Source organism: Rhododendron vialii, chromosome 2a, assembly GCF_030253575.1.
Source record: "Rhododendron vialii isolate Sample 1 chromosome 2a, ASM3025357v1".
Taxonomy (NCBI): domain Eukaryota; kingdom Viridiplantae; phylum Streptophyta; class Magnoliopsida; order Ericales; family Ericaceae; genus Rhododendron; species Rhododendron vialii.
In genome coordinates, this window is record NC_080558.1 from 23,985,269 (window position 1) to 24,054,482 (window position 69,214).

The 69,214-nt window shown below is 37.2% G+C and overlaps 6 protein-coding genes, 8 long non-coding RNA genes and 1 pseudogene across 21 annotated transcripts in view; 13 read left to right on the plus strand and 2 right to left on the minus strand.

The window, feature by feature from the left end:
* The window catches only part of LOC131315810 (uncharacterized), a 3,693-nt gene extending 2,833 nt beyond the window's left edge, over positions 1-860 (plus strand). The window contains exon 4 of the mRNA XM_058345011.1: positions 1-860. This exon is cut by the window's left edge and continues 203 nt beyond it. Within this exon, the coding sequence (XP_058200994.1) occupies positions 1-76 (76 nt within the window). The 3' untranslated portion in view covers positions 77-860.
* A 1,732-nt stretch (positions 861-2,592) lies between these two features.
* Positions 2,593-4,163, plus strand: LOC131315815 (uncharacterized). The gene is made up of 3 exons (XR_009196908.1): positions 2,593-2,723; positions 2,808-2,860; positions 3,744-4,163. It is a non-coding gene; the product is annotated as an uncharacterized LOC131315815 (long non-coding RNA).
* Positions 4,164-4,250: 87 nt separating this feature from the next.
* Positions 4,251-4,956, plus strand: LOC131315814 (uncharacterized). Its single transcript, XR_009196907.1, has 2 exons — positions 4,251-4,380; positions 4,466-4,956. It is a non-coding gene; the product is annotated as an uncharacterized LOC131315814 (long non-coding RNA).
* Positions 4,957-8,134: 3,178 nt separating this feature from the next.
* Positions 8,135-10,794, plus strand: LOC131315811 (endoplasmin homolog). 2 transcript variants are annotated; one of them, XR_009196902.1, is made up of 4 exons: positions 8,135-8,474; positions 8,558-8,635; positions 9,221-9,301; positions 9,513-10,794. XR_009196902.1 is itself a non-coding variant. In XM_058345012.1 (3 exons), exons 1-3 carry the CDS (start codon positions 8,472-8,474, stop codon positions 9,699-9,701), a joined length of 273 nt encoding a protein of 90 aa, XP_058200995.1. In that variant the 5' UTR covers positions 8,138-8,471; the 3' UTR covers positions 9,702-10,794. The 2 variants fall into 2 exon arrangements, 1 of the variants encoding a protein (XP_058200995.1); XM_058345012.1 differs by lacking the exon at positions 8,558-8,635 and having other exon boundaries at positions 8,138-8,474.
* Positions 10,795-10,817: 23 nt separating this feature from the next.
* Positions 10,818-14,504, minus strand: LOC131315813 (uncharacterized). Its single transcript, XR_009196906.1, has 2 exons — positions 14,370-14,504; positions 10,818-11,563 (listed from the first exon to the last, which is right to left on the minus strand). It is a non-coding gene; the product is annotated as an uncharacterized LOC131315813 (long non-coding RNA).
* LOC131315812 (uncharacterized) lies at positions 14,407-18,241 on the plus strand. 3 transcript variants are annotated; one of them, XR_009196905.1, is made up of 6 exons: positions 14,407-14,701; positions 14,846-15,134; positions 15,474-15,616; positions 16,137-16,181; positions 16,860-17,003; positions 17,967-18,241. It is a non-coding gene; the product is annotated as an uncharacterized LOC131315812 (long non-coding RNA). The 3 variants fall into 3 exon arrangements; XR_009196903.1 differs by lacking the exon at positions 14,407-14,701 and having other exon boundaries at positions 14,734-15,134; XR_009196904.1 differs by lacking the exons at positions 14,407-14,701; positions 16,137-16,181 and having other exon boundaries at positions 14,735-15,134.
* Positions 18,242-18,470: 229 nt separating this feature from the next.
* Positions 18,471-21,126, plus strand: LOC131315816 (mitochondrial import receptor subunit TOM20-like). The gene is made up of 5 exons (XM_058345013.1): positions 18,471-18,571; positions 18,916-19,085; positions 19,795-19,842; positions 19,991-20,080; positions 20,580-21,126. Exons 2-5 carry the CDS (start codon positions 19,002-19,004, stop codon positions 20,700-20,702), a joined length of 345 nt encoding a protein of 114 aa, XP_058200996.1. The 5' UTR covers positions 18,471-18,571; positions 18,916-19,001; the 3' UTR covers positions 20,703-21,126.
* Positions 21,127-22,910: 1,784 nt separating this feature from the next.
* Positions 22,911-25,119, plus strand: LOC131315817 (uncharacterized). Of its 2 annotated transcripts, XR_009196910.1 has the most exons (5): positions 22,911-23,067; positions 23,186-23,322; positions 23,485-23,659; positions 23,753-23,985; positions 24,098-25,119. It is a non-coding gene; the product is annotated as an uncharacterized LOC131315817 (long non-coding RNA). The 2 variants fall into 2 exon arrangements; XR_009196909.1 differs by having other exon boundaries at positions 23,753-25,118.
* LOC131317331 (uncharacterized protein At2g39795, mitochondrial-like) lies at positions 25,117-26,216 on the plus strand (annotated as a pseudogene).
* A 1,748-nt stretch (positions 26,217-27,964) lies between these two features.
* On the plus strand, positions 27,965-43,960 carry LOC131315818 (DNA glycosylase/AP lyase ROS1-like). Of its 3 annotated transcripts, XM_058345014.1 has the most exons (20): positions 27,965-28,340; positions 29,975-30,055; positions 31,105-31,533; positions 31,773-32,075; positions 34,146-34,236; positions 34,355-34,589; positions 34,714-34,793; positions 34,894-34,978; positions 35,063-35,154; positions 35,233-35,301; positions 35,416-35,452; positions 35,575-35,642; positions 39,991-40,194; positions 40,724-40,760; positions 40,838-40,895; positions 41,205-41,290; positions 41,454-41,519; positions 41,605-41,719; positions 41,818-41,856; positions 43,249-43,958. In XM_058345014.1, exons 1-20 carry the CDS (start codon positions 28,193-28,195, stop codon positions 43,419-43,421), a joined length of 2,496 nt encoding a protein of 831 aa, XP_058200997.1. In that variant the 5' UTR covers positions 27,965-28,192; the 3' UTR covers positions 43,422-43,958. The 3 variants fall into 3 exon arrangements, with proteins under 3 accessions (XP_058200997.1, XP_058200998.1, XP_058200999.1); XM_058345015.1 differs by lacking the exon at positions 35,233-35,301 and having other exon boundaries at positions 43,249-43,960; XM_058345016.1 differs by lacking the exon at positions 29,975-30,055.
* A 263-nt stretch (positions 43,961-44,223) lies between these two features.
* On the plus strand, positions 44,224-47,878 carry LOC131315819 (uncharacterized). Its single transcript, XR_009196911.1, has 2 exons — positions 44,224-47,438; positions 47,537-47,878. It is a non-coding gene; the product is annotated as an uncharacterized LOC131315819 (long non-coding RNA).
* A 3,249-nt stretch (positions 47,879-51,127) lies between these two features.
* On the plus strand, positions 51,128-52,482 carry LOC131315821 (uncharacterized). Of its 2 annotated transcripts, XR_009196913.1 has the most exons (5): positions 51,128-51,690; positions 51,787-51,906; positions 52,014-52,047; positions 52,149-52,236; positions 52,346-52,482. It is a non-coding gene; the product is annotated as an uncharacterized LOC131315821 (long non-coding RNA). The 2 variants fall into 2 exon arrangements; XR_009196914.1 differs by having other exon boundaries at positions 52,014-52,236.
* A 2,111-nt stretch (positions 52,483-54,593) lies between these two features.
* On the plus strand, positions 54,594-56,823 carry LOC131315820 (uncharacterized). The gene is made up of 3 exons (XR_009196912.1): positions 54,594-55,617; positions 55,739-55,836; positions 56,542-56,823. It is a non-coding gene; the product is annotated as an uncharacterized LOC131315820 (long non-coding RNA).
* Positions 56,824-66,187: 9,364 nt separating this feature from the next.
* LOC131317332 (uncharacterized) lies at positions 66,188-67,335 on the plus strand. The gene is made up of 2 exons (XM_058346890.1): positions 66,188-66,511; positions 66,682-67,335. Exons 1-2 carry the CDS (start codon positions 66,188-66,190, stop codon positions 67,333-67,335), a joined length of 978 nt encoding a protein of 325 aa, XP_058202873.1.
* Positions 67,336-68,593: 1,258 nt separating this feature from the next.
* Positions 68,594-69,214, minus strand: part of LOC131315822 (uncharacterized) — a 678-nt gene continuing 57 nt past the window's right edge. Inside the window, exons 1-2 of the mRNA XM_058345017.1 lie at positions 69,093-69,214; positions 68,594-68,995 (exon numbers count right to left, since the gene is read on the minus strand). The exon at positions 69,093-69,214 is cut by the window's right edge and continues 57 nt beyond it. Of these exons, the coding sequence (XP_058201000.1) occupies positions 68,786-68,995; positions 69,093-69,197 (315 nt within the window). The 5' untranslated portion in view covers positions 69,198-69,214 and the 3' untranslated portion in view covers positions 68,594-68,785. The remainder of the gene's footprint in view (positions 68,996-69,092) is intronic.

Here is a 69,214-nt window from a genome sequence, read left to right on the forward strand (position 1 = left end):
ATGTTCCATCAAGGCTGATGCTGCTGAGGTTGTGAGGCAAGTGATTTCCACCTTCTTTTGCAAGCTGAATGGGTAAATGATCCCTAACTTGTGCTTTATTGACTTTTTGTCTTCTAAGATCGTACCTGATCTTTCCTCCAATAAATTTTCTTTTTTGCAGTTATTCTCAGAGATGATGGATTAATGTATTGGCTGGACTTCACGTCCTAGGACATGCTCAATCCTGGTAGTTTGATTGATACTATTCTCATTATTTATTCGACGTATTTTCACTCTGCTATTAAAGGAAACATATGTCCAAGATGGACGTAAACCTATATTAAACTTTTGATGTTGATGGCACGATGGCATCACTTTTACAAAGAGATTACCTTCCAAATCTTTCTTTATCTTCTGTTTCTTTACTTTCGGTTTGTTATTTGTCTGTTTTCAATTTTTTTTGTTAGTACCTTTTTCTTTTCCTTTTTTTTTCCTTTCTTTTTCCACTGGCCTTCACTAACGTGAACTACTGGTACTCACCTTCGCCGAAAAATGAGACTTCAACTCCTTTTGTCGACGCTAGCTATATGCTTAACACATGCAAGTCGAACCTTGTTTTCGGGAAGTCATCTTTGTCTGATGGAGCAACCGATCTTTGCTTTTGCGCAAACTCTTCTTGCTTGTATGAAGTATCTTTAAAGTAGCGAATGACCAAGAAAACTAACTTCCATTTTCTCAGACCTATTTGCATGCTGTGTACTTTATACGAAATTGATGTTTTGGGCTATTATTGTTTTCGTTTGCACTCTTATACGTTAAAACCAATGGGACGCTAATAAAAAAAATTGATAAGCTTCTTAAGAAGCTTTCTATGTGATATATTGAAGTTTTTTAAAACATCGTCAAAGAGGGAAAAAATCTATACTTTTTGACATGCATATTGCACATTATCCTTGCTTAGTTATTGTATTTACGTGGCTTCTCAAAGGTATTTTCATGTGCTAAGCAGCTTGGAAAGAATCTCAGATATGTTGCTACGAAGATATGTTCTGTTTTACTATTGTTTCCCAAAAAATCTTTCAAAAAGTTAATTTTCTTGTCTGATGATAACAAATCTTTTTTCTGGTCTAATGGATAAGCTTAGAAAATGGTTTACGTACTCTTGGAAAAGGTTTGTTACCCTAAGTTTATGTGATGAAATTCATTGGACCATGAAAACTGATTACATATGTCTATCATGTCAAAAAATTTGTGTAAATGGTAGACCATAATAAGGATTGTAAAATTTTTGGCCTTGTGGTTGCTATGAATTACGAGATTTTTCAAGTTCGCTAGGTAGTTTTTTGTGATATTTGTTTGTTTTAGTTTTATCAGTGATATGTAAGTGGTAGACCATAATAAGGATTGTAAATTTTTTTGCCTTGTGATATTTGATAGTCTTGCAGGGATTGTTTTAGTGATTCCTGATTCTTTTCCTGATTCTTATTTCGTTCTTGTAGGACTGTTGAGTCGTGTTTGCTTGTTGGAGCTCCAACAATAGGTAAGGAAATGCTTCTCACAGTTACAGAGTTCATCACTTTTTCTGTTTTGTGTTTTGAAAGTTTTGGAGCTTTTAGGTGTTCTAAACTCCTTAAAAACATGGAAAAGCTATGCCTGCTAGAATCAACAGGGCTACATGCACAAAATGGATGACAGATTTGAAGACCTATGGATATAAGTTTTTATTAGGATATCAACACAAGGATTTAGGAATGTCATGTTTCACTTTTGTTGGCTACGATTTTGAATTTGTATTTTCTAGCACGTCTACAAATTCGGCAAAGTGTAGAAAGTAAATTGTGAACTCAGAGTTGGAATTGCTTTGTTAGCAAAGCAGAATCCTCCTATGTGATCTTCATGTGAAGAGAAAGGAGCCCGCCACGGTCTCATTTTCACGATAGCTATTCTGATTTTATGTCTTGATTTGTAAATTATTCCGGCATAAAATCAGGTTAATTGAATGTGGTTAACCATCCCATCAAATTGTGTTTGTTTGATGATATTATTCCAGCATGACAATATTGTCAAATTCACTCTTCTCAAATTCAAAACCTAGATATTCCTTCAAATGCTTATCCAATTTTAGCCTTAAGAGCATACTATAGTCTACTGTGCATTTGTAGCTATTACCAACTACTTCTTACAGTTCCAGCGATGCAGCTAAAACCCCCAAAAAAATTACTACCCTCAAACATAACTTCTTCCCTTCAACAGGCATGGCATTCGTGCCTTGCACGAACAGAGAACCTACTTAATATAAAAAGGAGTGCTTCGGTTGCCAATTTTGGTCCCAATTTTTCAATTGGGTCCCTCGCAACCTCACTCCTGCGTGGTTTCATCATTCCGCTCCGCCTTTGCCTGTGTAGTACACCTTTTCACGTGGCGCGATCTCCAACGCTTTCTCCCACCTACCGCTTTCTCCTTTTCCTTTACGTTTTATAGAAAACGGCTTTTTTTAGAGAGAGAGAGTGAGGACGATGCCAGTAAAAAAAAAAGAGAGTGAGGAAGATGAAGGCGGCCACGACGGCGATGATAACGATGACGATAATGATAATGACGACAAAGAGGAAGAAAAGGACGGCAGTCAAAAAAACCCAACCGGCGCTGCTGTTTAGGGTTCTTCTTCATGTCTCCGGTACTGTGCGCTGCTATTTAGGGTTCTGCATGCCCTCCAAGGGTTGTTCTGGTTTCTGTTGCGATTAAGGGTAATTACTATTCCTCATCTAGAGATAAATTGGGGGTTGTTCATCTTGCTTCTTCTTGATCAGGTACTGTGCGTTGCTGTTTAGGATTTCGTGTCGCCTCTAATGGTTGATCCAGATGCTGCTGCGATTCAGAGCAAGTACTATTTTTGGTGCAATTATTGCTATATATTATGCTTCCTTGCATGTCGATTGAGGCTACTACAGACTACAGTTGTCCGATGAGTGCTATTTTGGGTAAAAAAAAATTGATTCTGAGAATTTCTTTGAATGTTTAAATTAGGTTGGATGCTTTGGTGTACAGCGTCTTCTGTTTGCATCTTCAGTGGAGTCTTTTTATGCTTGGGTTCAATTAATGTTGCTTTTGTGTGATTTCTGAGTGTGAATGGTTTGGACATTTGTTGATTTAGTTTTTTTTGAAGACGGGTGTTTCTGCGCAGAACATTTCTGCGCATCTGGATTTTTTCTCTTTATTTGCTTCTGTTTACTGGATGCTTTAATTTTGCATTTATATAGCTATGGATTGCTTGAGATATTGAAATCTATTGTTTTCTTAAAAAAAATTCTATATCTATATTATACTCGATCGAGTAGAAATTTATAGTATGCATCTAAGAAATCCCAATAACTGAGCTTTGTTTTACTGGTTGTTTACACTTGGATTGAAGCTCCGATAGAGGGTTTGTCTTTTTGGTTTCAGATCATTTAAGTAGTTTGTAATAACTCTTGCTGTGACTCACGCTTAGTGTATTTTGTTCATTTATACAATATACACATAATTTATAGTTTTTATGGGTTTTAATGATAAAGCTTGTTTGGTAGCGTTTGTATTCTGCTTTATAGGTTTACGTTTGTTCTGTGCATTATTAACTCTAGGCCTCAGTATTTTACTGATTTCCTCAGTTTTTGTTTGACAAAAACTTGCTCTTTTGTGTATATTGGTGAACAAATTGTACTCAATTCATTCGTAATGTATATGCTGTATTTTGTAGTCTTATGCTGTTATGTTTTGTATTGATTTAGATTATTAATTCAAGTCTTTCTCTGCACCACTATGGCGATTGAATCTCCATTTATTCAATGGACTATTGAAAAGCATCCAACATATGAACATGGTGTTTCCAAGTTTTATTACCTTCTTGCTCTTTTGGGAGCAAATTCCTGATACCATTATTCAGCAAGTAGTGTCTAATATGGCTGAATTGGAAGCAACCCTCAGTGACTTCTGACATGGAATCAAGAAATATAGTTTTTGAGCCTATTTCTAGAGGGAGGGGGTCTTCAAATTTGATTGTACTTCGGACTATAGGAATGCGGCATTACTGAATGTCTCTTTTATTAATTCCAAAGATCGGGATACATTGTATCCAATGATGGGTAGTCAACAAGTTCCTTCTTATACCCCTACTTTTGAATGTATTCATGGACAACAAATTGTTCAATTGAAAGTCAGTTATATATCATTTTTTTCATCTTTTCCCGCCTTCCAATGATTATTTTGTACTTTAATACATACAACAATATGTCGATGTTCATTTTGTGAATTTGTTGTTCATTTCCCTTATGGAATTGGATTTTTGGTTCGATTTAACTTCCAATCGGTATCTCATTCTATGGAACTGGAGAAGTTAGTGTACAACTTGAACGGACAGGGACGAGAGTAAGTTATTTTGGCTTGTGATCATTTTTGAAATTTTTGTTCATTATTCTGTATCTTGTGTACTAATTAGTTATGAAATAAGCAGGTTTTTACGTGGAATACGGATGCATGGGGTTATGGCCCTGGGATCACATCCTTGTACCAATCTCATCCTTGAGTACTAGCTGTTCTTCCAAGCGGTGAGGCACTAGGAGTTCTTGGCGATACTACGAGACGATGTGAGCTACATGTGAACTTTGGATTCCTGATTTGTGTCTTTTTCATGTATATGACTGTCAAATGTTTAGTGATTCTAAGTCAATTGGTTTTGGTTAGGTAGATTGATTTGCAGAAAGAATTAACTATAAAGTTCATCTCTCCATCACCGTTTCCTGTCATTACATTTGCTCCATATGCTTCACCAACCAGTGTTTTGATATCTTATCTCATGCAGTTGGTAATCTCGTCGAGCGCTTGATAGTTGTTCCATTACATGTTCAATATGAACTTTTTGAATGCATTCTTTGGCACAGATGCAGATAGAGTGCCTGCATATTAATATACGTCGTTGATTCTATTCTCGCTATTTCTCAGATGCATTCTACGTTTATTTTTCATTGGTGACAATTCTCTTAGCATAACATCTCTACAATTTCAATTTTTCTATTTAGTTTGGAAGCATTGAAAATTCTTGGACTTAAGCATTCTACAATAAATTATAGCAGTCATGCTAATAACTTTGGCTGCTTAAAAGAAAGGAAAAAATAAGAAAATATAGTGCAAAAAAAAAAACATTATATATCCTCAATCCATCTTCATATAAATGTTGATATTTGATAGTAAAATAGAGCACACCTCTCCCTTTAGACCAATGCATGGACCAATGGTCTGATTCTTGAAGTGTGCATGTTTTTTGATGAGGTATAATAGTTGCCTAGAGTGATAGATAGATAACACGTTTTCTTACCATCACAGTTGTGGTTACAAACTTGCACATGGTTTGGGCAATCATGTTTCTAAACCAAATTTGGTGCATCCATTTAACCAATTTTGAAGCTGATACGTAAAGAGGAAAAAAAGAGACTTAGTCTTTGCCTGCATCTTTGTGTCACACGTGGGAAAATCTTTCTAGCAATATAGCTCTTTAATAGAGATTTGGTGCAATGTGAGTTGGCATGTATTGGAAGCGTGTAAGGAAATCTCAAAATGACACACAGAAGCGTAATGAAAAGTTTTACTATCATGCTTTAGTTTCATATTGGCTATTGGACAGTTACAACTGTCAAGTGGTTGAACATAGGAGGGAGCTCATTGGAAATCCCCATTTCTGATTATGTTCCATGTTCCATGAACTGCAAAAGGAGACTTAAACCTATAGCTACATGTTATGGTGCAAAGCCATTTATGCACTTCTCCCCTTATGTTTCTAAATTTTTTCTAAGTTTCAGCATGGTGAAGGAAGAAAGAAAGTGTAATATCTTTATATTAAGAATATTGATTCTTGCATGTAAGCTTTAGGAGGCATATAAGTGAGGGTGTGTGCACGTGGGAAGCAGGTAAGCTTGAAACATGACAAAAAATAATAGATAGGCTCATACCATATGATAGCACACAAAGGAATAGCAGACAAAGTTAAAAATAAGACAAACAAATATACTAGACTATCAAATGGAGTGGATATATTTGCAAGTGAGAGCAATAAAGAAAGGGCCACGTGTGATGTGGTGGTGTCATAGTTTGAATGACGAGGATTACAAGGACAGAGGATTTTACCATTACAAAGGGAGGAGAAAGGAGGAGGAGGGAAGACCCTTTTCAGTTTTCACTTCCATTCTCGGTGGGGGAATGGTTTAGATAAGAGCCAAGCTAGACGTGAGACAAGAAGAGGAGTATGAGGTGTGAGTTTTTGTAAAAATTATGCAAGTATTAGGAAAGCGGGTGATGGCATTCGTTAGTTGTTGTTTATTGAGTTGGTAGTGTAGAACAATCAATTTTGTTAATAAGTATGGAGACAAACTACCAGTTGGCGATCTACTGAAATGGAAAACAAGGACAGGAAAACAAGGACAGACTTGGACATTTGGATGAACCAACAAATATACTTCTCGCATCACATTGAATAAAGTAAGTTTAAATATTCACCATAGCTATAAGCGTATTTTAATTTGCATATAAATATATATGGTTTAAATTGCAGCTTAGTTGTAATTATAGCTCACACAAAAATATGCTATTCCTTCTTGTTGTTGTAGATAACCACATCAACTGGTTTACTATGCTCTTTAACAACGAAAGTGCCATTGGTCACCCGTTTAGTTTAATCTCAAATGCTCTAACTGCTATTACCTTTACATATTCTTTTAATAATGCTTGTCAAAGCTTTAATTATTAAACTGTCCTTGAATACCATCCTTATATGGGGTTTCCAATAACATAGTTATTTCCAACTGGTCACACGGTCACTGCTCAGATGGAGGCCTCAAGCATTTGGGTTTTATTCAAAGTTGGATACCAACTTCATCCAATACATGTTGTCAATAACAAGCTGAGCTTTGGGTGGCTCCATTCTGGGTCAAGCATAAATTGGAATCAGGATTTAGGTTGTTGATTGGGGCCGAACAAAAATGGGTATTTTAATGTCATTGTTCTAGATGAAGGGTTGAATTATGTTAATTACTACTGGGATACGGGAAATAACAAACTCAATATTCCACATCCAATGCCTGGTCAATCTTAACAACACTACCTTTGAAATTATAATTTCAATACATGATTACCTCTGTATAGTGTAATTTCATTTGGTACAGTTTCAGCAACAACTATATCACCTTTTGTTTTACTAGAGCAACACTTCTGTTTGTAGTTTGGTCATCTCTATACCAGCTTTGAATCTTTCAACCAACTATGTCATCACATCGTTAAATTCTATACTTGTCACACCATCTCTAAATTATATTTGATAAGACTCATCATTATAGAAATTTATATTGGGCTTCCATTGTTTCTTGGAAAACATCCACCTACAAACTATCTGCTTTCGAATAGGCAGCAAACAATGGATTTTACCAATCTATAATCAACACTTCCAGCCGCACAGCCTTCTCCTGCTGCAGCGGCATTTGGGTTTACAACAACAGGACTTCATCTACATTGCAGCTCTCAACCCTAAAGAAATCTGGGTATTAGTTTTCAATGCAGATGGAACTGAGCATCTTTATGCTTAATATGTCTGGTTATTCCTTAGCTGTAATCTATAACTTACATTTCAGCTTTAACTTTCTGCACTTAGTGTCAACTGTTGAAACTACTGCATTATGGCTTGTATAGATTCTTAGCATGTATATGGCTACTATATTTGGTCCAGTAACAACTTATGTATCTCTGTAATATATATCTAGGCTTGAGGATCGCTATGTTTTGTTTTAATTCCACTTAATATGTGTGAAGCAATTTGTATTCTGACTAATCATTTCTTGAATTCTCATTCATTCACATGCATTTCAGCTTCCAAAGAAACAAATCCCCGCTATCAACCCTCATACATTTTAAACTCCCATTGAGCTTCACATGAACAAAAGCTTCCCTAGATAACCAATAACAAAAAAAAAACACCCATCTCAGCCCTAAAACATAACCAAAAACAAAAAATCTTATGCAACGGGCAATGGGCATGGTTCTTGTGCCTTGCACGAGGCAGAACCTAGTGTGTGTGTGTGTGTGTGTGTGTATATATATATATATATATATATATATATCCAACCGTTATCTAAAAAGAGGCAGATTTTCGGATGTCCAATTTTCAATTTCGGACACATTTGCCCCTTAATTGCAAATAGTGCAAACCTTACCAGCGGGGCAATTTGGTCTTTTCGGCGTAGACAGAATGGGTGAACGTTATTAGGCCACATTGACCCCACTCCCTCTTCCTTTCCTTCGTCTACTTCAGATGCAAACAGATATATATATATATATATATATAGAGAGAGAGAGAGAGAGAGAGAGAGAGAGGATTTGAGATTCCGCTTGCCGTTAGGTAACCATCGCGACTGAGAATCTCACTGGCACAGCTCACCAATGCCGTCTTCAGAAAACTGAGAGCCAAGTCCGAGAACATGGTGCGTATAGTTCAGATCTGTTACAATTTTTTTGGGTAGATCACTCGATTCTGATTTCCTTCGGGGCGGTTTTCTTCTTCCAGATCTGGTTGTGCGGCTTGCGTGGATTTTGCTTCGTGTTTGTGGCTTTGGCATAAATTTTGGTTGGGATTGTTTTGACTGTAACTCTCTCTCTCTCTCTCTCTCCGTATTTTTACTGTATTCTAACTGTTTATATGTCGTAATTTTGAATTTTTGGACTGTGTTCGGATTTTTGCTCACAAGCTTTGATTTCCGAATTCAGGGTTTTTGGGTGGTCTGATCACAGACTTTGATTTTTAGTTAGGATTTTGATTTTGGGTTTGAATTTTTGGTTAGGATTATTACTGTATATATGGAGTAACTCTTTGTGAATCAAATTTTGGGGTTACGGTTTTGTCGCTAGAGAGAGACATGGGCTGATTTGAAAAATTGATAGAAAGTTGGGGGTTATTAGATGTGAATGTTCTCCTCATCAAGTGCATTCTTTGTGATAGAAAAAATGTTCATTTCAATAATAATTTGATTAGCCTTTGGTTCGGCAGCACAATCTTAGATTTCCTTTCTTGACTTGGCTTTCGCTTTCTCCGCTCTGGCATATTATTGTATTTTACTTACAGGCCTCTCTTTGGTCTGGGCTGTCCTCTGTATGAAATGGTGATGTAAATCAATTACATATAGCGTCCCCTTTCCATACTAATTATAGAAGTTATTTTGTTCACTTTCAGGCGCTGGATAAGATTAGGTTCCTGTCACTCACAGAGAAGGATTTTTTGGGTGAAGGTGATGATGCTAAGCTTGAAATTCAGGTCAGTTACTTATGGTTTCACTATCTTATAATGGTCTCAATCAGTGATAGGTGTAGAACTTTTGTTGTCATTGAAATGTAATAGTATGTTGAAATTGGATTCATATGTAAATATGATTTGTTCCCACCACTAATCAATGAACTGAAAGTCAAATACAAATTGGATTCCTTGACTTCCTTCCGAAGCTTATAATATGAAAAAAAATATGCAGATTGAATTAGACAAAGCAAATAAGATTCTATCCATTTGTGATAGAGGTATAGGTAAGACAAAGGAGGATTTGATCAAGAACTTGGGTACCATAGCTAAGTCTGGAACTTCAAGTATCATTTTTCTTGTTAATGCTACATTATTAGATGACCTAGGTAATTTAGTTGGTCAATTTGGGTTCAGAGATTAGGTGAAGGTTTCTTAAACTTCAATTTCATGGGGCACCCATTGCTTCGCCTGTAAGTACGTGATTGGAATTACTTACCACAGAAAAAAGTATGAAGGGATTAGAGTAGTGATTTGGTGAGAAATGTAGGAAAATGATTTTCGTTGATTCAGTCCTGCCCTTCCTCTACATGTCTCACTAGATATGTACATAATTACAACTTATAATACTTCTTTTCCATAAAAGTTGTGATATAGTATTGAACTGGAGATGGGTGCTGATGAAAAAGGGGCATATTAATGCAAGAAGTATTCTTTTTCCATTTTCAGTAGTGAGTAAAATGCACATATCTGATTTTTTTTCCTTTGTCAAGAATTTAATTTTGCCTTCTATTTTGGTTTTTTCGACTAAAGGAGAGAGAGAGCATGAGGTGTTCGTGCTCGGCGGGTTGTCTCGATTTGGTTATGGTTTGTGAGGAATTTGTGGAGAACATGGATAGATTTTTTGGTATGATGGACGGGGTGTCGAATGGGGTTTTTTGAGGGAGGAGAAGTGGGTTGGGGCAGGAATGGATCGAATTGGACTGGTTGAAGGAGAAAGGGTACTATGGGATTGAAGAGTTCGTGGCGAACTGGTTGGAGGTGGTGTTGAGTTTATCATGGTTGAATTGTTGTAGTAATGGCAAGAAGAAGGGTGTGAGATTGAAAGAAAAGGCAAGCGCTGCAGGTGTGGCGGCGAATGCGTATTGGAGGAAGAAGGGATGCGTGGACTGGTGGGAGAAGTTGGATGCTTCAGCTAGGAAGAACGTCTTTCGGGTCATCTTGGGAAAATCAGCTAATCTCTGGACTTTTTTGGGTACTTTCTTTTTTTGCTTGCTTTTGTTCGACGCATTGAATCTTACTGATTCTCACATCCTAGGACTGCTGCGTTAACCAAAGTTTTTGAATGAGAACACTAGAGTAGTGGGTTATGCTAGCAAAGATTGTAGAAAGGAAATAGTTTCCAAATTCCAAGTAACAGATATCTATCAAAATAAAAATGTTTTAGAAGTTGTAATTCACCATGAAGAAGATCCTTAAGGTCCTGTGTATATGAATTTATGGATTGATTGGTGGCGTTTGTCTGGTAAAAAAAAAAAAATTCTTCTTGTAGGGGCTATTACTTCTATCTGCGGAGCACCTTGGAGAAAGCATCTAGAAGTAATCAAAAAAGTTAAGAATAAGCATCTTTTAGAATCAAGGCCTAATGTGCCCAAAACTGGCACTGCGGAAAGGAGAGAAGTGCGTCGGATATGGGTATTGGGAAGGCCTTCTTTGGCAAAAAGTCCCAGTATTGTATGAAGCTCATACGGGTTCATGTCCGTCATATAATTTTTGTGATGCATGAAGTCTTGATATGATGACATAACGTAGATGTATTATGGTTTGTTTGTCTCACGTTCCTGATATTGATTTCTGTCAAAAAGTATCAGTGGCTGGAGAGAACAACCGCTCAAATTTACTTGCAACATTCTCACAGGGCTGTCAGGTTGTTCCTTGGATGTAATCTCTAACTTTGATTTCAACTTAATCTTTCTACAATTCATATGAACTCTGGGAACTACTATGTTATGACTAATATGAACTCTTTGCATGTATATGGCTAATATGTTAAGTTGTCTTCCAAAGGAACAAATCCTTTATCTACTCCCTGTAACAATGCAGTATATAATGGGGGTTGCTTTTAATATATATTTAACATCTACTTTTTTCAGAGTATCTACTTCTAAAAATTTGTCATGTATTCTCTAACTCATTTTTAAAGAGTTAGACTATTTTCTACATGCACTCCTAATATTTTGTATTTATTTCAATGATTGTTTACCCACTCCAAGGTCATGGTTCTCACTGTAACAACTCCGATTTTTCGTTCAATAAAAATCTCGTTGTTATTTGAAATTTCTTAATTTCTCTTAATTGCTCGTTGATTTTCTTAATTGATTCCTTGTGGTTGTATTTAAGCAATCGAACGCCTTATTATCGTAATCCTCGTCTAGTAACCCTAATTACACTTTAGCCCTCAAGGATCGTTTCTTGACTTATAAGCCCTACTTAGCAAGCCTAGTTAGCTTCTAACCGACTTGTTGGCAAACCAAACTAGGAAGTCACCTAGTTACTTTTCCCTAACCGTAGTTGCCCATCTTGAACCTTTTGAACCTTTGAACCCTAGACTAGAAATGGTTTAATTGTTTTCTTTTATTATTTTAACTTTATTCTTTATCCTTTGGACGATAAATGTTAGGGAAACTATTATCCATTGGATAATAGAAACCCAATTCTTTATATTAAAAAGATTTTTGAAAGATTTAAACAAAGTACTATGATAATTACTTTAAAAGTACTTTTCGATTATTTTACTAATAAAAGTACCCTTGTAGCTATGGACCATTGGGCAATAACCATTAGGGTAATCTTTACCCATTGGACAAAAGCCTTTTCTTTATTTCATTTGGTAAGTACATATATATATAAACACATGTGTAATGACAAAAAGGACATGTAGTCTTTTTCAAAACTTAGTTTAGTATTTAAAATACTCGTACCTTATTATCCTTTGGTTAATAACCGTTAGGGGTTTTAGTATCCATTGGGTAATGGGTTCATCTTCCAACTAAGTACTTAACCCATTAAAATAATATTTTGTTAAGATTCCCGGGAGTACAAAAGTACATTATTATATTAATTAAAGTACTCGTACTTTTATTTTAGTTTAAAGAGTGAATCTTGACCTTAAGTCATTTTAGATTTTAAAGTACCAAAGTACCCTTTTATTTATTTGTGTTCTTACATATTAGTACATACATATATATATGTATATAGCTAGTACATGAGAGAGAGAGAGAGAGAGAGAGAGAGAGGAGAGAGGCCGAGAGAGAGAAAGAGGGGGAGGGAGAGAGAGAGAAGGAAAGAGGAGGGAAGAAGAAGAAATATTTGATGTGTACCTTGACATTAGTCTTCCAAAGTACTTCAAATCTTTGGTGATTTCTTTTCCTAGCCAAATCTTAACTCCATTGTCTTCCATTGTACAACTTTCAATTGTTTAACCAAGAATCTTGTACCAATGTCTCCTCCTTTCCAAAAAATCTTCCAAAGATCAAATCCAAGGACTAACCTAGCCATGCAAGCCTACCAAATTAGCTTCCAACCTTTCAATCAAACCCTGACATGTGAAAGAAAGGTGAGGGAGAAAGAGAGAAAGAGGGATTCGGCTAGAGAGAGAGAGAGGGAAGCCTTTGCCTATAAATAGAAGCTCATTCCAAGCTTAAACTCACACCTTCAAACCATTGCTCCAACTTCTCTCTAGAAATTCCAAAAGTTCTTGCTTTCAAAGTTCTAGTTTTCTTATGTTCTTGAGTATTCTTGAGAGAAACCACCAAACCACCTCCCAAAACCACTGTTAGATCTTTTAAAGTAGCTTAGTTAAGTTAGAAAATTGTTTCTAGGAAAAGAAAGTACAACTCTTTTCCCTTCGAAGCAAACCGACGCCGTTACGCCGCCGAAATCCAAAACCGACGACCGAATTTTCATAACCGACTACTACCCCCAAGAAGCACGGTAGGAATTCCTTATCCCTATTCCTAAGTATAATGTAGGATATCCTTATCTTCTATCCCAAGTAGTTATCCTTACCTATTTTCCCAAATATAGTCTTGTACCTAATTATAAGTTCGTTAGGAAGAAACTTTAATCATGTCATTTAAAGTAGATAATGTTATCTTTCGTTGAAAGTATATGAAATGCATGATGTTCGTTATTAAGTGATTCAAGCATGTCAAGTAGTTTTAAATGGATGATCTTGTTACATTGAATATTACAATGAATGATATCGTATGTGAAAAGTCCCACCGCGAAGTCTATGCATGAGAAACGAGACACGTAAATCAAAAAAATAGAAACATGACATCTAGGATGTGGTTTATGAAAAGGCGTGTTTTGAAAAGTGTGAAATGTTTTGGAAACCGCAATGTGGCCGGACGTTGTAGCCCATTGTGTGGTGTGTGTTTTGTGTGCCAATGGGAGACCAGGACGGCGGAACCATTGTGAGGATACTCGGGAGTCCGGAACGGCGGAACCGAGGTTGGTTGTGTGCTTGGTTATCCACGTTACGGAGCCAATGCAATGTGTGCCAATGGGAACCCGGGACGGCAGAACCATTATGAGGATACTCGGGAGTCTAGAACGGCGGAACCGAGGTTGGGTGTGTTAAAATCGAGTTTTTGAAAAGGTGAAACGTTTATGAAATATGGAAAATGATGACACGATCTACGAGGAGTCACATAGGAAAAACTCACAAATCTTGGACACCAACGTTGATGGTTTATCGTATGCGAATGTGTTGTTGGTTTATTCTATTGAGCGTTTAAGCTCACGGTGTTGCCTTTTTGGTGACCCTGACTTATTATATTGGTGGCGACGCCGGTATAATATGTCAGACCTCATAGATGAACAGGGTGAACTTTACACCTTGGAGGCATTTGAAGCCGAAGAGCTAGCCCGGATGGAAGAACAAGCGGAGCAGTAGTTAGGAACCTTAGTTTCCTTCCGTTTGTAATAAAAATACTTCTTTTAAGTTTTGTAATAAAGAGCCAGACTCAGTTTATTTTCAATAAAATGTTTTCTTTAACGTACCCAAAATTCGGGGCGTTACACTCACTACACCTTTTTGTGAGAATTGTTAGGCGTGGAAAATATTCTCGATTCCAACAACCAACATGTTCTGTCATTTATCTATTCTACGTTTGTTACTCACTGTATCCCCAATTTGTACATATTTCCTCTGCAAGCATGCTTCATTCGTCATCTTTAAAAGCCTATGTTACTATCTGTTCTCATCCATTTTGCGCTTCCAATGAACTTCAGACAAACAATGCAAAGTACAAAGTGATTGCCAACAAAAGCTTTTCTAGATGACCACCAACAAAACCATCCATTTCAACCCCAAAACACAACAAAAAAATCCTCGCCGCTGCCAATCGCCATCGATAGGTTACTGTTCTGATTGTTGTTTTCCTTATGCTCTATTCTTAGGCCTTGTTTCGGTGTTTTCCTCTACGATTTGTCCAGCGCTTGTAGTTTGTTGCGATCGTTGTTGTTTTCACTTTCGAATTTGCTTGTGCCTTTATTGTTCAGCCGTTCGGCGTTGTGTTTTCCCAGTACGGGTCATAGAGAAAAAACAAGGGCAATAGATTTGAGGGAATGGAGGTTGATCTGAAGACCAAATTTTGCACCACCTGGTCCCGCAACTTCCTCAACTAGAAGGTATGGAACCCTCTCCCCTGTATTCCAACCAGCACCGCAAGTGGATCACCGAGCAAACCCACGCCCAACACCGGCACCGCGCCGAAGTGTTCCTTGAAGCTTAAAAATCCAAGGGCATAACAGAAGACAGAAAAGTCTCTGTTAAACAACAAACAGGCAAGTGCACAATGAAAATTATAGACTATAATATTATTTGTGTAAATTAAAGACTATAATTATGTAAATTAAACCTTCCAATTGATTTGTGGGCCATCCCAATGTAACTCAGGTTTCTTTCTATTGATTGTTGATAAGAATAGACAGGTTGTTTATGTGCCGAAGAGTTCTTTAGTTTAAAAATCCGATTGATGACAGAAAAGTCTATGAATATACCCTTCACCATCCATGGGGACTTACCACAACTCTTAAATATTATTTCTGTTTTTCATGCCATTGATTTGTGTGAAATTTCAGGAGGAAACTATTTTCTGTTTCTTTCTTTTCTTTTCTTTTCAGAAAGATATTGTATCAAACGTCGATGAGGTTGACGGGGAGGAGTCATCGAGGCTGAAGTTCATGTTCCCGTTTTGTGCAGAGGATTACGATGTCGTTGGAATCTGTTGTCATATCGATGAGGAGCATGCGGTGGAAGTGAAAAATGGGGTGAGATGGTTTTCTATTGCTTGTTTTTTTGTCTAATTTTTGCTTTTACTTCTTTTTCTTTTGGGGGCAATCTGGCTTTAAAACTTGTGATGAGTTTGCTTTTCGTTAACATGAACAAAAAGTTTCACTTTAGTATCCCCACACGATCCTGTTTTCCTTGTGAGCCTTTGAATGCATATTTGTCCTGGTTTGGAAAATTAAGTTTCTTTTGTCAGCTTCTAGAATTGGTTGGAGCAAACAAAATCTAAATGAACAAAAGTGATAGTGGATGAACAAGAATGACTGCTATTGGTTGAGAATCTTCGCTAGATTTCTTTAATTGAAGATTCTCTTGTTTGGAATAGTTCTCAATTCATGCAAGATTAAGGGTTGAATGTTATAGCAAAGGGATTGGATACACTGGAAAACATGGCTAATGACTTAAATAAGGTTTGCTTTGTTGGTTCAATTGATGCAAGTATTCTTGTGCATATCTTGCTGCCTCTAATTTTTTTCTTTTCTTTTTTGGCACTTGTGACAGGAATTAGGTAGGCAAGTGCCACTGATGGATAAAACAGATGACAAGGTCAGTCCTGTATTTTAACCAGCTTATCCTCTTTACACCTACAGGAGATATGGCATTAGTTGAGGGGAAAATGGCCTCAATACCCTTCCAGACCAACAGTTGTATTTGATTTTACGAAGTACCAACTATATGCAATTTTTCCCTTACTTTTGAAATATTTTGAAAACTGACCATACCAATGCAAAATAGTTTTCTTTTCCAATTTCCATGACATAACAAACTAAGCTCTTCCTTGGCAAGTGAAAACTCTACATGCTAAAAAAAAAGCTCATGTGGAGTGAGACACTATGTACTACCTGTTTTCTCTTGCTCTTTCTCCTTCTCCTTCTTGCCACTAAAAACTATATTTTCAGGACTTCCCAACTTGTTTAGCATTACCAGGCTACACTGCTATTCTGACAATGTTACTCACAGTCAAACACTGCTATTTTGATCTTGGCCTTTTTGATTGCTTTATACTGTTTCACTTTTGAGTATGTCTTTAACAAATTTGTTGATATATTTATGAGGTTTGTTGACTTTGCATTTTTATTGCAAAGTCATACGTACAACTTGCAATTTGATTGATGTGCATGCACGTGAAGTAATGTATTCGGAAAAACTTATCAATCAGCCATTCTTTTGTAATTAAACCACGGTAAGCATAATTGTAACTTGATTTTAGTTTTGTTTTAGCAGGAAGAAACTCTTTTCTCAATGACATGCGGTCTGTCTTTCAAAGGGGATATAGATGGAAAATACTACAGAAAATTGAGGCAACAATTTCTCACCAATTACGAGTGTGTGAAGCCCCTCATTCATTGAAAGAGGGAGTAGTGTAAGGTAATCATTATCCGCAGTAGTTAACTCATTTTCTGATTAGTGAAGCTAAAAATATTTGTTATCTGAACACTTTAGTTGGCTCATTGTGCAAGAGTAACAATATTTGCGAATTTGGAAAATGGAATTACTTTTGCTTGTGCGAATGAGATATATAGTGAAGGAGTACTATTTGCAATGGATATGAGACACTAGAGGAAGCCATAAAATGGAATTGTCGAATTTTGACGTGTTAATACCTTGAAGTTTAACTTTTAGATGTGAAATCTTAACATACTAGACATCGTAGGAAATCTTTTCATGTGCATGATTTGCAACCATGTTTATTATTCTAACTTCACTACCTTCCAGCTCTAAAGGAAAATCTTTTGGTTTGGATGATTTGCTTATCAACTCTTGCACTCTCTTTTATGTAATTAACTTAACTATGACTTTAAGTAGATGTAAATATATGCAAACTACTTGCAGAACATATTCTACTATAAACTACCACAATTTAATACCAATACTCCAAACAAAACAATACCAGGCATACAACTTGGTTTAAAATTAAGAATGTTGAAGCCAATTGGACCGCTTGCTAATTTTTCCAATTACGCCCCTTAATTGGAGAGGCTTCCTCTTGGACACAAGGGGTAATTTGGTCTATAACATCCACAATTTGCATATCGATCACAGTACGTCCACGTATACACAAATTTCCTCCACATATCCTTCTCTCCACAAATTCCCCCCCTCTCCAGATCCTTCTCTCCTCTGTCCTCTCTCTCTCTCTCTCCCTCTCCAGATCCTTCTCTCCTTTGTCCTTCTCTCTTCTGTTCTCATCGTTTTGTTGATTGTTTAATTTTTGATTGTGCACCTTTTGAGTTTTTCTGTCATTCTTTTGCTGACCCACTGTTGAAAATTCATACGAGTATGGCACAACTCCGAAGAAGAGATCAAAAGAAAATTGCTTTGTTTTTGCAGGTTTCTTCCTTTAACAAATCTTATTGTTGAAAGCCTTTCACCGCCGCCGCTAACCGCCGCCAACAACCATCAGCTAATGCCACCTCCGGCGCCAACAGCCAACGTCGCCTTCACCAACCACCAGGTACCACCACTGTTTAGAATTTGAGTTTGGGTTTGAATCAACATCAAATTTTGATTATTTTATGTCACATTTGAGTAGAACTCAAATTTGAGTTGAGTTTGAGTAAACGTGGGAAGAACTGAAACAAAAACATGTAGACAACAATTGGAACCATCTGAGACCAGATTGTCTCTCCTCTGCTCTCTCTCTCTCTCTCTCTCTCTCTCTCTCTCTCTCTCTCTCTCTCTCTCTCTCTCTCTCTCCTTAGATCTCTAGAAGCTGTAAGTAAGAAGCCCTAATTTCGACCCAAACCCTTGTTTCTGGTTACGTACTGAGTTAATTCATATAAAGATCTAATTATTATTTTTGAATTTTTTTATTTGGTGTATATGGATTGTTATCTCGAAGTTGCGAAGGAGATGAAGATCGATCTTTGAGCCTCTGCTTGTAGCAATAGATTTCATCTGTTTCTAGGTCTTTCTCAGAATCACTGATTGTGCAAGTAAGAAGCCCTAATTTTGACCCAAACCCTTGATTCTGGTTACGTACTGAGTTAATTCATGCTTGTTGTCTTTTTAGGATAGTAGAATTTGTAACTTTAAGCAGCTTATGGTGGAATATGGTTTGAAAGCTGTATGCATATATTTCCATACACTTATAAGTCATTGTTGAGTTAGTTACATAAGGGTAGGAATTCCAAAGCAAATCATGCTAACCAAAAGATTTGCTTTAATATTTAAAAGAGCTTGAAGTGAGAACAATAGACATTGTTGCAAATCATGCACACCAAAAGATTTTGTTACGAAAAATTTGTATTTTGGTGGTTTTGATGACTTGGTTGTGAAGATGTAATTTCAAAGCTGGAGGAAGCTTCGGAAGTTGATCCAAAGCTGCTCTACACTCTCTGGTGCTTGGGAAATACTCATACTAAAATGGCATTTACGACTCCTGATCGAGATGAGGCTATGATTTACTTTGACAAGGCGTCCCGGTACTTTCACCGAGCTCTTGATGAGGTAAATTTTAGCAACTTATTGCAAACTTTCATGTTGGGGTTACATGAGTTTAAATAAGAAAATTTTAATGCTTCATTTCAAACGAAATGTATGGAGAAACACTTATACCTATACACATAAACAGTCGCCCCGATTCTTACTTCTCTCTAGCTACCTTCTACACTCCACTGCCTTTCCACCACCGCCATGGCCCAAACCACCTTATCACAACTGCTGCCACATCCTCCACTGAAACCCTTTCGCTACCACCTCGCTCTTTCAAGCCGTCACGACCGCCCAATCCGAGACCTGCTCTGTGGCCCCTTTATCCCCAGAATTCACAAGCATCCCCTAATTTCTCTCTCCCAGCCTTTTCATCTCCAAGACTGATTGCACTCCAATGCCAGACTAAAATGGGAAAATATTGGAAACCAAGCAAGATTATTTTGGTCAGCCGATGAATAATTTCGGCCAAGGCCAATCATACTACGGATGGATATGTGTAGATGGAGAGAAAAGTGAGAGAGGAAATAAGAGACATCGACGTTAGTGTCTGGCTTTAAAGGGGGCAATTCTGTTATTGAGGTGTAAGTTGAGTTGTTCCATACTTTATATTTTGTGGCACTAGGGCCAGCCGTTAAAATATCTATCTGTTTCGAGCATTCGCGTCGCAACCTATGTTGTAAATAATTATTAGCTGCTTATGATTCTTATCTGGTTGTCATTGTAGGATCCACTGAATGATCTTTATGTCAAATCCATAGTTGTCTCTCACAAGGTACAATCTTCCTATCATTGACCCAGGTGCTTCTTGAAAATGAGTTCGGCCTTGTTTTGTTTGAGTTAACTGTGAATCAAAACATCTTTTCTCAAGTTTTTACTATTTTCGAAATTTATTGATGAGGTTATATCTTTTGGTTTCCTAGGCACTTGGCTTGCACATGGAGTTTCATAAGCAAGGTGTGGCTCCGCTGGCTATGGGAATTGTTGGTCCTTGGTCTTCCTACTCTGCAAAGGTGATTATTGTTAGCCTTGTCCTGCTTTTTGTGATTCTACCGTCTGAGTGACCATAATTCCACTTCCCACAGTAGAAAAATCGATTTCAATAGGAATTCGTACAGCATCCCAAGAACAAACTCTATCTTCCCCACGGCTTCCCCTCAGCTTCAGGGGTTTTAGACACATTCTTACAATAGATTCCACAATGGTGAATAAATGGGCAATTTGCATGGATTTGGTGCAGTTGGCCTTATCTTTCTATTCTATTTCCGCAATGTGCGCTACCTATGGTATTAACGACGCAGCTAATAACAAAGGAATCTAGCTTCAACGTTATGCAATCTTGTTTGACTTTTCCAAATCAAAATTATGATGCATCCTCATTTGTGTTTCAAAATTGGCAAGGTAGTTGTGTGGATGTATTTGTTTTCACTTTTTCAGTTATTTTCCATGGATCACATCTGATATTGTGCTTTTAGTGTTGAACAACTATTTCATTTCTCCTTTTCTTTTCAGACTGCAAAGAAAAAGAACACTGATCTTAAGTTGGACGTATTTGGATGGATGATCATCGCAGGCTGCATTGTTGCATTGCTGGGGTTAGCAAAATCTCATGTTCCCCCGTCACCTTCTGGATGAGTCGAGCCTTTATCTCATTTATGAACTACTATGTGTTTTGGAATTACATTCATCACTGCTGTTTTTTCTGGTTTGTTGAACATGTCTGTGCCCTTAGGGAGTTAAACTTTTGGACGAAGTCATGTTTTCGCCATATGAAGACTGTTTTAAGTAGATGGTATGTTTAAGATATGATGATATTTAAATTTCCTCAAGTTGAGAAGCTGTTACCTAGATATAATTCCTTGTTATTTTTTTGTGTTTCTTTGTCCATTCCCAAGCCTCGGTTCTAATTTCGTATGTCTGTAGCTGCAAAATATTTTCAGCTAGACTTTTCGTTGCCTTAAGCAATGTAATATACATTCATAACTCTTCTACTATCATCCCTGCATTTCCACCTTGGCCATCAAAAACAACATTAATCTTTGCCCTCAAACAGAATAGTATATCCTCTTCAACGGGCACATAATATTCATGCTTTGTACGTGGCCGCACCTAATATATATATATATATATATATATATATATATATATATATATATATATATATATATATATATATATATATAAAGCCGGTGCTTGGCTTACCAATTTTTCCAATTTCAGATGAATTTGCCCCTCAATTTCTGGCCTTGTGTATTGCTGCTGTTGGTTAGAACTGTAATTTTGCACTTGCCCTACGTGGCAGGATCTTGACGCTTGGGTTTTAACAAGCTGTGCCTTCTCGAAACTCCACGCTTCCAGATCTTCCTCACGAGTCACGTCGTCTTCACTCTCTCTCTCTCTCTCTCTCTCTCTCTCTCCCAAACATGAGGGCTGCTTTCTGCCCCCCCCCCCCCAGACACCCCACACCCCATTTCCCATATTACCCCCTCCCCTCCCCCCGTTCTATTTCTCCTGCTCCTCCCTCCTCCCATTTACTTTTTTTTCCCTCCCTTCTTCTCCTGCTTCCCCCCTCCGCCCATTTACTTTTCTTTTCTTTTTCTTTTTCTTTTTCCCTCTTTATTTTCTTTTTGTTTCTTTTCGGCTGGATTTTTTTTTTTCGTTTTTTTTTTCTCTTTATTTCCTTTTATTTCCTTCCACTTTGAATCTTTTTTTTTTATTTTTCAATTATTTTCTTTATTTGTTTCTTTTCCCATTTACCTCCCTTCTTATTTTTTTTTTTGGTTAACTCAAATTCTATTTTCAATTAAGATTACAATTAGTGTTCGGGAACTAATTACGAAATGTATTTTGCAAACGACATACTAATCCAAAATACAAATGTTATATTTAGGATTACTTTTTTTTAACTATAGTATAATTTAATAAATTTGTTAACTATTATTTAGCATAAATCCTCTTAACTGATTCAGTAGTATGTTGCTTCAAATCACGTCTCTACTCCATAGGATTGCAAATGGCTGGTTTCTATTTTTTTTATAACTAAAATGGAAACGTTTTAAGGGCTTCGTAGGGGCTACTGTGCCAATGAGGGCAGTTGAGCCCCCGGGTCCCCCTACTTTTTAATTTATTTTTTTATTTAATTACTTATACCTTATTTATTTAATTTCTATAAATACACCATTTGCATATTTAAAAATATAATTCAAGAATTAAGTGCTTTAATTTTCAATTCAGTTAAATCAGAGCAAAGATCGTTTTTATTTTTATTTTATTTTAAATGGTCATAATGAATTTTTTGGTTTAAGGCCTTTCAACAAATACCCTAAGACTCATTATTTAGTTTCAAAACTCTCTTAGGGTGTCCATTGAAAGGCCTTGGAGCCAAAAATTTATTAGGACCATTTAGGATGAAATGATCAGAAAAATAACTTTGCACCGGTTCAAACGGATTAAAAATTGAAACACTTATTTTAGTAACTATATTTTTTAATCTATAAATGACAAAAAAATAAAAATAAAACAGTCGGATAAACATGATCAATTGAAATACTTTTTTTTTCTCTCAATTACTTTACAAAGCCTAGAATTAGATTTGAACCTATTATTAAAGAGAAAAAAAATTCAAACTGGAAAGAAAGAAAAGGAAATAAAATGAAAAAAAAAACGAAACTGAAAAAAAAAAAGAAAAAGAAAAACAAAACTGAAACTGAAATTGAAAAGAAAAGTAAAAAGAAGAAGAAGAACCAAACGGTAAAGAAAGAAAGGGAGGGGGGGGGGGGGGGGGAAGGGAGGGAGGGGCGGGGGATGGGAAAAGGGAGGTAGGGCCGGTGTGTGTGTGTGCGCGTCCCGGGGGGGATTAGCAATTTACCCCAAACATAGACCTATGATATACCCAAAAATCAGAGGAAGAGGGATGGAACTCGAGCAGCTGTAGTAGGAGACCCAGATTGATTCATCGCCATGGTCTCTCTCTCTCTCTCTGATGACTGCATCCAAATAGGTATAAACCTATGTATTGTATCTACTCTGGCCATTTGAGACTGGTTTTTTTGGTGGGGTAGCATTTAGGTTCCTTCTTTCCTGTGATACAAAATTGGGTGTTTTCTTCTACCTTTCAGCGAAGAGATCAAATCCTTACAACTCGATGTTGGAAGAATTCGATTTGTACTCGACAAATGAGGACGACGAAGGCAGCCACGATGGCAATGATGACGATATCGACGACGAAGAAGACGGCAATGAAGGCAAAGGACAGGTGATTTTGTTTAACTATACTAAGTTTCCGCAAGTTTCGACCAATTAGTTCAATTTGCACAGATTTGTTCTTTCCGGTTTGTATTCTCTTTGTTTTCTCTTCGCTTAGATTTTTTTCGGTTGAGAAATCCTGCTGATTTTGTTTTTGTTTTCTGAAAAATAGATTAAGTTTGAATAGTCTTAAGATGCTCCTTTTCGCCCATGGAGTTTAAGAGATGAGCTCGGGTTTCTCGTTAAATGTGGAAGGGAAAAGTTGATTATAATTGCTACAAAATTCTTGAAAATACGTCTACGAGTTCCGACATGTGGCAACTGGTCTTTGTGGACTCTGATTTCAGGTACAACCCAACAATTTTCCATCTTTAAATACTTGAAATTTGTCGCCTTTGATTTCGTCTCTGTATTTATTTTCTTTTGGCTTATTATTGTAGATGTTCTCTCCCACCTTAAATCTGAGTTTTCCTCTCCTACCCTAGCACACATGGACAAAATCACTCTTAAGAAAAATCAAATGGGGACAAAACGGTAATTGTATAAAGCATCCGGCATGGCTGATTGTGAAACACTATGCTTCCGCTGGAAGAAACATGGTCAAAAAATATAATGTGTGGTAGAACGCAGCGGATGCAAGCAATTGGGACTATATCTTTTGTTGCAAGGGCTGGTATAAACTTATTTAAGCTATCCATTTTACTTGCACTCTCCCTAAAAAGGTTGTATGGTGATACTTGCGCTTTGCTTCTTGGTTATACCTAATCTTGGTTCAATTGAAGCAGTGGTCTTAATTTCCTGAAGTTGTAGCAGAATTCTATGGCATTACAGCATTGGAAATAACACCAAATATGGCTAGTGTAAGCACATCATCTCTCATTTACGCAAGTCAAACTCATACATGTTACATTTTTAAAAAAACTTAGTGCATAGTCAATGCAGGAGCAACTTCCACTTGGCCAAGAATAGTTTTTATGGCATCTGGTTTACTGAACATATTAACTATTGTTTTGCATCTGTATTATTCACTTAGGTTTTACAAGCATCTAAAATAGATTACACCGAATGGGACCTAATGTAAAAGTCTAAGGGTGATTTCTGTTTTGACATTTAACAAGGTCTTGCGCACTGATAGTTTCGTATTTCTACTAATGATATATTGAAATGCATTGGGTAGTTTGCTTAACCTTGGTTGTATATTGGCAGCATTTAATGTTTGGTTGTTTGGATGTTTAGCTCTCCCTCCAAATACCCCAAACAAAAAAAGCAAAAAGGGAAGCTACAAACCAGAACCATCATCTTCACACCCAGCATTACACAGTCCAGGCAACACTGCAACTGGATAGCAAATCTTTTAGTGTGTTGAATTTGACTTCCAAATACTTTCGCTCTGTCTAACTTGCATAAACTTTACTATGATAGCAGGTCTTTTGCAGTTGTACATATAAACCTATAATCTGCACTTTGCATATATGGGACATCTAATTCTTTTCTCTATTACTATGTGACCAAGTAGCTTAGGAAATGTCTCCTAAAACCCAGAATATAGTGAACTTTTAGTCACGATAGTTGCATTGCGTCCAAAATAAGTTAAGCGTTAAAGAACAGAGCACAAGCTGCGCAGTTGTTGCTCTACTACAGTTAGTCTATTTTGATTGTTAGAATCACTTTCGAAGACATGGTATAGTTTCTTATTCAGAGTTCTTAATCATGACATTCTAGATGTGGAAATTCTTTATTCTCTGAGAGTAATAATGTTTCTTTACGACAAATTTATGTTTATTTCACTTAATTGAACATGAACATGTGGAAGTGTTTTAAGATGCATGTTATTTATTATATTCTTATTTTGCAGCCTGTTCCCGAGTTCAATTCATTTTAAGTTGATGAAAGACCGGGAGAGCAGTGGATAAGGTTGAATAAGAATTTTGGGGAGAATGAGAAGATTAAAGTGGAAGTTACAATGTTTGATGGCTCTGTCCCTGTTAAAAAAAACTGGTGACGTAACCATGGAAGAAGATGAGATGCTTCACATTACACTGATTGTTGACATCTTTAAGAGGGAAGGGAGTAAGGTATTGGAGTTTGTATGCTCAGCATTGCCAGATAGCATAGAGATTCAGAAAGTTTTCATGCGTGGTCGCTGGCAGGTCTGCTTTATATGGGTCCTGGATTCAAGTAAGCATAATTAGTTGATGTTCTGTTTTGTTTCTGTGGCTTTGAGCACCAAATAGTTCATCAAAACAGTTTGTCTTGCAAAATTACTAATTTACTACAAAAATGACTCTTGCAATCAAAGTCAGATGCTGTTATTTTGTAAAAACTATTGGTTATGCGATAGGAATGAGTTGCATAATTCATGTGCAGTCTTTTTGCTCCAAACAGAAGACCCGCCCAATCTAAATGCAACCCAAATTTGATTAGTATGACCTATTTAATCTATTCCTTCCCTTGGATTCCTAAATAACAGGAAGATTTCCTCAACATACCCTTTTTTTTGGCTCCAGGGAACTGGATGATGAGCTGCAAAATTCGCTCTATGAGTTTTTGGAAGCAAGAGGTGTAAATGATGCCCTTGCTGTTTTCTTGCATGGATTTATGAAGAACAAAGATAAAACAGAGTTTGTTCAGTGGATGGGTACCGTGAAGTCTTTCATAGAAAAGAATTAGAGGGTTAGGTTCTGCTTTGTGGTGACTTAATTTTTTTTTCTCAGTAATTAATTGTGAATGAAGGGACTTTTCAGCTTTCTAGCTTCAGAGAGAAATACAAGTTTAAGTCAATGAGAGTGAAACTGGGATGATTTTGGCCTTGTTCGCTTCCAAATTTTACTTTGTCTAGTAAAGCTGTTGAAATTGAATCAAAATTTCTTGTTTTTCAATACTAAAGGTGGAATGGTGGTTATATTTCCTTTGTACATCTGAACGAATCGCATGCAATGTATGTCTATGTGATACGTGAATCAAACTAAGTTTTGTCTTTCTCTAACAAAAATGCTTTGTGATGGATGGAAATATCGAATTTCATCATGAAAAGATATGATTTCATTGAGTAACTGGCCCTGCAGAGATCGTTGCTTGGTTATATATTCCAGTTTTGTCCAAAACAATGTTAACCAAAATTATTCTCTTCAAATTACGTACAATTCAACGGGCATGATATATGTGCTGTACACGTAGCCATTCACCTAGTTCCAGAGCAAATCAGAAAAGTCTGGTTCTCTGCCATCTTCAATTATTTTATTTTTTTGTCTATTTAGGATTAGGAAATCATTTATTGTATAAAACTTGTCTAAAAACACTATCCTTGCCCGAAATTTAGTTTGACCGGATTTCATTTGCCATATGAAAGAATCACGTTTGTACGAGAAAGACAAAAGAGAGCCAAATATGGTTTGAAATTTTCATAGTCTATTTTAATACGTGCATACGCAATTCGTTCATAGAGCAAATGAAGTCCGATTGAATTGATGTTCAGCATGGATTTATGTCTCCACAAGTTCTATAACATGAACAATTCCGATCATATTTCTAAGTCTGAAACAGAACAAAACAAAAACCCAATCTCCTGGACAGGATCCCAATCCCTTTGAACAGGATCCCAATCCCTTTGAACATTGGAGCATCATCAAAGACTAATTGGAAAATTTTAAAATCAGCCCAATAGGCTGACAATAATAAGTGTGTGAATGTGTATTAAAGGGTGCAAAAAGTGTGTGAATATGTATTAAAGGGTGTAAAAAGTACACAGAATTACGTGTTTTTTTGTTTTATAGTATACTTATTGTCAGCCTAGTGAACTGATAATAGCAAGATCGAAAACAAAAGGGTAGGATTTAGATTTGCTTGGAGTACTGCCAAAGGAGAGGAGTTGTGATAGGAAACAAATTCTCCTTTCCATGGAGGATTCGGTGCATATATATACAAGCAATATACCACGGCTTGGATCATCACTTTGACCATGAAACAGAGCACCACGCACCGAAGCACATCACGCAGCAGCAGAGTCACAACATTAGACTTTGAACTCTTCGACTTTAGTCTATAAATATAATCCTGTAGATATTTAGAGATACACAGATATTTAGATCATCTCTCATTCTTCTCTAGAAAATATATTCTCCATAAATATAATCCTGTAGATATTTGGAGATACTGATATTTAGACCATCTCTCATTCTTCTCTAGAAAATATATTCTCCGGTCAAATAGCTTTTCTCTCTAACAGATTCTAGTAGTCTTCTCTTCCTGCGTGAAGAGAAGATGGTGTTTGTGTACATAGTCAGTGCTTATAGAGCGGATCTCAGTTCGTCGTTCGTGAAAAGTTATGTAACTTACGTGCTTTCGATCCTATAATGTTAAAACGGAGATCTAGATCTAGGGAGAGGTTAATAAATAGGAGTAAGGAGAAAATCCAAAAGGAGAAAATCTTCTTTCCGGACGATCCGGATTAAAAATTAATTATAACCAATAATAGTTGATCTCCAAAAGGAGAAAATTTTCTTTCCGGACGATCCGGATTAAAAATTAATTATAACGAATAATAGTTGATTATGATTAACTTTTCTAAAAAAAAGGTTTTATTAAAATCTGAACCGTCCAAAATCGAAATGAACAGAGTTCTTTCTTTCCTGTTCACGGAGGCTCCTCGAAAAGAACTGAACAAGTTATCTTTCGTGTTTTTCATGAATTGCCCCAAGCCTTTTTCTTCTCTCTCTACCATGCAAACTTCCCTTGCCAGCTACTAATAGTAGTGTTGATGTTCCTGATCTTACTGCTCTTGTGTTGCATGGCAGTTGTTTTGAGGCGATCTCAACACTTTTTCTTGGTGGTTCGTTCTTGATTAGACTGTACGTTGAACTTAAGAGCTAGCAGTGGATGCAATGGCCGGAAAAGACGAAGGTGACTGTTGGATAGCAAAGACACCTCCTCCTACGGCTACTAGGGCTGAGACAAATCGAACAAGGGCGAGGAGGAGGAGGCCAAATCCACTTTCCGAATCCGCCAGCAATTTGCGAGAAGACGACTACTGTACGGCTTTCTATTCTCATCTTAAGTGTCCTATCCTTAAATATATAAATCAGCTGTCTTGGACCTTGGTCACCGTCATGCGGTGCCCAAATAGGCCTGCAAGCGAACCGAGTCCCTTGTGAGGGGTCTCGGACCACTATACAACCACACATTCCTGAGGTCTACTAAGTGTATGACTCTACAGGAATATATGGTTGTACAGTGGTTCGGACGTGGCGGTACTCCCGGACTATTGAATAGTTACTCCTCCTCATTAAGGCTTGGCTTGGCTCGTTTTGTAACCGAACCGAGAGTTATAGGCCCGTGAAGTGAACGAGCCAAGCAACACTTTAAGCTCGGCTCCAAAAAACTCGGCTCTTTTGTATGGGCTCGGCTCGTTAAGGGCTCAATTGATTTACGAACAAGCCAAGGTCAAGCTCGAGTTTTAGGCTTGTCTAGCAAACAAGCCGAGCTCAAACACTACATAAACTCGGCTCATTTGCGACTCTATATACATGGGGCACACATCATGTGAGATGGCGTTATAAATAACTGTTGCATTGAAGATTTTTCTCTCAATACATTTATGTGAAGTCCATACACTTAATACTATATTCCACAAGAATGTAGGGTGGATAGGGTGTTGGCCATTGCGTGGTGGTGCCCAAGGCCACCCAATAATTTTCCTGAAGTAATGGGTCTGTTGTGTACTCGAGGATGGAATTTAAATTCAGAAAAAAATAAATTACATACTTTTACCCCAACCCATTTTTTTTAATGAAGGAGAACATATTGCTGAAACCGAAAAGAAAAATATTTGCTTATTTTCAATGGAGTTTTTCATTCTCCGCACATCTTTAGATGCTTGAGATTATAATACATCATTGGAAGTTGAAGATATTTGCAAGGCTGTTGAATCAAATATTAACTTTCTGACTAGCAAGAATAACTACATTTGCAATATCAGCTGTGTAACTATAAGGTCATTCCTCAAGTATCCTGAGTTTTAAATTTTGACTACCATTTTAGAGTTACGTCAAGTTTTGAACAAAAAAAGAAAGTCAACAACTTATCTTTTTTAATCGCGCAATAGGATTGGATGATTATTGATAAGTTTTCTGATCACATGAAATTGAGCAGACATTACTAAAGTTTTTGACGTTGATTCTATCGTTTTCAATCATGCCAATGAGTAATTTACTCGTCTAGTTTCCCAGAATGCTCTAGGTTATGCTCAGGAGTTTTTTTGGGGTCTGATAGAAGATGTTGTGCAGAAGATGGTGGAGGAATTATGAAATGCTTTTTGTTAGAACACTTTTAGAAAGACCAGATGGAAAAAATGAAATGATGGATTGGCCAGAGAGGCATATTTTCCATTTTTAAAGGTGATAAAACTGCCCAAAACTATCAAAAATAGTGTTCCTAATGTGCCGCATCTTTCATTTATTCAAAATTTTACGTGTCAAGTGTATTTGGCACGTTGTCCATGATATGTCCCGTGCCCGTGTGTTACATGGTATATATATGGCCTCTGCATATGATAACGCTGTCAGAGGACTTGGGTGAAAACCCATATTACTCCCTTTTTCCAAATTCTCAAACTGCAAGTAGCTTGATTGATCACTCAAAGATGCTTTTACTTTGTAAATATGCAGACCATGATTGCTACTGGCTTCGCTCAACTCCAGGGAGAATAATCCAGGGCTTGGAAACAAGGAAAGCTCATCCTAATGACAGTATGCAGTTAATTTTGACCATGTCTTCAGTTAGATCTATTGTGTTTCCTATTTATATGTACCTTTTGGAGTGTCTACCCTGTCCGGAGGACCAAATTGTGTACTTCTACAAATATAAAGGAAGGCTCTGTTTGATTTAATACAAAAATGCGAAGTACAGTGATTTGTATTATGTAATAGAGCATACAACCAATTATATTGATTGTGGAAAATAGAGTTCTTGAAGGTATCAACATCCACATGAGGGTCACATGAAATATCAGTTATCAGACTTGTGTGAAATTAGTTACATACATATTAATAGTGGACCCCTTTTTGCTGATGGCGAATCGTTGTCAAAAACATCACTCTCATATGAACTGTCCTAATTTTCTAGTATGTTAATCCTATTGAGTTGTTCAGTTTTCATTGACTTTACGATCTAATGATACACTCAACTAGATCATAAAAATGAAAAATAGTTACATAACACCAGAAAAGAAGAAACAGATACATGTTTGTCTCTAAGTTCTAACGTTTATTTTCTTTTTATTCCCAAGTTTCCTACCCTTCTCCCTGCCTCTATTTTAAGGACCATTCAGTATCCTGACTTGGTCTAATGGCACCGTAATGGGAAATGTTAGACTTTATCCTATATCGCTCATCTAAGCAACCTAAACTTAGTTAACATATTCCGTAATAGGAAATGTTAGACTTTATCCTACACCGCTTATCTAAGCCACCCAAGCTTAGCTAATATATTCTAGAGGTTCTCCACTCCACCTATTGCCAATTTGTTTAGGTTGTAACCCTCCAAGAAATCCAATAGGAAACATGCTATCGTTGCATAATTGAAGAACTTTGCGCAATTTGTGTATGAATCATTTATGTGGGTGGGAAAAATGGTATGAATTCCAACTGTGTCGAAGCTGAGGTTTGGCTGTGATCTTAATACTTTTGCGGTGGTTATAGTCTTAAGTAGCTATGCGATATGATGGTAGGGCCATCTATCATTTATCATGAGAAGTTAAAATTACATTGTTAATTATAGGAAGAGTTCACTTGTGCAGGGGTTGAGCAGTCCAGACGCAATGTTGACTTGGAGTCTAGGACACCTTCAACTCAACCGGAAAACTCACGCAATGATAATACATGTTTGTACAAGAAGCTGATAGATCCTAGAAAGCACAGGCCTAGAGTGTTCAGTGAAGGAAATAAAAAGAGGACTCCGAAACCGGCCAAGCATGATGGTGCACCATCCAAGAGAAAACTATGCAAGGATATGGAAATCGCATTTGAACCAATTCAACAACCTGGTGCGAAATCATGCAAGCGATCATTGGATTTTACTCTGGAGAACATGGAAGTAGAAGATCAGACAACACGTTTCAACGAAAATAGGAGTGGCTATGATCCCAAGTATCTTCTAGTGTATCAGAGGAAAAAGCGAAAGTTTACTGCATGCAGCAATTTGCAGTCTGTCGTGAACAGAAAATATGGTATTGTACCATCAGTGGTCTCAAGATGAAGTCTGTCTAGTGAAAATGAACTTAATTATTGTCGTGGTATAAGCCTCGGTGCATGTACAAAGGTTTTAACCATGGAAATAAGTAGAGCACCTGTTAGTATCAGTCGAGACCATGTCACAAGAACTCTGGTGAAAACAACCTATATCTGCGTTGCTTGTTCACAGGTAACATTATATAGTAGACATAAGATAGTGCTTTTACTGTTGCAGGTTCACGGAAGATGCAACCAGAAGAACTGATTGATGCTTCTGTCAAGAGGGCCGAATATCAGGAAATAAACAATGGATGTGCCCAACTGAGTGTAAATGAAAACACTCCTATCACGAAAGATCACTTGAAAGCAAAGCTCGAACTTGATGGGCAGAAGATGAGGGGGCAGAAACAACTGACGGACAAGAATGACTGTGAAGCTTCTCAAGAAGGCGGCATGGATAGAGAGAGACGGTTGCAACAAGAAAGGAAACTGCTTCCACGGGTAGAATCATTTATTGCCCAGATGCAGCGAGTTCAAGGTAATTCTTACTGTTTAGTTTTGATCTGTCAAAAACTGCTGATGCCTGGCCTGGTTGCTAATCGAGATATGGGGGGCAAATGGAGTGATCATTCTCTGACTTGCCATAGGTATCACTAAAAAGAGCATGGAGCGATTTCTGATATTTTTCTTATACATCCAGTGGGGGCTGTATGGCTATGGGAAGGTGCAAAAGGAGGACTCTTGCTTACATCATACTTCACCAATAATTCATGCAGATACTAATAGGCTAGACTATACAGACAAACCATACTATCACACATCACCTCTAGTAATATTGCTTTACATCACACCTATTAACAGTACAAACCAATAATACTACTTACAACAGTACAAACCAATAATTCTACTTTCAACAGTACAAACCAATAATTTCACCACCTTCCGGAAATGAAAGGAGCAAAACAAAGTAGCAAGAATCTTGCAGCCTTATTTTACTTTCTTTCACTTTACTTATTCATGACTTGAAAACCCTGGAATGGGAATGAACTAGTACCAAAAAAAAATTATTTAAATGAATGTATATGTAGGATTACATGTATTTTAATAAACACTATGAAAGTAATGAACATCCCAATGCCACACTTACACTATTTCAAACATCAAATTAATTTCATCTTAATTCGTTACATAATTAAATATATAGTTCAATCTCCCAAATAATTGTCTTATAGGTCAGCCCTTTCATCTTATTGATCTGACCTTAGAATTTGTGGAATTAAAAATGTTATGACAAAGTTAAGCCAGAAAAGCATATTATATATTCTCTAGTCTATTTTCCTGGGAGAGTGTTATTTCAATCTGAATTTTGTCTTTCATAATGCAATATATAAAGAGTAAATTCTGTGACTAATGGAGGTAAATCATGTCTTAATTATGGAGAAAAGAGAGGTATTTACTAGTATTAACAACTATCTAATGCAATATACTATTTACCTGTAATGCAATATATACTTATATAATGATCTTACTCTATGACAACTAAGCAAGGGCAATCGTGTACTCTTATTTTGCATGTTAATTTTTCTTAATACACTTATAACGCCATATGGGGATTTTTTATTTTTGATTTTTGATTTATAGGTGTTAGAATTATAAGTATTAATCTTTTTAGTGATTAGCTTGACAAAAATTTCTGGATGCCACTGTCTACATCTGGTTCATTCTAGAAGTATCAAATGTTGTATTAACGGACAATAATAGATGTTTTATTGCATTTTAACACTATCTGTGTACATAAATGCTTAAGATCTGTAAAAGCTAAATAGTATCACCTTATGAAATCGTAAAAAGGCTAGAGATCTAAATTTTGAGAATATCCCAAAACTTGAAATTACTGCTTTCTGCAGGTCTCAATAAAATTTCATGATTCACTCCCAGGAATTAAAGATAAATAGGTATTGGAGTGCTTTTTGAAGATCCATCGACACTCTTTAGCGTGAGATTTTGAGTCTTGCATATCTATCATTTTACGGCTAAGGCGTCTTGAAAATTTGAGTTTAGTGTGTCCTCAGAGCTATGGGGACGTAAAAACCCATCATCCATGCATGGCCATAGAAGAACATAACAGCCATCAATCAGTATGACTCCGACCTTGTAGCTGCAATGATGTGAACACAGACACAAACAAATGGACCATAAAGCACTTCAATTGGAATGTGACATTGACATCCCAAAGACATTGAAAGTTATCTAAATACAATTATTATTTCCTTTTTTCCCCATAATTTAACTGTTTCAGAGCCAGAACGAAGTGCTAATAGAAACATCCTAGGATGACACAGTATAAGAAGATAATCACACTCACACATGTAGATTTTGCCAAACCATGCTGCGACAAGTCCATTTTGCGCTCACACATAGGCAATTGGAACACATCCTAGGAAGACAAGTGTCCAAACGTGTAAATGGATATTTTCATACAGATTTTGCCAAACCAAACTGGATGATTCCATTTTGTGCCCACACATACTATGATCCTTTCTTTGTTTTGTGAGAGCCCCTCATCAAATTTTCACCCTTTTATTGACCACAATGTTAAACTTTGCAGGTGATAGGCGTTATTTACCATGGAAGTGTTCGGTGGTAGATTCAGTAGTTGGAGCTTTCCTGACTCAAAATGTGAAGGACACTTCGTCAAGGTGAACTCATGTTTCTTGGTCAAGAATTGTCTGTTCATGTACATTAGATAAGCAACAACTTTATTACCTATTACATGGTAAAAGAAAACGGAAAACCAGCGATCTTGTTTTCTTGCAGCTCTGCCTTCATGTCCCTTGCTGCCAAATATCCCCGTAGAATAGTGGACAAGAACAAGCCACCACGGAAAAACTTCGCTTCTTCAACTAGTAAAGCCAGGAAGGGAACCCAGGTCTCCTCCACTGTCAACCTGGATTGTGTGGAGTGGAATGAAGTTAGATCTGCGACAGTTGAAGAGATATCTGAAGTCATTAAAGAAAGAGGGATGAACAATAAAATTGCTGAACGGATCAAGGTACTCTAACGTCTGCTTCAAGAAGTTACTATAATTTAGAGTTATCGTACAAAACCTTCTAATGGTGTTACTATTAAAATAAAGTAAAAATTCCAATAACAGTTGTTCTTTCTGATTTCTTCAGATGTGCCTTGATCGTATAGCTGACGAGAAAGGAAGCATTGACCTGGAACGGTTAAGAAGTGCTACACCTGAAGAAGCAAAGTACGCCAAAACAAATTGTTATTGGAAATATTAATACAGAGAATTACATGGCTAGAGCACTGTGTCCGATACTTATTTTTAAGTAGCTCCATTTCTGTAGGAAATACTTGATGAGTATTCAAGGTTTGGGATTAAAAAGTGTTGAATGCATTCGACTTTTGACTTTGAACCATCCGGCATTTCCAGTAAGCTCTTATCACCTTTACAATGTAAAACCCCAATGTAGTTCATAAGTGCTATTAACGTGCCCTGATTTGTTTCTTGAAAAGGTTGACACGAACATAGCTCGGATAGTAGTTCGCCTGGGATGGGTACCCATTGAACCACTTCCAGAGGGAATTCAGATGCATCTTTTGAATAAGTAAGGATCATTTACCAATTAGTTAATTCATAAAAAATAGCTACAAATAGCAAAATGCTGATGTTGTTTCCATTTCAGGTACCCTAAGGAGAATTCAATTCAAAAATATCTATCGCCTCTCTTGTCCACCTTCGATCATGGAAAATTGTAATTTCATTTTTCGTTAAAAAAAATCCTCGGTGGATTTGTGATTATTCTCCAACCCATTGACTAAAATATCAGCTAGAACTCCTTAGTAATTCGATGAATTTTTTAATGCAGGTATGAACTACATTATCACATGATTACCTTTGGAAAGGTATGCTGCCACAACTTTAAATGCGTATTCCAGTATCACATTTTCCTCAAGCATCTTTTTTTCATCAATGGGGTGCTGTTTTCATCAATGGGGTGCTGTGCTTGAAAAATGTTGTGTTGCAGGCCTTCTGTACAAAGGAAAAACCAAACTGTAATGCATGCCCAATGAGAGTGGAATGCGAATTCGCAAGGTTCGCAAGGTTTATGTATCTGTTTGTTTATTTTGCCATCTTTTTATGATACTTGTGTGCCCTTCTAGGGACTTAGGAACATATATTTTGGTACCTGACCAAATAAATGATGTCTCTCAAGTCTCAACCATAAATCTTTGGTTGCATCACAGGAAACAAATAACCACGGGGTTGATATAAGAGCAAGTACACTAGCGTAGGTATATCCAGTATATTAGGTAAAATAAAGAGAAAAACCCACAAAAACTCTCTGCACCAGCATAGCCAAACACATAGGCAAAATACCTTTGCTTCAATGGCTCGGTACTTCTACCGAGCCACTGTTCACCAGCAATTCTTTATTTTATTGTTTCTCTCTCTCTCTCTCTCTCTCTCTTCGTGTGGAGGCAGCAGAAGAGTACGAAGATTTTGACGAGGAGGAAGATCAACGAGCAGCAGAGTTTTCCGATTGGCGCATAGTAGAGTTTTCTTGATGAGCAGCAGAAATCGCCGGAGTCGGCGGAGATTGACGCGTGCTCGTTGGCTTCTTCGGACAGAGTTTTCCGACTTCTTCTGATTTTGTACAGTTAAAAATCAGAGTTTTGGGGTTAATTTGTGGGTTTGGGTTCAATTTGTGGATATTGGGGTCAATTTGTGGGTTTGGGTTCAAATTCAGAGAGGTTTCCGATCACCTTCTTCACCGGAGTCATTTTTTGGGTTCAATTTTTGAGGTTTTTTGCTGATGAAGTGTGTGAGAGAGAGAGAGAGCGAGAGAGAAGGGGATAATATTATATAGTATTTTATAAGTATAGAGATGATAGTAGAGAGGATTGGTGTAGGGTTGAGAGAGATTTGAGTAGGTAAAGTAAAAAAGTGCACTATTTTGTAGCTAAAATACATATCCCTTGATGTACATGCTCTAAAGTATAAACAAGGCTTAATTTCAAGTACATCCCATCAACTATCACGTTTTGTCAACATCACCCCCACAACCAAAAAACTCATCAACATCACCCCTTAAACTTTCATTTTCCATCAACTTCACTCCCTTTGTCCGAATTTGATCTGTTAACACATGTTAACAGTTTGGACAAAAAGTGGATAACTTGGACTGGAAATGAAATTTTAACCCTAAAATGCCCTTCACATTGGTGGGAGAATTAAGCCTTGAGGTATTTGTAACCTGCCAAACCCTTTTTCTCTTTCTCTCTCTACCCAACCCTAGTTTCTCCCCTTCAACTCCATACCAGTTCTGAAATTCTCTCTCCCCCCACCTCCCCAATTCTTCTTCTCCCTCAACTCCATAACCACTTCTTCCTCTTTCTCTCTCTCTCTCTCCCCAACCCACATTCCCAGTTCTTCTTCTTCCTCTCATCTCCTCTTCCTCTACTCCACACAGTATGCACCCCCAAACTCCATACCCAGAAATTCAAATTCCCCTTCTTCATACACCATGCGCAAATTTGAGTGAAAATTCATGCCGACACACACATATCATGCAAAAATATGTATTCTATTCCACTTACTAATGGAGAAGACTTTTATCCCCAAATTTTAAAAGCCCTAACATCGTATGCAAGTCCCGACTTTTAAAATCCCCAATATTTCAATTCATATGCAATTCCCAATACGTATGTATATATATATATATATATATATATATATATATATATATATATATATGAGTTAGGTTCCGGTGAGGGATCCCTCATTTTATTAAAATGCGGGACTCCCCTTCCCGATTGAATTTCGATGATCCGAGCCGCTCAAAGTGATCAGAACATGATTTTAAGGGTCCCCGTGGGAAATCAGCAAAAAAAATGACCGGGAAGGGCTTCATCCGAGCAGTTTTCATTGAACGGTTCAAAAAAAACTGCTCGGATGACGCCCTTCCCGGTCATTTTTTTTGCTGATTTCTCGCGGGGACCCTTAAAATTACATTCTGCACACATTGAACGGTTCGGATTTTCAAAATTTGATCGGGAAATGAAAGTCCCTCATTTTAACAAAATGAGGGATCCCTCACTTAAAAATTCCTCTATATATATATATATATATATATATATATATATATATATATATATATATATACACCACGGATCCAGTAAGGGATCCCTTACCAGTCTACCGTGCGGACCTCCTCTTTCCCGATCGAATTGTGACGATCCGAGCCGCTCAATGTGTTCAGAACGTGATTTTAAGGGTACCCGCGAGGATTCAGCAAAAAAAATGATCGGGAAGGGCTTGATTCGAGCAGTTTTTACTGAACCGTTCAATAAAAAACTGCTCGGATCAAGCCCTTCCCGATCATTTTTTTGCTGATTTCTCGCGGGTACCCTTAAAATCACGTTCTGATCACTTTGAGCGGCTCGAATCGTCCCAATTCGATCGGAAAATGGGAGTCCCGCACGGTAAGCCCGTGCGGGATCCCTTAAGGGAACCAGACTATATATATATATATATATATATATATATATATAAATGGTCCATACAGAACTTACAGGCTTGCAAACAAAGCTTTAGGGTTTCGAAAGATGGAAAACTGTACGGTTTTGAGCGAGAAGGATGATGAGTTTACGAATCAGTTGGGTTTAAGTTTAGGGTTTCGATCAGTTAGGTTTTAGGGTTTCGAATGAGGGCTATGTCGATTGGAGATGGTGCTTGAAATCAATTGGGCTTAGGCATTCGATCTGGGTTTAGGGTTAGTTCCATAGTGGAGAGGAGAGAGAGAGAGAGAGAGAGAGAGAGGAGGAGGAGGAGGAGGAGGAGGAGGAGACAATCAAAATGTGTGCAACTCCAAAAACCTAATTTTCCTGTCCTATGCATACATAAGGGTATATTAGTCTTTTTACCTCTTTCCCATCCAAAATGTTAACATCTGTAAACACACTTGGATGGATAGGGTGAAGTCAATGGAAAATGAAAGTTGAGAGGGCCATGTTAATGAGATTTTAGTTGAGGGAGTGATGTTAACAAAACGTAATAGTTGGGGGGTGTCCTTGAAATTAAACAATTAGATTCCCTTAAATCCCTTTCTACAATCCACACTAGGCAAGATATGCAATAAAGGATCAAGTGTCAATTGTGGAGTTACTACGTTTAAGAAAGTTGGATATCTTTTTCCAATGTAGCCAAAAATAGAAATGTTACAGTAGTGATAAGTATAAACTTTTCAGGAAGAAAAATAGACTTTGATTGCGATTTCCCAATGGCTTACTAAAAAGGTAAATTATAGTTAACCCCCTCTAACTATGCCTCGCATATACTTTACCCCTCTAACTTTTTTTTGGCACTTAACCCCATCTAACTAATGGAAATACTTAACTGATCGACTTCCGTAACAGAGAGGAAGTAAGTTACAGTTTTGCCCTCTATTCAAAAACACTTACGAAACGGATGAAAACCAACCCTTTGGCAAAACCCTACACATCGATCTGGACTGGAGCCCAATGGGATGTTACCGGCGGTGAGAAACCAGATAACATTGGAACCTTTCTTCTTGCAACTGGACATAGGAACCTGAGAGAACAATTTGAGGTCTCCTTAGGTCCACCTATCGTGACCCGGTCGCCGCCATGGATGGGCCAAGCACCTTCCACTCCCGCTGCCACTCCCATCCACCCCTCCAAATCCAAACTCAAACCCATGGTCCTAATCTCCCTGCTGCCAATGCACGACGACCAAGCCAACTCACCACCACCTCACAATCTCATCACAAATCGTGTAGTCTCCTCTGATAATGATCACATCTCGACCCTCCCCGACAAGTGCCTGGCCTGCATCTTCCGGTCCCTCTCCTCGGGCTACCGGAAATGGTACTCCCTCGTCTGCCGCAGGGTCAAGGGACAGAGCCGCCACCTCCTCTACCTACACGCCCACGCCGATCTGATCTCTGCGGTTCCTTAAGCCTTTGCCCAGTTCGATGCGGTGACAAAACTTGCTTTGAAATGCAAAGTCTGCGAGTATCGGCTCCAGTCCAGATCATGAGGATATATGTAGAGAAAAGAAATACATTGGTGATGCTACTTGTACGCTTGTATACGTGTCGAAAAGAGAAAGCGCAAGAACGTCTCAAATTTTCAGATTAGAGTGCATGTGACCTTTTCCATCCATTTCGTAACATAATCAAAATGGAAGAAGCATTTCCATTAGTTAGATGGGGTTAAGTGCCAAAAAAAGTTATAGGGGGTAAAGTGTACGCGAGGCATAGTTAAATGGGGTTAACTATACTTTACCCTTACTAAAAATATCTAAATTAGTATCATACAAAGGTTGTCATCAAGAGCCTATATAAAGGTATGATTCTTAATCCTCTTGTATTTTGTAGAAGTGGATTTGCTAATGTATCATGTATTGTTGAATTCTGCAGAAGCAATGCCAAGGCGAGACAGCAAGAGAAAAGAATATCATGTTCAAAAAGTCTCATTACACCTCTGGAAAGCAAGGTTGAATGCAAACAAACATATGAGGTAGATATTGAAGATGTGGTGGTTGACACGTCAAAAGCTATTGGTAAAGCACGAAAAACTGCTTCAGTTTCTGCACTTGTGAAAATGAGGACAGAGCACGTTGTGTAAGTGCACATTCTATTCAAATATAAAGATGTTTATTCCAAGATTGTGATAACTGTATATGACTAAAACTGAATGTGGTGTAAAAACCAATGTAACTTGTGCGTTATATGGACTGATGCCCAATGCTAGAGCTGGAGAGATATTGTTCTTGTAAAACTTGAAGCATAACATTGGCAGGACACTAATCTCCAGGCCCATTTGTTTGACAGGATTGAACTACATGTGTATCCAAGGGAACCACGTCTCCGATTTGCTTAACCTTTTTACGGCCCAGAGTAAATGTCCATTGAAAATATATAACCCAGAATGTATGGAATATACAGTACCATGTGGGTGCGGCATTATTAATTTCATCACTACTGCTCTGAAGGGATTACACCATACATATGAGATAATCAATCACTTCACTCTTAGTCCCTTCAAACAAACGGACCCTTTGTGTGGATAACACTTTCATAACTTATTTGTTTGCACTTATATAACTGTAGAGGCATGCAGTTTATTCTAATGATATCTTTTCTAGTGCAGCTATGTGCTTCCAAATTCACACCCTCTTCTAGAAAGGGTATGTAGCTTTACCCATCTGCTGCATTTGTAACTTTTTATCAATCCTGAGTTCGGTTGCTATTGGTGGTATTGCAGCAAGACAGCGAAGGACCTCATTGCACGTATCCATACCTACTTGCTATATGGACAACAGGTGAAATCTCTAATGAGAAGTTTGATTTAAAAAAAAAAAAAAAAACCTTCACTATCCAGTGAGTCCACAAAATGTAAGTTGACCACTAATGAGAACTTGTACTATATCCATATGAATGCTCGTTATGGTCTGGAATATCATTGGTGCAACAAAGAACCATTGCAAGTTGTAAACATTGGAACCAGTATCTTGGGAATCAACAAGGGGAAAGATGAAGTGTAGCCTACATGTGTTCCTAATATTTTGAGATGTTAAACTCTGATTTCTTATACCAACTTTACAAATTTATTAATAGAATTCTCCCAATAGTTGAAGGTGCAGATACCTCTGAAAGCAGGTCTCTCAAAGCAGATACAGCCGAGCAAGATAGAGGAATGGTCTCTGGAACCCTGCTGGTGAGGGAGAAAGTCACATGCATTAATCATTTCTAGTTCTCTAGTTGTAATTTGTGTTACTGAATCATATAGAGAAATAAACAGTGGTGAGAGAGAGAGAGAGAGAGAGAGAGAGAGAGAGAGAGAGAGAGACTGACTGACTCGTAAGACCATTGATGAACAGATACCCTGCCAGAGAGCAATGAGCGGAAGTTTTCCACTGAATGGAACATACTTCCAAACTAACGAGGTGAGGTTCTTCTCGTTCACCATATAGTTTCAATCATTATATCTTCTTAGGTTGTTATGCTGAATCCACTGTAACTTTCATACAGGTTTTTGCTGATGATGAATCAAGCAGAAACCCGATTAATGTTCCCTGGGAATCGATACGCGATCTCACAAAGAAGACTTTATACTGTGGAACCTCCGTGAGAAATATGTTGCGAGGTATAAATGACTGCGTGCATAAGGTCAGATCAATCTGCTCAGTACTTTGTATGCATGTCTAATATGTTTTATTTTCTCTTCTTTGTTTGGTAAACCAGGTGTCTCAGCTGAGAAAATTCAGCAATGTTTTGGAGAAGGTATGAAATAGGTTTCTTTCTTTCTTTTCAGTTGTCAAAAGATAAGAGCAGGTCATTAGATAGAATTCGGAAGCAGAGCTATTGAAATACAGTAATACAGTCATTCCAGTTCCACAACCCTCCAAACTATTGCAGCCACTAAAGCCCACTCCTGTTTGTTTCCTTCTGTTCCATTCCTCCTCTTTAGACTATCTATATGTTCCACAAATTGCTATTGGGTACTAGATTCAGTCAGAGAAGAGATGCTACACACTTCTGTCCCAGGTTATTAAGAAAAAGGTCCACCACACTACATGGGATTGGGAGGGTCTTATAAATCGAGTTTCCTTCCAAGAAATTACAATGGCTCTTAAATCCATCAAAGGTGATAAGCCCCCAGGGCCAGATGGTTTCAATTCTGCCTTCTATCATCCTAACAGGGATGCAATGGCGGACCCAGAAATCTAAGTTAGTGGGGGCACATATTAGTTGCAGTGGTAAAGAATAATTCTATAAAGAATAGGATAGTGAATTCCGTCCATGTTCAATATATATATATATATATATATATATATATATATATATATATATATATATCATCCATCACCTTCAGTTAGTATGTTGTTGTTTCTTTCAAACGAACTTAATAATACTTATAAGTGAAGACATAGGTCATTCACATTATGATAACTAGAATGGAGTGTGGAGAAAAGAAAGATGTAAAGTTTACCGATCTAAAAAGAAGCTTTATAAAAATGTATATACGAAACATTTAGTGTAATATTATAGGACACTATTGTAACATAGGTCATTCACCTTTCTCCCGTTGGCAGGCTCTCTACAAGGAGAGTAATTTTGTTTACCCTAACTAAAAGTGAGGGTAACTTTACCCACATTTGATGAGGTATATTGCAGGTCTTGCTTTCATGATCAGCATTGTTAATGTTAAAAAATATGTTTGTAAGGAGACTATGCAAAAATTAAGCTATATTGAATATCGGTAGATACTCCATCCAAAAACTTCTAATTTTGACCTCTTTAGTTCTAGATCTAAGAATTGGATTTTTGTTCAAGTACTTATCGATATACGGTTGAGTGGAATTTTTGCATTGTTTCCTAATAAATTAACTTATAAAATGTTAACGATTTTGATCATCAAAGCGAGACCCGCCATATACCTCTACCAGATGTGCGTAAGGCTACTCTGACCTAAGGTGAGCGTGGACAAAATCATTCTCCAGGGTTGTTTGGAAAGATATGACCCTTTTGCCTTAATAGTTATTTTTCAATTCAGGACTAAACTCTGAAAGTTGCTACTTTGACCAACACATCCTTCCGTAGCATTCAATAATTGAAAATCTGGTGTGCACACTATCCTATATGTTCTGATTTATCCATATCTTGCTTGTCCAGGGTTTGTTTGCGGTAGGGGATTCAACCAAAAAACAAGGGAACCCAAACCCTTGTCCAATAGATTCCACCTTCGAAACGGCAATAACATTGAAACAAGAAAAAGACCTATCCACCTTCGGAAGGGGAAGACGGTCAAAACAAGACGAGGGGAGACGAAAATGTGTCAAGACTAGGACAAGGGTCAAATGACAGTATGATCACTGCTTTCTCCATGTTGATAGTCTCAGTCACTCTATCTTTGTTTTGACAATTGGAGGAGCCTTGGAGGAGAAAGCCAGTGTTGCCCCATGGTTCTATGAAGTTTTTGTTTTCAAGCACGGGCTTTGTCACTTTTGCAAAATCAGTGGAAATAGATGCTAAAGCTTTGACTACTTTTTTTGTGCAGAATTCATATGCTAATTAGTATCACATTGTATTCTGCTATCGAAGATTATGGTACTTGGGAGGCATGTTTTTTGGTGCTTTTTGATGTAGTTTCGGGTCGTTAGTGTCTTTGTACTAGCCTTTAATTATGAATGCAATATGTTTCTGGTTCCTCGAAAAAAATTATGCAAATATGAACTTGCTAAGTGGGAGATAAAATATATGTCAACCGTTGTTTACAATACACAAATATATGCTTCAATGTTTACGACCTTCAACCATGAATCAAGCTATTGGATTGGCATTATTTGGAAGAATTTGTCAAGAGAGGCGAGAGAAAAGATGCACATAATTAAGCTGTTTGTTGAAAAAGGCTCAAAATGCAGATGTGCCATTGCCAAGAAACTTGATACAGTCTATGATGATTGCTCTTGATGTAGACAACATGGAAATTAGAAAGGGAAATGTAGATGCTAAGAAGATTACTCTTGAACAAGATGATCAGAAGCTAATTTTTGATGCAGGGAAAGGAACCTCACCACCGTGGATTTGGCCGAGTTTACATTTAGGAAAGAAGATCTGAGCTCAAGGTTTGCTCTGGAAAGTAGGTGTCCGGCTGTGGTGCTCCCAAGCGGTTTGGGAGCACCATACTCCCATTCTGTCTGAGCCGTCAGATGCTATGGATTTAATCGCAGCCATTGATATAAAACTCCCCCTCTCTCTCATTTACCTCCTACTCCTGGTTACCTTTTGCACGTGAAAAAATGGCCAAGCCCGAATCCTTTCTCCTCCTCCCTCCCGCCTCTCTCTCCTCACGCCTCCTCAGCTCCTCTCCTCTCCACAGACGCCCCTCTAGGGCATCCACCTCCACAGCTCCCTAATGCAAACGACGAAATCAGACTCGGACGCCTCCTGCCACCTTCTCCTGTGCTCCTCTCCAGTCGACCGAATCCTCCGCACCTCCACAGCCCCGTGAGCAAACGTCGAAAGCCCTCTCTCTCTCTCTCTCTCTCTCTCGCACGCACATACACAGACTCCTCTACATGTACACGTACGCATGCACCCACCCTTGTACACACCCATAGCCCTAGCATTTTTGGGGATTCAACTACTCTGCTGTGTTGACTTGACTACCAGGTTTTTTAAGTGTCCATCCCCCTCTCTCTTGAATTCAAAACAACATCAGGATGTTTTAGATGGGGTTTTTCTAATTTCCTCTGTTGTCATTCTCGATTGTTTAAATTGGCCAAATCTCTTGGATGAGAAGTTTGGGAAATAGGTTTTGCCGGCTATATTCCACAGATTTTGCTAAAGACTTGTGTTAGTATTGGATGGGCTTTTTCCTGCAGTAATCTCTGTTTAAGGGCTACCAATGACTTGGGGATGGTTCTATTTGGTCCCCTCTCCCTTTATTTTATTAACTCGAATAAAACATTTTAGCAATCGATGTTAGTTTGTGGTAAGCACTTGGAAATGGGTCTGATTCTCATTTCACTAAATTGTATGATGGCCCAATTGAGAAACTGACTTTGGAAGTTCCCTGTTTATGGTGGAAGAGTCGACCTTTTTAAGTTTTAGAATGGCTTCATGATAATCGGAGTGCGCTGCCAACAAAGATGAGCGGTCAAGCACTCAAGCACCACCAAATATGTGATTTAGCTGATTAACCTCAAGGATTTTTGTTTGGGTTCTGAATTATTTGCTGTGGTACAACTAGGATTTTTCATTTTATATATTGAATTAATTGATACATTTTCTTTTGTTTCTTGTTGTTCAGACTTCAGACATGTGAGCTACTAGAGGGATTGAACTACTTGGGATTGGGTTTGCCGTCAATGCATTATAAAGATGCTTGGCTTGGTTCAATTTTTCTTTCATTCTCTTTCTAAAAGAATAAATAGTATTTCCAACTTGTAAGGTATAAGTTTCTTAACGCCATGATTCTTTGTGAAAGGTATAAGTTTTGTAATGCCATGATTCTTTTTTTAATCACCTTAATGGGATAACTAAATGTACGTGTGTTGATGAGGATATATGGAAGACATAAGTAGTAGTCTTGTGTGTAGTTGAACCATGAATAAACATGTGGCAAACTCATTTTTGTCATCCCCTTGCACAAACATTAAGTTAATTTGAATCATGTTTTCTTTACCCTCTTTTTGTTTTTTGGTCAAATGACTAGAATGTAGACTACATCCCTGCAAGAAATTTTGTTGTCCCTGTCTTGTTTGATGGATAAGGCTCATCGCTATTGTTGGTTGAGCATGCAAAAGTTAGTCTGTTCTTTGTCTGTTTCTGATCAATAGCTTCTTTATGAGTGGTAACTAGTACATGTGTTAAAGTCTTTTTGACAGAGATGATGACAAATGATTGCTGGTGGTTAGTTTTGCATGTGTGTATGCCTTCTCCGCCTGTTAATGAGCTATGTTTTGTATTTTTATTCTGATGCTTTGTAACTTCTTCTCCACCATTCAATGATTAATGATGCTAGTCAATTGGTTGAGTCGTTTCAAAGTAGAAAGCCTCTCATGCTGTTAGTAAGTAGCACCATTTTCCTTTCTGTAGTGGTAGTTTTACAAGGGTAGTTCAAGTAGCCTTAATTTGCTGTTGGATGGAGGATCCATCATAGCTTAATTTTCACCTTCTCATGGACTCACGGTGAGATGGACACTTGCACTTGGAAGAATAATAGTGTTAATGTGTTAGCTTTTACTTTGTCATTTCTTTTGCTTATTTATGATCTAAACACTGTTAGATAAACTAAGGATTGTATAATGGTTTTTTTTTTGCTCGGCAGTTATAGTGTTAATGTATGTTCCACTCAAGTCTCAAATGGGACATGCAGAATGTAATTGATGAGTTAAGGAAAAACCAAGTAAGTAGTTATGATTTTCTACATTGAATGTCATTGTGGACTACTTTGAATAATGACGTTTTCCCTTCTTTCTTTCTTTTTTGAAACTTTCTAGCGTTGGCAACTATTGGAGGACCACCACCTACACCCATTTTCCCCCCCTCAATACGAATGGTAATTAGTTTTGAGCTCTCGGGAAAGATTGCAGAATTTTATATTCTTGCTTCTGAATTAATGCTAATTGTGATGAATCTTGCTTTTAGTTTTCCAATTATGGAGTATATTCTTCGAGATTGTAGTCTATGATTGAATTTAATATTGGTTTGTAACTCCACTTGTCAGTTTGTTCTCCTACTTGATGATGCTACCTGTCTATTTTTTTTGAGGTTGCCTGGTCGTGGTTTGCTAAAGGCTCGTTGGTCTTGTTTTCTGTTGCTGCTCCTAAAAATTTGAATACGATTGTCGCTGAAAGTTTGTGATATTAGTTTGCTATTTTTGTTTTGGCATTGTATTTTGGCCTTCTTCCTATTTGTTTACTTGGCGGGAGAAAAATGATACTTTCTTTGCTCCTTAAAACTGCCCTAATAGTACCCATGGCTGCTGAGTGGTAAGCCATTCATTGGCCTACTTCTTATTGGGTTTTTTTTTTCTGGATTTCTCACTATGAGAATCAACTGCATGATACGATGATTAGATCTTCGTGTCTTGATTGGTATCCGCAAATACATGTGTTTTTTGCCTTCAACAGCATCTACGACCATACAGGCATATTTGGAATTCAAGCTACCACTATAAGCAGCTTCTTTGATCTTTTATGATACCTACTACAATGAATGTTTCTCTTTTCTCTTCTTTTTTTTTGCGACGACTAATATGATATCTACTACGACGGCTAACATTGAGTCTGACACTTGCAAATGGCCGAAGACGAAGAAAATGTTGATTCAAATTTAATTATGAAGAGTCGGCCAAGGTAACAAATTAGCTTTGTATTTGATATTTTGATTACCTGTTCATAATTCATAAACCTGAATTTATTTCTAAATTTTGCTTTTTATTTCTTAAACTTAGATAAATTTCAGCTGTGAAGAAAGTGGGATCGGCTTAATTTTTGGATTTGATCCTTTTTGAGGAGAACAAGTACAGGAGAGAAGTTACTCGAAAGGCTCAACAAAAATATCTCGACACTGGAAGGAAAAATTGACGACATTGTTTGGCTCATGGAGAATAGGTGTAGTTGTGTAGATCATTAAACTTGACATGCCTTGGTGGCCTTTTTTTTATAACCATTTATTGATTAATGTCATGTCTTGGTAGCTCTCTTTTTTTCTTTTTCTTTTTTTTTTATCAATGTTGATGAATTTGATGCCTTGGTGGCTCTTGTTGTTCGATCAATGGTAATTTCTTGTCTTGGTGGTCTTCTTGTTGTGTTTACTGCGGTTGACTGGGAATGAATTGGAGAGATCCTACAACTTCAGTGACCATGCTTACCACAAATATATGGTATGTCATGAAGGGATTGGAAAGAATCTACAATTTTAGTGGGTACGCCATGAACAGGGAGTATTACCTAAAAACTGGACATACTTACCATGAACATGGAGTGTTACCTAAAAACTAGACATACTTACCACAAATAAAGGATATGTTTACTAAAATATAGGCATACTTATCACTACTCCCTAAAAACTGGACATACTTACCATGAACATGGAGTGTTAACCAAAAAACTAGACATACTTACCACAAATAAAGGATATGTTTCCTAAAATATTGGCACTCTTATCACAAAATAATGGGAAAATTACAAGAAGCTGTATGAAAAATTATTGCAATAACAACCTTTCTTGGCACATGCAACTGGGCATTTTCCAAAAAACATTGAGAAAATTACTACAAACAACCTCAGCATATTAACTGGTAATCAGGATCATCAATTTTAGGCCATCCACAGTGGTATAATCAAAAATAGATAACCAAAAGTTGACACATCAGCTTTTGATTATTCACTTAAGAGATTGTTAAGCTTAACAATGTTGAGGTTCACAATGGTCACTTCTAGTCCATAACCAAAATAAGGGGTCCACTACAATTTCACACAATCTCTCTCCCCTTTTGTTTTCCGCCATTCACTTCCCTCCATTACGTTTTTTTTTTGGGCAAAAATATATCGAATATATGGTGTTCTTCCTAGAGTTATCTATCAAAACAACACTGATTTTTTTTTCTTCCTATTCCTATAGCCTATATCACAAATCCACCACTCTCTTAATCTTTCAAAAAAAAAATCAGATGTGTTCTTAAATTTGGAAAAGAATACAAGGTTCTTCCTCTTTTTTTTTTTTTTTTTTTTGCAAGGTTCTTTGTTTACTCAACCATAGGGGGAGGAACAAAAAAATGAATAACCACTTTTTAGTCAAAAAAATCAATTTTTTTGCTAAAAAGTGATTATTTATCAAAATAATTGGGTAAAAGTAAAATAATAAAAAAAAACACTTTTTCCGATTCCTCTCGTTGAAACGAATCAATAACCTATAAAAGTTTGATGCAAAACTAAAAAATGTGAAAAAAATTCAAATAAAGACAATTTTCAGATTTAAGTTAAGTTTAAGTTAAATTCATAAGAATGCAGCCTAAAATAGAAACGTAAAAAAAGACTAAAATACCTTAATCCAGCAACGATGAGTTAAATTATAGATAATCGAGAAATATGAGCTTCATTTTTGGAGGAAAAGAAAGAGAAACAATTTGTGGTTGAAGTGAAGAAGATATAGAGTAAGTGAAGAAGAGAAGAATAAAATAGTAGTTGAAATACGTGTATATATAAATTTTGGAACTAGTTAACTTATGTAGTGTGGGGTTCACAAATTTTGATTATTGAAAAAGGTTGCTAGTTTTGGTTATCCAAAGCCCAAAATTTGATTATTTCTAAGGATGTTGCTAAGTTTGATTATACTATTGTGAGCCATTTTTTGTACAAATATTATTAATTTTAACAACAATTGTCTTTTAGTTATACCACTGTGGATGGCCTTACATAACACTTTCTTCCACAAAATATATAAACTTCTGTTATCAGGACTAAAGGTAACAATTACATTGTGAAAACATCGTACTTACTACATTAAAAAGGTTACAAGAAACTTCTTCCGTTAATTCATCCAACCATGTTGGTGAAGGCTATAGTCATCCAAAAGATTCTTTCACGCAACTTCAAACTCTTTTTAATGTTCTGCATTTCTCTAAGTCATCTAAGAATCCAGAAAAGTTTGGTTAGATTATTGTGAAAAACTTATTTATGATTATTCAACTTATGGTCTTCGAATTAATTGGTACGCCAATCACAACTAAGTTGGTACGCCACTCACAACTAAACTTAGTTCCTTATTCTAAAATACTTATATTGTTAGCTTCTACAATTTATTGGCTTTGAAAGTTAAGAATCACAACTAAATACAATTTCAATCCGTAATAACTACTATCATATAAAGTGGTATGTATTGCCATAGACAATGATAAGCGTAAACATAAAGATTGGGGGTAGATAAGTAAGGCAATGATCAAAATGTGCTAATTTTATGTGGTAAGGGCTCGATTGGATGGTGTATACGGTGGGTGTATTATACAATACACCCGGATTCACAAATAATACACCGTTTGGCATCCATTTCTTCCCCCGTATTAACTAATCCCCGTATTCGCTAATACACCAAGAACAGCCATAAATTATTGCTACCCTCCCAGGTAGCAATAGCTAATCCGGGTGTATACGCCTGATTTTTGACCAAAACACCCCTCCTCATCCCCTCCCCCAACGGCTCTCTCTCTCTCTCTCTGTCTCTCTCTGCTAATAGAGATAACGAAGAAGAAGAAGAACAGGCCACCACAAAAACACACACACAAAATATGTATGTATATGTAGAGACTAGAGAAAGATGTACCTTGAGTTCCGTACATATCGGAGAGAGAGACGATCGGAGAGACGGAGAGAGAGACGATCGGAGAGACGATCGAAGAGACAGAGACCACTGGCCGCCGCCGCCCCTGCTGCTTCTTTTTTCTTCTTTCTTCTTTCTTCTTCGTTTCCATCTGTTTCTCTCCCTCTCTGTCTCGCTTTCTCTCACTCTATAAAACGATAAGAACGAGGGTAAAAAAGAAAAATGATTTGGTGTATTGGAACACAGAAGAAAGAAAATGAACGGATGGATGGAACTGGGACAAATTGAAATTTTTTTTAAAACTAAATAACATTCTAAGTTCTTTTTATAATGAGTAAATAAAATTTATATTTTAAAAAATTGTTATATTATTTAATTTATTGGTATAGTAAATTATTATAACTTAGAATTGCCAAAAAATAATTAAATATATTAAGTTTTGCAATTATATAATTAATGTTAGGCATAATAAAGTTTGAGACTGCACAAGGGCAAAAGAGTCATTTAACAATTTTTTACATCATACACCCTTCCTTCTAATACATCATCCAAACCATCTACTTTTTAATACACCCTCTATAAATATCACATCAATGTGGGCCCTCCCTTCTTAACTAATACCCCTTACTATCTTATCACCCCTTCATAAATAATACACCCAAAACACATACGCCATCCAATCGGGCCCTAAGTGTAGTTTCAACATATAGTCATCGTTATCCATATAACAAGGGAGGGGAGGTATCACCAAGATTCCAAAATAATATTCATTCTCTTTCAATCTCAACCCTTCAAGTCTACACATCCAAGGGTCCAAAAAATGTCCCTCTCACAAACTATCTTTTGAATGGCGGTTTGGTAAATAAATGGGATTTTCAATGGCAAGTACTGGGACTGTGTTTTTTTTCCTTGCCAGTACAAACAGGCCATTGCACGGCTGAATCTCTCTCACACACACGGCTGAAGCTCTCTCTCGCTCTTGAATTCAAAAGCCCAATTTTTGGATTCAAAATTCAAATCTCTCTCTCTCTCTCTCTCTCTCTCTCTCTCTCTCTCGGTACTTCATTCACGGAACACCCCCTCCATCTCCGGCGTTGGCCCTCATCAAGTGTGAAGAGGAAGAGAGAGAGAATGTGAGTGTGTGTTTTAAAACGACACCGAATCAGGAACCATGGGGAACGCCATTTCCAGTCGAGCCAGCAGCCGTCGGAGATCGGCGATGAGATCGATCGGGTTCTGAAGAAAGTTCAAGAGGGCGTCGATCTTTTTGACAATATCTGGAACAAGGTATACTGCTTTCTGAATTCTTAATTACTGCCGTTTTACTCTCCAATTGATTTCGAACACTTCTTTTCTTGCCTTTAAAAAATGCATCGCCATCAGGAACCACAGGAAACACCATTTCCAGTCGAGCCAGCAGCCGTTGGAGATCGGCGATGGCGACCGCCGGGAAACCCCTCGCGGCCTCCTCCACTTCTGCCGAACCGTTCGATTTCTCCGCAGGTAATCGGATTCTTGATATCCAACCCATCTAATCTTCGATTGTCTTCCCTGTGTATGATTTCGAACCCATCTAATTTGGGTACGAATGTATTTTGTATGCTCTTCAGGTGTATTTTGTGTATCATAACCGAAGACTAGAAGGTATTTTCTTTCCTCTTTTATTTTCTTTATTTTGCTGCACAGTCGATTTTAGTTCTAAATCAATTTTTGCTTGAGTAAAATTTTTGTTCATTGTTGAAAAGGTCTGCATGGTGGATGTCCTAACCAGACTCAAAAACGGTCCTCTCAAGTGCAATGTGATTGGTTTAGATTGAGATTAGTTTTTGTGAGGTTTGAATTTTTCTCCTTATTTTCTGTCTTTTTTTTTTAGTTAAAGGAGCTTTATTGTTCACATCCAACGTGACGTGATGTTACTAGAAATCTCTTTTGTGGTTAACAGGGTATTTGGCGAACCATCGATTCTGCAAAAAGTCGACCACTTCTGTTGCTCTCAGACGAAATCGTGGGGTGTCCAAACCCAATTATTTCAGCAAAATCTTACCGGTATAGCTTTCATATTAATTAGATGGGTATCAGCCTAATTTCCTTGCCATGGCCTGTTAATGTACAAAAAATAGTTTTACAGTTTTTGTATAGTGATTTGTGCTCTACTTTGTAGCAATTTTCATGTTTGGATTTGAGAACAAAAAATTATCATTGGGTACACGTTAGAAAATGCAGACTAGAATGGTTGATATGCACTACACATTCTTCATAATTCGTAGTAGCCATTGTACAAGCTAATTTTTGTTTGTCCCTATTAAACGTACGGCAGAAGAACTTAGAGCAAATAGGAAGAAACAGCTTAAGAAATACAACTTTTAAGATAAAGTCATTGGTCGATGAGGTAAAGTGAGGTTGCGCTGGCCTTTATGTCCACATTATTCTGGTCTGTTCTTTTGCTATGGATATGTTGACATAGCAAAACTTTGTTGCATGGTTGCAATACTTCAATTTGATGCTAAATAGTTAATTTCGAGAACTTTACCATATTTTATAGTGTTAGTCTTCCTTCCTAAGAAAGGTTTCCCCTATTGAGCAATTTTGGGACTTTGTGGAGGTTTTTGACGTGGGAGGAAGTGCATAGGTGGGGTTTTTCTTTGTGATCTTTCTCCCTTTTTAGATGGCAGTCTACAACTATCCTAATAATCTAAGATTCTGAGCTGTTAGAGTGCCTATTTGTTCTGTTTATTAGCACTAGCATAGATTACCAACTATAGTTCTCCTGCATATACAGCATGCAGAAACTCAGTCAAAGAGTTGGAGTGCTATAGTTACGACAATCCTGTGTAATTGTGTTCTTTTCTCAAGGTATGAATGGCTTTTTTTTTTACTGATACCTTCTGTCGAAGTATGGGTGCACTAATCATTAGAGATCTCGAGATCATGTATAATCATTGCTCTTCTGATTCTTTTTCTTTTTGTTATGGTCTGTGTTGCAAATGAAATGATATTTGATATACTGAAACTTTTCAATTGGGTAGTATCCAATGGATTACTTTTGTGTGCCATATTGGACGAAGAAAGAACCATTTTATGGCAGTCTGAGTTGATATTACTCCAACATTGCATTTTGGTTGTACCTTGCTCAGCTTTTGGAATGCTTTTTGAAAACTTACATTCTCCATGCTAAATCCTTCCCCGGCAACGTACGGCGACTTCGTCATCTAGGCCCACAAGGCCTTCGGTGATGATTAAAGTTTACATATCAAGTCTCACTCTCAAGTATGTTGATACCTTTTTTTAAAATTTGAATTTTTTGTGGGCCCTAATGATGATCTATTTTTTAAGACAGGTGTTTTATTAAATGTATGTACCAATTTGTAGAAACCCGTTTTCATTGTGACTAATTTGGAAGACCATTTCCGGAAAAAAATTGTCATTCAAAGGCTTTCAATTGAGGGCTTTAAAAGCCTAATTCTACACTAAAGTCTTCACCAAATTTTGAGTCCCCTGCTGAAGTCTTTACAAATTAGGCTTCATTCAATGATAAAAGTGTTTCTAAATGGTCTAATGGCATATGGGTTTGTGGAGACAAATTCAACCAATTGTATTGGGTACTCTCCTCACTCCAATTTAAGCCTTCTCATGTTCAACTTAGTAGGGGGGAAAATGGGCAGATTGTCCTTACGGTAATTTCTTTTATATGTAGAAGTGTCACATATGCGTTCATTAATTGTTTTACAGTCATCAATTTGGATCCACTACACTGCTCAAAGATGTTCATTAAGAGAGCCATGGATTTTGATGAACGCAAGTTCTTACTCATTTTTTTGGGAGTTAATGAAGCCTTGCGTCTTACCTATTGTTCCTCATTGCCGGTGGAAATCACCTACTGTAATGGCCCCAATATGTTTGTTCCATTCAGCTCATTTATGAGTCTTCTAAGTGTGTGAATTCATTTTGCAGCGGTAAGAATTTAAAAATTGCAAGAGAGTCAGATCTCAAATCTCTCTCAAGCCCCATAACGCTATGTGAGACTCTCTGATCCACCAACCAATAGGTATGTTTCTTACTCTTGCACTGAAAAAAACTAATATATAGTGTTAGTCTTACCTCTTAAGAAAGGCTTCCCCTCTTGAGCAATTTTGTGACTTTGTGGAGGTTTTTGATGTGGGAGGAAGTGCATAGGTGAGGTTTTTGATGTGGCAGTCTACAACTATCGCAATAATCTAAGATTCTGAACTGTTAGAGTGCCTATTTGTTCTGTCTATTAGCACTAGCATAGATTACTATCTGTAGCTCTCCTGCATATACAACATGCAAAAATTAAGTGAAAGAGTTGGTGTGCCATAATTACGACAATCCTGCGTAATTGTGTTCTTTTCTTGAGGTATTGAATGGCTTTTTTTTTACCGATACCTTCTGTTGAAGTCTAAGTGCACTAATCATCAGAGATCCAAAGATCATGTATAATCATTGCTCTCTTTTTGTGTTATGGTCTGAGCCCATGGATTAATTTTGTGTGCCATATTGGACGAAGAAAGAACCATTTTATGGCAGCCTGTGTTGATATTACTCCATCATTGCATTTTGGTTGTACCTTGCTCAGCTTTTGGAATAAAACTTACATTCTCCATGCCAAATGCTTTTTGGTAATGATTTATGAGTCAAAGTCAAACCGCTTGCTGATTCATATCCCGTGGGACTTTGATACAGGGGAAGTATGAACAAGAGTATGAGCGTTCAGATACATTTCAGAAAGAACTAAAACTGAAGGTTGGAGAGATCTTTAGTTCTTGACAGATCAAGCTTGAAGCTCAGCCTTGCATTTTTTCCTTATGGTTTTAGCTACTGTGCTTTTACCATTTTTAATGAAGAAGAGAAAAAAGAAAGTGTGAGCATGAGAAGCAGTGGGTGCCTTCAAGAAGGTAATTTTCTGAATCCTTCAATTTATATTTTCCAACACGGTCATCTTTAAGATTACTAGCTATGTTCTTTGTTCAATTTATGTGTCCTCGCTTTTGTACAGTGTGCTAGATTGGCATATTAATATGCACTTCAATTGTTGCGTATCGTGCTTAATGAGCTTTCTGCCCTTGGCTTTTAATTTGTATTAGACTTTATACACTGGCATGACTAAAACATGGAAGCACTTTTCGCTGTAAAATGTAGACAAGGGCTACAAAAGGCTACCAAAAGAAAGTCAGCTTCATCCCCAAATCTGAAGCAGTAAGCCATCTACGTTCTCATCCTCCCCCTCCCTGTCTCCATAGACGTTCTCTTTTGTTGTCTTTCCATTTCCATGCTTTGTTTTATTTGTTTCAACTTTTTTTCTTTTTTCTGTTTACAGTTAGTATTGCTGATTGCCGTGGTCTTCAGCATTATCTCCCCGTGCATGTTGAGGAGGCATTTCACTAGCGAGAGATCGAATATGCAGGTCGAAAATAGGTATGGTTTCAGTTTTTAATACGAAGGTTTTTGATTTGGACATGTACGTAGTCGCCCTTGAAACAAGATTTCTGAACAGTTAAACATCCATTGTTATTCATTTAAAGCACGTCTAAGCTCCACCGAGGAATACTTCACAAAACTTCAACCTTTTGTATGTTCGAAGTGCCTTACAAAATGTAGAGCATTCTATGCTTTAGTTGTAGTGGATTCAAAAGGGGGTGTTGTATGATCTCTTTAGTCCATTCAGGGAGGTCTGACAAGAAATCCAACACTGTGGTCCTTTTTAATAAAAAAATTCAACATTCTTTTAATTTTGATGGGCATGCCCATATGTGTCCCATAGGTGTCATCGACATGGTGCACGTCTATAGAGTGTCCAACACGTTACATTTGTTAGTTTAGCATTTTTTTTTGTTAACATGGAAAGCGTACCTATGCTAAGACTTGATGTCCATTTGGACCGCTACAAATTGTATGATTTTCTTTAAAACACACGAGCATTAGCCCCAAAAGTATAATGGCCCCACTGGCTTTCTATAATACACATCAAATACACAAGATTGATTTGTATTCTTTGACTATGGCAATTCTTCGATGAAGTAAAGTATTAAAAAAAAAATTCATATTTTGCATCTCATCTTAAGCCTGTATCAGGTAACCCTTCTTACTGACATAAATATGATTTTTATTTTAGTTTTTCAGGTGTCAATAATTTTGGAGATGGAGCTATTGGGTCCTTTGTTAGACAGCTGAGGTCAATAGTAAAATAGAGTAGTTGGTTTAGGTTGGTACGAGCCATAGCACATGCAATTGTACAGTTTCTTTGATTTGTATTCCCTAACTTTAAAAAAATTGCTTGATTGTTTTGGAATTCAATGCACTAAATTTTGATGATCCTATGTAGAATTTTTGAAAATTGCATGAGCCAGGGCTGTTGGTCAATGCTTTTGAATTTGTCTTAAGGCACAGGCTCATTTGCTATCAGAATTATATCTTAGTTAGCATTCTCTGGGGGGTTTTGATGAAATGTGCAATTTTTTTGTATCTAACTTAATTGATGAATTGTTCGAACTGCTCTATGCATATTTTGCGGAGATTAGGGAGGTTGAAAGAACAGATCGTTATGCAGTGATTTAATTTGCTTAGGTTATGATCATTTTTTTGTTGACATCTTTGAAATTCACTTACTTGAAATGGATTAGATGTACTCTATTTGAAGCTTACTTAAAAAATCTTTTCGTGAAAAAGACGGGTTTGCTATCGGGTTGGTTATAAGCATAGAATGGTAATTCAATTTAATTGTTCTCAAAATGTGTTGCGCCGTGCCTTCAGGCACGGGCTCATCCGCTAGTCTTTCAACAAAGTAAGAAACAGTAAAGACGTGGTAAGTAATGTGAACAAGTGTTAGCCTATGGTTAAAAAAATCAGTTTTTGTGATATCTGTAGCCTTATTCTATGGTAAATATGACATTAATGATGGGTAGGTATGCATTTATATATCATCATTAACGCCCTAAATGTACCTATCACATTAACTTACTTAGGATCTACTTGTTTTGCTTTTATGATAAATTAAATAAAAGTGTATTAGCTTTATATTAATGACACTACTTTTAAAGTTTGAAAATAAATGATTAAATGAATGAGACATTTCAATTTCAGTAGTTTAGTAGTGGTTACTCATACATTTGCCAAGTAATCAATGTAAACCACCAAAACTATTACTTCTTCATTTGGCAAGTAATCAATTTTGAAATTTACTAATTGTGTTATTTGAAGGATTCAAATCATCTGATCAATTAGCTGAACCTATAACCAGATCAATCAATTGCAAATAAATCAATCCTAGTTGATTAATCGCTACCAAGTATATTAGTATCAACACTATTAGTTGTTAGATTTACAAATTATATCATCTTGATCACTAGAAACTATATTAACGAAATTGAATAGCCTAATTTCATTAAATACTACCATAAATTCAATTGAGAGTCCTACAAAAAATTTCAACATCTATTAAGCAAAAATATATTTATTGTTCAATTTTATTGTAACAATCAACTTATAGCATTATTTTATAATTTATATTAACTAAATTTGTAAGCTATCAAAATATTAAGTGAACATCTTGTTTTTTCCATAATATTGAAAAGTAAGTTACTTTAAAAATAATTTAATTAATTACATTTATAATGTTATTTAGAAAATATGGAAAATATTTGTCATATTTTTTTGTTTTTGTTTTTAGATAATTCTTCTTATTATATATTCATAAAAAATTAAAATCTTAAACTAGATTTTTAATCGAACACCATTTTTTAGATTTTCCACTATCCAATTTGTCACGCCCTCGATTTTCAACATAAATAATAATCATTTACTATAAATAAAATCATTACAAGAGTACCGATAATACCCAAATGATATTTCTTCCCCTAATCACAAGTTTAAATTCAAAAATTACAATCTTGGCTCGAAGCCTCAAGTTTTACAAGATACCAAAATAATATTACAGTTTACTTTAATCATTCTTTCAATACTACTTTCAAAACAAATGCAAGCTGCAGCCTCTTTTATACCTTCGAAAGACGTGATCAACAAGCACAAGATGCATGCCATGCCAATTTCCTTGCTTTGTACCTGAAAATAATAGATTGAGCTACACTAGCGCAGTAGAGAAATCTATACTCAAGTTATTTGAAAATGCGATGAAACATGCAACTAGAGTGAATGAATTTCAACAAACGAACGTGAGATACAAGAGCGACCACTACGAACAGACGACTAAGACTGGAGAATCCTGGACGTACTACAGATGTCCCTAACCATTCATACGTTAACTAGAAACAACATTTAAACTCATACCATTCACCATAGAGCTTCATTTCATAAAACTTTACTTTTTGATTTTCAAAACAATTTAGAGAAAACTCAAGACCATTACAGGTCAAACTCCGTTGATTCGAACTTGAATACCGGAGTCCGTTGATTTGTGCCCAAATACCGGATCCGTTGATTCGCTCAAGAATACCGGAGGATTTTTTTATAAAAATCCTCTTTTAAAAATCCAAATTTCTTTCTTTAATAAAACCTTGATAAAAACCAACCTTTCATTCTCTTTTTCGACAACCACAACCACAACCACAACCACAATCTCAAGCAACAAACAATCCAAATATCAACATAGACTTCTGAAGTCAATCAAAATTCTCTTCATCATGCGAGACATTCAATTGTGTTACCACCCCTTGCGTCAAATTGAATTCTCTCCACCTAGGTTTCCGCATTACCACATCTTGCGTTGCGGGTCCTCTAGAGTCTCCGCATTACCACACATTTCGTTGCAAGACCCTCAATTCAGAATTCACAACTCACGTCAACATAAAAGCATTATCAATCCGTATATAAGCAGATATCATTTTCCAAGTTCACATTCGTTCATACATCATCAACAATGTATTATAAACTCATAAGCATACCCCATTGCACATTGATAAATACTTTAAGTCCATGTTATTCCTCTATGTCTATCACGACGCCCTACATCTCATACCGAACTTACAATGACTCCACGACACATCACCGACTAGATTCTAAACGAGAATCTTATAGAACGAGTGCTAAAGGAACCTATGGAGCTCAACAAGACGAGGCATGAGGATACAAGTCACAATACTACTCATCGGATCACTAGACAAGTTCATATCCACCCATAACACTCACCACATTACCCCCTATCGTCCACGGTACTCCTTTCAACCTTACGGTACATTTCCTACCTAACGACACTAATATTATACTCTAACGAATGCCAAGAGACAAGATCGAACAACGAGCCATTATGACACAAGCAATCATACTCAAGAGTGACTTAAACATGTTCTAATCATATAGGGAGTCATAACACGAAACGAAAACAACCATAGGAGTAGCTACAGACATCGATAGACTGACACACCTCTACTCAAATGATTATAACTTTTTGTGTACTAAGATTTTTAAGGTGATTCCAGTGTCAAATGAAAGCTGACTTCAAGACCTTCGAATCAATATAAAGTTTGCATGAAACAGATATCGGACGAAGAAGTTATGACTGTTTGAAGTTGGATGAAACCTAGAGAACGGGCAAAATTTTCAAATTCGATCGAAATACAAAACCCAACCTCAAGCATGAAATAAAGCATGATATAGGTACATAAACATCATATAAACGTATAACAAGAGTAAGAAATCCCTACCACAATGGGTTTTAAGCAAAACCCTAAGTACACCAAGTGCTACAAGCTCGAATTTACCAAGGACAAGCTCCTCCCAAGCTTTGTTACAAAATCTAGAGTGGATATAAACCAAAAATAAGATAAACAAGCATGGATCAACAAGTGATTCAGAGGAAAGAAAGAAAAATGTGATTGCGAGCCAAAGAGTGAGAACAAGAATACAAAATTTACCATTTGTTCACAAAATGTGAGAATCAAGTGAGCTTGAGGTAGAAAACCCTTGGATCTTGAAGATTTGAGGTAGAAATCAAAGGATTTGGGTGAGATTGGAGTTGTGTAGGTGAGAGGGGGTGTTTCTAGGTTTATTTTGTGGGTTTGGGTGTGAAAAATGGTAAAGATGTGTATTTATAGTGGTCTGAATCTCGTGCTGAAATCTCAAAATTTTTGCTGGGTGTACCGGTACTAGAAAATGACAGTATCGGTACAGCTACCCAGAAGATTCAGTATTGCACAATTTATGGTCGAGGTGTACCTGTACTGAGAAAAACTATACCTATACACCACAGACAGATTTGAAATTTTTGCCAACGTTCAACGAATCAAACCCTGATTGCTACCAACACTTCCAAACATCTTCTCAACACCGAAACTCAAAGTTCAACTATTCTCCGAATGTCCGGTACACAACGGTAGCCATATTCGTATAACCTTATTAATAAACATATAATTTAATATTAATACGATCTTTTAGATATTAAAAGATTAAAGAAAATAGAAAAAAAATTATGAGTCTCTACACAATTGTTAGCAAAAGGAAAAAAATATGGTGTATATAGCTTAAAGTGGTGTAAATATATAAATCTCCAAATTTTTCGCCAAAAAATAGGGTACTTTTTTTAAAAAATTAATGGCAACTTGTTATCTGACTAACCGGCTGTAGTAAGTGTTGTCATAACCTATAGTAAGTTTAGCCTTAGTCTATGGTAAGTGTTATCTTAGTCTATGGTAAGTGTTGCATGTTCTGTGGTAAGTAATCCTGCGTTTTTTTGGTCAAAATCATCTCATTTTTAACAAAACCACTCTACTTTTGGTTTTTGGTTTTGATCCAAGAGCTATGATTTATCTATTTTCGATCTAAGGGCTGTGATTCATTGGGAGTATGGTGCACCATAAAAGTTTTGGGAAAGTAGGGAATGGATCCATTAATTTATGGAATGGAATTAATAGAAATAGGTGTTGAAGAACTCCAATCTTATAATAATTCTGGGTCCTCCCTCCAACCCCCAATTTTGTGCATTTGTTAAAAGGGCAAAGTCTACTTTTATCCCTGTGGTTTAGACCATGTGCAGATACATCCCATATGGTTCAAAAGTGTGCACATAATGCCCTGTGTTTTGAAAATATACGGATAGACCCCATATCTTCATATTTTCCATCCATATTAACAGATGTTTATCTCACACGCCTCTAGAATCTAATGCGAGTCGTTCATAATATATTAAATAAAAATATAGCATTTCTCTAAAAAATTATATCAATCAAGCATCAATGATCTAATTTTTGATAAATTTAAATTTCACAATAAATTCGATTCAACCATGAGATTTTTATTTTTGATCGACTTGAATTTTGATATGGATGTCATACTCGTCAAACTCTATAATGTCAACAGTTCGGATCCAATTTTTGGTATATAAGGGATGGATTGATTAGATTTTAAAAAAGAAGAAGAATCAAGGGAGAGGATGAGGATATAATGGTCTTTTAATGTTGTGTCCATTAATATGGATGAAAAATATGATGGCAGGGGGTCTATCCACATATTTTTCAAACCACAAGGTGTTTTGTGCACACTTTTGAACCATATGAGATGTATCCGCACATGCCCCAAACTATAGGGGGTCAAAGTGGACTTTGCCCTTTGTTAAAGTAGAAGATTTGATAAGACCAAATTGGTAGAACTATGAGGTGGTGCGCTAAGCTAAGTAATCTTCTCAAAAATCAGCTCTCAAATTTTATCCACCCTGATATCTTGGAAGAACCGAGAAGATGCAGTTATTTGGACACCAGCGAGGTTGGGAAATTCATAAAACTAATCACAACGCGCGTTCTCTAATCTAACATAAAACAATACAGAGGACATAATCGCCGCTACACAAATCAAGCCAGATTTAACCGAAGTACCAAAGTGTCAAGTAAGCTTGTTGAACACCAGTGGAGTTCACATTCATCCCAACGTGACCAGACACGCTCACATTCCCACCTTCAATTCTCATGTTCTTCCTCCATTGATATTTTCCATGATTTCTCTTCATTGTTAGTAACAATCTATGATCTCTACAATTTTTTCAGTACAAAGTTCGGTTTCGTTTGTTACGAAAATTTGTTCAAGGATTTTGGAGTACCAAGTGTTCAGGGATTTTTGGGTACCAAATTTGGCTATGATTTTTGTTTTTAGTCATTCGTTAATCCTAATCTACTCTATCGTAGGGGACTTGAGAAAAGGGATGAGTGTTTACGAGAATCAAACCCTATCCATGTGCATGAGAGTATAAGGGAGGCATCAACTGCACTCCACTTCACTTGCAAAAAAAATAAATTCGGCTATGTACAACATATATACCAATTGCTCTTAAAGGTTTGTTTCTATTAGAACTGTGGCTCATATGTTAAATATGAAGAGATACTAAGAAGTTCTAGAAAGAAGGTCTGACGTAGCCCTCCCCGGTATGGTACGGTATTGTATAAGGGTATTTTTGGGATACAGGCCAAATACCTTGTTAGGGTTAGAATAGAGTAGGTATAAATACTCTATGTTATAAACCTTATTTCGTATTGTGATAATAAAAACAGCAGCCGCTCTCGCTTCCATGGACGTACCCAATTTTCGTACTTCCAAACCTCAAATCCTTAATTTCTAGATTTCTTACTTTTTAAAAATAGTAAAAAAAAAAAAAGAAAAAGAAAACATTACACCTGTCCCACCGCAAGGCAAAATAGAAAAAATTAAACAAAAAAAAAAAACCACGTTCAAAAACTCACACACCCACGCCGGTTACCAACGGGAAAAATCAAAAACAAAAACAAAACCCCCCGTGTTCATGTCCCACACATGCAATTACCTCCACGTTCAAACTAACACCTCGCCACTTTTTTTCTTTTTTTTCCTTCCACTATTTTATTAACTCTTCTCACACCATTTTCGTACTCATCAAACAAAAAATTGTCATCCAAACAAAAGAGCACTTGAAGCCAAAATTAAGGGAACTATAGAAGTTTACAAATTAATTCTGACAAGTAGAAAGTCCACCATTCTATCTTTGTCTTTGTGGTGGGCTTATTAACCTTTTTGGTCCCTCAAGTATCCAAAAAATCTCATTTTGGTCCCCAATAAACACATTGGAGAAATTGAGTCCCCAACGTTATTAAATGTGTACCAATGTAGTCCCCCACTCCTCACGCCGTTACCCCAGACATCAAAACCAAGGGCACGTTTGTCATTTCCCCTTCCCCCAATCCCTACTCCCTACGAAGCTCTGCTCGTACAGTACACAACACAAACGGAATCCATGGAAACTTTACCAAATCCGTAGAACCCTATACAACTGTTCGAAGAATCCCGTCGAACTCTCCAAACAAATCCAGAATCTGTCAATTACAAGTGTGGACAGACAGAGATTACAAATTTCGGAGTTTGATCATGGATAATGCAGGTAGAACAGGTACGAATTTCTCTCTGGTTTTAAAGGGTTTGTTTGATTGAAATAGTAAATCGCGTTTTAAGTGTATAAACGAAGTGACTTAAATTTTTTTCCCCCTTTGAGACTATGAATGCAATACAGAAGGCTTAAAAAAGGGCTCTTTTTGTTTTGTTTTTGTTTTACACAATGTATACAGTGGAGAGTAAAAAACAATTTTGTTCAATGTCATCAATCTCGTACCGTACCGGCCGGTACGTACCGGATTTGAGAGAAACCAGTACCCTAACCCCCCAATACTGTTCCGGGCCAAATACCGGGCATTACCAACTGGTACCGGTCATCTCGAAAAATAACGGCCGGTACCGGCATTCCGGAAATTCCAGCCGAGGTTTTCCAGTGTTTTTTTTTTCTTTTCTGCCATGCCATCATTTTTTGGTCAAAAAAAAAAAAAAACATGTTTCAGAAAACCCCCAAAAAAATAATAAAATGTTTTTCAGAATTTTAGCAAAACGTGGGCTTAACCATATTACGTGCGCGAGGCTCAAATCCTGGTTAATTGGTTTCCAAATCAGTTTTTCCAAATTGTCTTCGGCCACGGCCCATTTTTCCGAGCGCGCGAGGCCTCTCCTTAGGTCCTCATTTACAAGTCCACTAGTGTGCAAAGTCATTTAAGATGGAAAAGAGTTTTGTAATTAGGCAATGTGGGACAAGATGCAAGAACATGGGTATTTTATGATGAATTGCATAGTATGAGGGATTTTTTTGAATTATGATTATATATAATTATTATATATATTGTAGTTGCGGTAAATTCGAAACGGTACCCGGTATTTGACCGGTACCGGTACGTACCGTACCAGTAGAAAAATCGGTACCCTGGCTGGTACGGTATTCAGAACATTGGTTTTGTTCCCTTTTTGTTCTTGTTTTACACAATGTGGTCCCAAAAAGTTTGACCCGTTGGCCTTTTGCAGGGGCTAATTCAAACCCTTCTCTGTATTCACCGAAAGTGCATCATGGGGTAGATTTAGTAGTAGGCCCATTAAAGTTTACACTGGGGATAAGATTAACACATTTTCTGAACTAAACCCAGATTTTATATCGATGTTGGAAATGGAGGCTATGGTCAAGGACCATCTTGGGTATTCTGGCTGTGTGGCCTTTTACTATAAAAAACCTAGTCTTAGTTTGGACAAAGGCCTTGCGCCTTTTAGTACTCATAAAGAGGTATACCAAATGTTGGACTTTTTGGATAAGGATAGGGTAGCTAAACTGTACTTGGAGCATGAAGGAGGTGAGACTTTACTTGAGAGCCAGGTGGGTAGTTCCATTGTAAGTGCAGCCCATCAGAGTGACCCACATAGGATATCTGGAGTTGAAGTTTGTGACCTAACCCAAGAAACTACTTTTGGTAATGCTGGGCCTACTGATATTGGGCCTACTGATTTAGAGAATGGGTTTGGGTTTGAACAACTGCTTATGGACTGTGGTGTTGGGTTTGACATTGACTTTGGGTCAGATGAGAACAATGCAGATGGGCCAGAAGGTATTCAATTAGGGTTTACAGCCACTGAGCAATTCGAGGGGTATAAAGATAGGGTTGTGATGTCAAGGGAAGACTCATCTGACGATGAGGCTTTGTACTATAGTGACCACTCATACATAGAGAGTGATGATGATGAATTGTATGACACCCACATTGATAGAGAAGAAGAATTTGTTGGTGTACCTGATGAGAGCTTGAAAGGCAAACATGTTGTTCAAGATGATATCATAAGTGATGGGGATTCAAAGTATGATCCAGACAACAGTTTTTCCAACTCATCTGATGAGGAAAATGGGCACACTACAGAGCACCACTTCAAGAAGTTCAGGCCTGACTCAAACATGGAAGATCCACAGTTCAAGGTTGGCATGCTTTTTAGCACAACACAAGACTTCAAGGCAGCTGTAAATAATCATGCAATCAAGCACCAAAGGCCTGTAAAGCTTGTAAAAAATGACAAAAGAAGGGTGAGGGCTAAGTGTGTGCAGCCAAAGTCGAAGAAGCCTATTGAAGATAAGGTGTGTCCAACAAAGGACTGTACTTGGGAGGTGTATGCAGCCAAGGTTATGGGAGAGAGTACATGTCAGGTGAGGACATACAAAACCGTACATCAATGTATTAAAACTTATAGAAATAGGAATGTAACTTCAACCATGATTCCAAAGAAGTACCAAGATGATTTGAGGGCCAATCCAAGAATACCTATTCCTGCATTCAAAGAGAGAGTGAGGAAAGATTTAAAGGTAGATGTAACAAGAAATCAGTTGTACAGAGCAAAGAATAAGGCTGTAGCTTTGATTTATGGAAGTGACCTTGAGCAGTATGGGAGATTGTAGGATTACTGTGAGGAATTGAGGAGATCCAACCTTGGATCCACAGTTGTAATGGATGCACCAATTGATGAAGAAGTTAGGCAACCCAGGTTTAATAGGCTTTACATATTCCTAGGGGCTGTCAAGACTGCTTTTTGTAATGGCTGTAGGAAGATCATTGGTATGGATGGTTGTCATTTGAAGGGAGAGTACAATGGACAGATTCTAACAGCAATTGGAGTTGATCCAAACAATGCCATGTATCCAATGGCATGGGTTGTGGTAGAGAAAGAAGACAAGGAAACATGGGGATGGTTTCTTACACTGATCAAGATGGATTGCAACATTAATGATAGCAATGAACATGAATGGACCTTCATCAATGATAGACAAAAGGTATAGCTAGGAATGTAGTTGTTTAATAATGTACTGTTTTGTATTTTCTTAGTAGATATTATTAATGTCTTCTTATTTTCATGTTGCAAGGTTTACTTCCAACACTGAATGATATAGTTCCAAGGGTAGAGCACAGGTACTGTTGCAAGCACATTTTAAGTAATTTTCAGAACACATTTAAAGATTACTCACTTGAGGACAAATTTCGGGATTGTGCCAAAGCATCACATGTACCACAATTTCAAGAAGCCATGCAAAGGGTTAAGGATGAGGATGAAAAGGCATATGAATGGCTAGTAAACATTCCCCCTAGATATTGGAGTAGGTCACATTTTAGGAAAACAATTAAGTGTGATATGGTGTGCAATAATTTGTGTGAAGCCTTTAACAGAGCAATCCTAAAGGCAAGAGATAAGCCAATCATAGAGATGTTAGAGTGGATTAGATGCTATCTAAGCAATCGTATGCTGATTAGGAGAGAGTGGATCAAAAAATTCACCAATCCACTTCTACCAAATATCTATGACAAGATTGAGGCCTTGAGTAATGAGTCTAGCACATGCTATGCAACATGGTTTGGTGATTTGCAGTTTCAGGTGAAGGTGGGGGGTAGAGATGGTAAACAATATACAGTGCACTTGAACCACAGGTCATGCACTTGTAGGAGATGGAATTTGACTGGCCTTCCATGCCCTTATGCCATGGCAGCAATTCAGGAAAGAAACCTAGATACACAAGCTTTCATCCATGGTTTTTATTCCAAGGGTTCATACTTGAAAGCATATGAACCATTGATCAACCCCATCAATGGGTACAAGATGTGACCAAAGACTGGATTCATTCCAGTTCTTCTCCTAAGTGAGAGAAGGAAAGTTGGAAGGCCTAGAATGAAAAGAATTAGAGGTCCTGAGGAGTACCTCAATCCACTACACCCACACAAGATGACTAAAGTTGGGCAGAATTCAGTGTTTTGCAGGAGATGTGGACTTCATGGACACAATAGGAGGACCTGTAGTGTACCATTAGCAGAACAAAAGGTGCAGAGGGGCAGAAGTGCTGGGAAGGGTAGTGCTGGTGGTGGGAGGGGAAGAGGTGGTGCTAAGAGGGGCTAAACAGATGTGCAAGCACCAAATATGCAACTAGGCATAGAAGCACCAGATGTGAGGGGTAGAGGTAAAGCTGTCAAAGGTAGAAGCAGTGGTAGGAGGGGCAAAGGAGGAAGGGCTGTGAGAGGAGGTGCAGTTGTTGTGCAAGGAAGGGGTGCAGGCAGAAGAGGTAGGTCTGTGAGAGGTAGATGAGAAAGAACAGGCCCTGCTTTCAGGGGGGCTTGCAACTCATGTGAACCCTCACACTATTTATCTCTATTTGGTTAAAAGAATTCCAAGGTATATATTATGGTTTCTTACATTTGTTACCTCTTTTTGTACAGGTCAATACTCCAACAAATTATAATCAAGCAACACAAGGATCATAAATCTCAACTGTCACACAAGTTAACCAAGTTGTGAGGGGAGTTACCAACAAGTATGGTGTGAAGTTGATGCTGCCAAGGTCATGAAGTTTGTTTGGATATGGTAACATTGTAATACACTTCTTTTGGATATGGTACCATACGACTGTTTTTTGATATGGTATCATACTTATGGTAGAATGGTTATGAACTTGTTTTTGGATTTAGTAGGAAGGGTATGTAAACTTATGTTGTTGTGACAGTTTATGGTACGTACCATGATTGTGCTTATGTTGTGTGTTAGTGACAGTAGAATGACTATGTAAACCTTATGTGGTGCCAGTTTATGTTTTATGTTGGGCAAATCAGTTGACTGTTTTATGTTGTGCAATTCATGTTTTGACAGTTTATGCTGTTGTTGTTCATGTTATGCTTTCCCAGTTCATGTTTTGACAGTTTTATGTTGCTTACGTTCATGCTTTGCTTTCCCATGGGTCGTTTTGACAGTTTTATGTTGTTCTTGACACAGCTTCTGGTTAGGATAGTGCACACACAAAACTAGTACATGACAACTATAACATTGCTTGTGGTTAGGGTAAAAAGTGACACAAACTGCTATCCAAAAGGGGCAGGAAATTCTGCTTCATTAGATCATGGCATTTTGCAGCCATTTATATCAACACACTTCCCTTCCTACCAGACTACTACTACACATCCACCCCACTTCATTACACAAAAACAACCTTCCACATTACAACAACTAGTGCATACCACTTCATTACCCTACTGCTACTACTAGTGCATAGTACATGACCCTTGACCTTTCACTTGAACTTGCAAAATAGAACCAAACCACTGATCCACATAACCCAGCTCAGGATCAGTGCAACCCAGAGATAGAGGGTCTTCTTCTTCTCCCTCTTCATCAGTGCTTCATGCTTTGACAGTGACCTAAGCAGCCCAGGGATGACCACCTTTGACCTCTCACACATTGGGGGATCAACCCAAATAAAGTAGCAACAAACACCTTTTTCCTGCCAAAAAATAAACAAAAATGAAGTCAGCCATAAGGGAAAAAAAAAACCTAGTTTTGAAAGCCATGGATATGTCTAAAGTATAGAAATTAGTTACCCCATATCTCTCACATCCAATTAACCTTCTCCCAAGGTTGGAGTCAGTCCAAGAGCAAGTGATCTTCCCAAGCTTTCGGCAGTAGCAGAACTGGGTGTTGTCCATTTTCTTCTTCCTCGTAT

Excerpts from the sequence above, each read along its gene's own strand:
- LOC131315818 (XM_058345014.1), top strand. The coding sequence starts at position 28,193 with ATGGCCGGAAAAGACGAAGGTGACTGTTGGATAGCAAAGACACCTCCT. Across the intron at positions 30,056-31,104 it reads GAAAGCTCATCCTAATGACA|GGGTTGAGCAGTCCAGACGC; the intron begins GTATGCAGTTAA and ends TCACTTGTGCAG. Across the intron at positions 40,195-40,723 it reads ATGAGGACAGAGCACGTTGT|CTATGTGCTTCCAAATTCAC; the intron begins GTAAGTGCACAT and ends TTTCTAGTGCAG.
- LOC131317332 (XM_058346890.1), top strand. The coding sequence starts at position 66,188 with ATGGATGCACCAATTGATGAAGAAGTTAGGCAACCCAGGTTTAATAGG. Across the intron at positions 66,512-66,681 it reads TCATCAATGATAGACAAAAG|AACACATTTAAAGATTACTC; the intron begins GTATAGCTAGGA and ends AGTAATTTTCAG.
- LOC131315811 (XM_058345012.1), top strand. Across the intron at positions 9,302-9,512 it reads ATGCTAAGCTTGAAATTCAG|ATTGAATTAGACAAAGCAAA; the intron begins GTCAGTTACTTA and ends AAAAATATGCAG.
- LOC131315816 (XM_058345013.1), top strand. The coding sequence starts at position 19,002 with ATGGCATTTACGACTCCTGATCGAGATGAGGCTATGATTTACTTTGAC. Across the intron at positions 19,843-19,990 it reads CCATAGTTGTCTCTCACAAG|GCACTTGGCTTGCACATGGA; the intron begins GTACAATCTTCC and ends TTGGTTTCCTAG. Across the intron at positions 20,081-20,579 it reads GGTCTTCCTACTCTGCAAAG|ACTGCAAAGAAAAAGAACAC; the intron begins GTGATTATTGTT and ends TTTTCTTTTCAG.